Here is a 70,286-nt window from a genome sequence, read left to right on the forward strand (position 1 = left end):
AGAGGGGATTGAGTCAGAGGTCTGCCAGAGAGGCATGAACTGACCACACGCGTTCACGTGATAGTTAGCTTGCGTTCCATTGCAATTCTAAAGACAAAGGAATTCTCCGGTTGGAACATTATTGAAGATTTATGTTAAAAACATCCTAAAGATTGATTCTATACATCGTTTGACATGTTTCTACGGACTGTAACGGAACTTTTTGACTTTTCGTCTGCACCTAGTGATCGCGCCTCATGAATTTTGATTACTGGACTAAACGCGCAAACAAAAAGGAGGTATTTGGACATAAATGATGGACATTATCGAACGAAACAAACATTTATTGTGGAACTGGGATTCCTGGGAGTGCATTCTAATGAAGATCATCAAAGGTAAGTGAATATTTATAATGCTATTTCTGACTTCTGTTGACTACACAACATGGCGGATATCTGTTTGGGTTGTTTTGGTCTCTGAGCGCTGTACTCAGATTATTGCATGGTGTGCTTTTTCCGTAACGTTTTTGGGAACTCTGACACAGCGGTTGCATTAAGGAGAAGTGGATCTAAAATTCCATGCATAACAGTTGTATCTTTTAGCAATGTTTATTATGAGTATTTCTGTAAATTGATGTGGCTCTCTGCAAAATCACTGGATGTTTTGGAACTACTGAACATAACGCACCAATGTAAACTCAGATTTTTGGATATAAATATGAACTTTATCGAACAAAACATACATGTATGGTGTAAAATGAAGTCCTATGAGTGTCATCTGATGAAGATCATCAAAGGTTAGTGATTCATTTAATCTCTATTTCTGCTTTTTGTGACTCCTCTCTTTGGCTGGAAAAATGGCTGTGTTTTTCTGTGACTTGGCTCTGACCTAACATAATCGTTTGGTGTGCGTCATAAAGCCTTTTTGAAATCGGACACTGTTGCTGGATTTACAACAAGTGTATCTTTAAAATGGTGTAAAATACTTGTATGTTTGAGGAATTTTAATTATGGGATTTCTGTTGTTTTGAATTTGGCGCCCTGCAGTTTCACTGGCTGTTGACGAGGTGGGACGCTAGCATCCCACATACCCTAGTGAGGTTAAGACAGAAGCTTAAACTATATTAAACAAAACAAATTATTTGAACAACAGCACAGAAAGTGTGGTTTCAAATAAAACTATTTTCTAAGTAGTGTGCCTACAACAAGATTCAACCTCATACCCTCACATCTATGAATGTTCCATAGTTCCCTACTCTACTTGCTAAGCTACCGATCAGGTGCAAGTACGGTGTCCAGAAGAAGTCAGTGTTTGAAAGCAGCTTGGAATCAACGAAAGAGCCCAAACCACCGAGAAATCAGTGGGGTCTCGCATTTTGCGAGGTTTGAAAAAACACGTGACCAAACAAAGCTTCGGGTGTCTTTGATGAAGTACTTCTGATAAAGTGATACAAGCATCGGCACACCGCTTTGAAGGTAGCTGCTTAGCGATTTTGATGCATGCCTCAGAGCTCCAGTTTTAAACGTAACATCACTACTTACCAGTACCACCCATGACTATGTTTGCTAGTGACCGAGACGTGGTTGTTGCATTCAATCATTTTCAGTTCTGTGGCCTTCACCAAGTGAGATTCTAAGTGAATATGTTGTCATTGTTGAAAAAAATGTATGCACTCTACTGTAAGTCGCTCTGGATAAGAGCGTCTGCTAAATGACTAAAATGTAAATGTAAAATGTAAAGAAAATACATTACCTATTTCAAAAGGCCTTATTTTGAGGGCCTAGTTTTACCTTAATACAGTGGCCTGAAATTCACTTTATGCTGACTTGCAAAGTGATGTGTAATTCCTATTGAAATCCAGCCAGAGTGGTGATATACAACAATTGGAATATTTTAGTCACCCACAACCTGCATTCAGAATGACTGCCAGTGCTAGGGTTGGGAAGACTAAGATATGAGACTGCCTTAAACATCTAAACTGAAACAACCCTTTCAGTAACGGGTGCAATAAGTCCAAGTAACAGATTGGAATAGTTTAGAAAAAATGTATGTTATTTATATTTGAGTAGCATAAGATGAATTAATCAATCAATGTACATAAAAAACATACATTTTGAAAAAAACTATTTTTTTTTAAATGTATGGAAACCTGACACATCTGCAGGTTTCCATACATTTCAAGAACCTTTTAGAATTCTGAAGAACTGTAGATGCCATGTCAAGAACCCCACACTTAACTCAACGGTTCTTTATAGGGCAAGAGTTCTCCAAGGAACCTTAAGAGCTAAAGAAGAACCATTTAAGAACATGTATGTTTTTCAGTGTAGATTGAACTAGATCACAGCCAGTCAAAAGTAGTTTCCATAGACCTGACAGGTAAGGTGTCTATACGATCATACAGCTGAAACAGCAAATATATGTCCAGGTAGACAAGCTCAACTCAATATGAGGTTTTTGATTACACACCAGTATTGAGACATTTGAAAGGTAGATGACTTTCGAACCGGTTATCTGAACGGTTCACTGAGAATGAAGACCAAAAAGTGTTGACTGTCATGATGTTGACATTTTTTACATGGGGGTGATGCAGGGGCTGAAAATCAGCCATGGGGGAGATCTATGGACCATGGACCAGACTCAGGACATCTGCCAGGTAAACTGAGTGTGACGGTCAAGCGCAAGGCCAGAGCAGTCTTTAGCGTTCAAAACGTTTTAGCAAAATGTCAAGCAGCCTTGGTATACTGCAGTAAATGATTCCAATACAAGTATGGATCTTCCCTAAAGATAATGCTCAAGTTATGACTACTACTCCTTTCCACCATTTGGCCCCTCCCTCTCTCCTCTCTCCTCCCTCCTCTCTCTGACATCTATCCTACTCTTGACCTCCTCCCCTCCTCTTGACCTCCTCTCCATATATAAAGATCACCACCTGTGAATCCCATAGTACCTGACTGTCAATTAGGAGTAAAGGACTAACCGTTTTCTTCTGTAAAAGGTAAGTGGGTCACTCCACCAATTCAGTGCCTTTTGAGAAGTATAACTTGATTTTAAAAAAGTGATTTCGCAAAATGTTAACATTCTGTCATAATAGTTTTTTTTGCCATCTCAAGTGATAAAATAAAATAAAAAATACTATAAAAAGTGCCAAATAAAGTAACAGGGTTGACGATTTCATCTTAAATCAGCCATGAATCCCCTTGTAACAGGCAGAATTGAAGCTTGTTGTTTGCAACAGGGAGTGGCAATTGAATACAAGCTTCACAATAAAAGTGTAATTGTTAAAAAAAATTCTAGCCTGTCTATCTATGGGTAATAGTGTTGGCGTGTTGAGCTTGACCCGCTTAGTATTCCACCACAAAACAACATAAAATGGCCAAAAAGAGTAGAACCAGCTCACCTGCTTTTACACTATGATTTGACTATTAGATGTTAAATGCTTCTTTAGAAAAAAATATTTTAAAAGGAACAGTTTACCCATTTTGAATTGAGAGTTCAGTTCACACAACAGGGTTGACCTTAAAATGAGGGACAATCATTTTCAAAAATGACTTTGGCGAAAACTTAAGAGAAATGTTTGGGTTAAGTGGGTAGCAATCTTCCTAGAAGTCACATAGGGTGCACAGAGGGACATGTCAAAATACTGAATTTGGGTACTTTAGCAAGTCTTTATTCATCAAAAAAATCTGATATATTGAATTCTCCATATGGTATGTATTAAAGCGATAAGAGAAGGAGAGAATGGCCTTTCTAAGGCTGTGTCCCAGATGGCACCCTATTCCCTGTTAAAGAGCACCACTTTAGACCAGGGCCATAGGGCTCTGGTCAGGAGTCGTGTATTACATAGGCTATGGGGTGACATTTGGGACACAATCTTGGATATGTGAGCGGTTGTTTTCTCGAAGTGTATCAGTTAATTTCGTGTGTTGCTCAGTTGGTAGTACATGGCGCTTGCAACGTCAGGGTTGCTGTGGGTTTGATTCCCACGGGGGGAATTCAGTACAAAATGTACGCACTGACTACTTTAATTCGCTCTGGATAAGAGCATCTGCTAAAACGAATAAAATGTAACAAATATTTTTTAAATGTCAAGGGCACTTCATTTAATATATCAGGGTCTTAAAATGCAATATTGGTGCACAATTTCTACTTGAAATATCGAAGGGATGCAAAAGGCACTCTTTTTGTGGAACAATAAGTGTTAACCTTTTACATTTTACAGAACTGTTTAGAATAGGATAGAATAGAGAAAAACTACGTTATTGTGGACATCTTCCTTTGCCTGGATTAATGGGGAAATATGGACCTCTGATTCAGGTTCAGCTCTGGTCTGTGGAATGGTGCAGACCTGAATGATCTGTCAGTTAGTTTGCTGACAGCTCACACATTCTAGATTTGATTTGAGTCCCTAGTACATAAGGAGAAGGATGTATTTCTTTCTGAGTTAAATCTGATGGTAGAACATCTCTGTTTCTGACACTCAATTTCTCTCACACACATGCACCTCTCTCTCCTTCCAGCCATTTCAAATTGACTAACCATATGAGAGGATGGCCCCGCCCTTGGCAAGATCTGCTCCAGGTGAGCTCAACCATTGGTGGAGCCAGCTTAGGTTCCGCCTCCAGAACAGGAAGGGGTGGAAAGAGATGCTGGATGAAACTTTTTTGCTGCAGAACAAAAGGTGAGTTTCCTATTGGTAAAAAATAACAGCGACTGTCAGGTATTGGTTGATATTATATTATTACAAGTGGGAAACTCTGAAAATACTAATTGTAACCTGGAAGCAACGAGTTGTGTGTGTTCACATGCTTTGAACGCTGATTGGCTAAACCCAAACCGGCTGCGCGCGTGCGCATCGTGCATAAATGTATTTTGTCCCCCCACACCAAACGCAATCACGACACGCAGGTTCAAATTTCAAAACAAACTCTGAACCAATTATATTAATCTGGGGACAGGTCGAATAGCATTAAACATTTATGGCAATTTAGCTAGCTAGCCTGCACTTTCTAGCTAATTTGTCCTATTTAGCTAGCTTTCTGTTGCTAGCTAATTTGTCCTATTTAGCTAGCTTGCTGTTGCTAGCTAATTTGTCCTGGAATATAAACATTGAGTTGTTATTTTATCTGAAATGCAATCTACTCCACCAATTAATCCACACATAAAACGGTCAACCGAATCGTTTCTAGTCATCTCTCCTTCCAGGCCTTTTCTTCTCTTGACTTTATACAGTCGTGGCCAAAAGTTTTGAGAATGACACAAATATTAATTGTCACAAAGTTTGCTGCTTCAGTATCTTTAGGTATTTTTGTCAGATGTTACTATGGAATACTGAAGTATAATTACAAGCATTTCATAAGTGTCAAAGGCTTTTATTGATAATTACATGAAGTTGATGCAAAGAGTCAATATTTGCCGTTTTGACCCTTCTTTTTCAAGACCTCTGCAATCCGCTCTGGCATGCTGTCAATTAACTTCTGGGCCACATCCTGACTGATGGCAGCCCATTCTTCCATAATCAAAGCTTGGAGTTTGTCAGAATTTGTGGGTTTTTGTTTGTCCACCCGCCTCTTGAGGATTGACCACAAGTTCTCAATGGGATTAAGGTCTGGGGAGTTTCCTGGCCATGGACCCAAAATATCAATGTTTTGTTCCCCGAGCACTTAGTTATCACTTTTGTCTTGTGGCAAGGTGCTCCATCAGGCTGGAAAAGGCATTGTTCGTCACCAAACTGTTCCTGGATGGTTGGGAGAAGTTGCTCTCGGAGGATGTGTTGGTACCATTCTTTATTCATGGCTGAGTTCTTAGGCAAAATTGTGAGTGAGCCCACTCCCTTGACTGAGAAGCAACCCCACACAAGAATGGTCTCAGGATGCTTTACTGTTGGCATGACACAGGACTGATGGTAGTGCTCACCTTGTCTTCTCCGGACAAGCTTTTTTCCGGATACCCCAAACAATCGGAAAGGGGATTCATCAGAGAAAATGACTTTACCCCAGTCCTCAGCAGTTCAATCCCTGTACCCTTTGCAGAATATGAGTCTGTCCCTGATGTTTTTCCTGGAGAGAAGTGGCTTCTTTGCTGCCCTTCTTGACACCAGGCCATTCTCCAAAAGTCTTTGCCTCACTGTGCGTGCAGATGCACTCACACCTGCCTGCTGCCATTCCTGAGCAAGCGCTGTACTGGTGGTGCCCCGATCCCGCAGCTGAATCAACTTTAGGAGACGGTCCTGGCGCTTGCTGGACTTTCTTGGGCGCCCTGAAGCCTTCTTCACAACAATTGAACTGCTCTCCTTGAAGTTCTTGATGATCCGATAAATGGTTGATTTAGGTGCAATCTTACTGGCAGCAATATTCTTGCCTGTGAAGCCCTTTTTGTGCAAAACAATGATGACGGCACATGTTTCCTTGCAGGTAACCATGATTGACAGAGGAAGAACAATGATTCCAAGCACCACCCTCCTTTTGAAGCTTCCAGTCTGTTATTTGAACTCAATCAGCATGACAGCGTGATCTCCAGCCTTGTCCTCGTCAACACTCACACCTGTGTTAACGACAGAATCACTGACATGATGTCAGCTGGTCCTTTTGTGGCAGGGCTGAAATGCAGTGGAAATGTTTTTTGGGGATTCAGTTCATTTGCATGGCAAAGAGGGACTTTGCAATTATTTGCAATTCATCTGATCACTCTTCATAACATTATGGAGTATATGCAAATTGCCATCATACAAACTGAGGCAGCAGACTTTGTGAAAATTAATATTTGTGTCATTCTCAAAACTTTTGGCCACGACTGTATTGCGATTGGCAACTTTCATAAATTATGTTACCGTCACCAACCTATTTCGTCTTTCAGTCACCTACGTGGGTATACCCAATGAGGAGATGGCATGTGGGTACCTGCTTCTATAAACCAATGAGGAGATGGGAGAGGCAGCGCGATCTGCGTCACAAATAGAACTGACTTCTATTTTAGCCCATGGCAATGCAGACGCTCGATGGTGCGCACAAGCAGTGTGTGGGTGCAATAATTGAATAATATAGATTTCTACATTTATTTTGCAACACTCGCACACGCGATGCGAGCGGTGTAGTCAGCCTGTAATGGCAAACAAGCTGCGTCAACCATAAACTAAAAGTACAGCTATCATGCTCATAAACAAATTGTAGTGATCCAAAACCATATTAATTCTTGCAGATCAGTGGGATGCTAGCGTCCCATCTCGACAACTTCCGGTGAAATTGCAGAGCGCGAAATTCAAATTACAGAAAAAGTAATATTTAACATTCATGAAAATACAAGTGTCATACATCAGTTAAAAGCTTAACTTGTTAATCCAGCCGCTGTGTCAGATTTCAAAAAGGCTTTACGACGAAAGCACACCATGCGATTATCTGAGGACAGCGCCCAGCACACAAAAGCATTAAAAACATTTTCTAACCAGGCACATGCGCCACAAAAGTCAGAAATAGCGATAAAATAAATCACTTACCTTTGAAGATCTTCTGTTGGCACTCCAAAAGGTCCCAGCTACATCACAAATGGTCATTTTGTTCGATAAAGTCCGTCTTTATACCCTCAAAAACTCAGTTTAGCTGCCGCGCTTCATTCAATAATCCACCGGTTTCCCTCCTTCAAAATGCATACACAATGAATCCCAAACGTTACCAATAAACTTCTCCAAACAACTCAAACAATGTTTATAATCAAACCTCGGGTACCCTAATACATTAATAAACGATCAAATTTAAGACGGAGAATCATTATTGTCATTACCGGAGATAAACAACAAAGTATGCGCATTCACCAGAACGCGTAACAAACACTACAGCCAAAATGGGAGCAACTTAGAAAAACTACAAATTCTAGCTCATTTTTCCAAAAACAAGCCTGAAATTCTTTCTAAAGACTGTTGACATCTAGTGGAAGCCCTAGGAACTACAATCTGGGAGGTATTCCCTTCATTTTAAAAATGACAGCCATAGGAATCAATCTTGGGCTGAAAATGTATTTTTTCTGGATGGTTTGTCCTCGGGTTTTCGCCTGCCATATCAGTTCTGTTATACTCACAGACATTATTTTAACAGTTTTAGAAACTTTAGAGTGTTTTCTATCCAAATCGACCAATTATATGCATATCCTAGCTTCTGGGCCTGAGTAATAGGCAGTTTACTTTGGGCACGCTTGTCATCCAAACGTCAAAATACTGCCCCCCAGCCCAAAGAGGTTATTAATCGTTTGTATTTTTTTATTATGTTTTGTTGTTGCACTTAACTGCCAAAAATACTGCTATCGAGGTAATTTCCTTAGTATCCCACTTGGCAAATCAACGTTGTTTCCACTTCATTTCAACCCAAGAAATCTATGTGATCTATTTTGAATCAACATGGGAAACTTATTGGATTTGGAAAAAGTCATCAACATAAGGGCATTTTAACCTAAATCCAATGACAAGGCCACATTTTTTGTTGATTTCCTGTTGAATTCACAATAGCTGACAACTCAACCAAATGTAAATCAAAATTAGACGTTGAACTGATGTCTGTGCTCAGTGGAATGTGACATCAGAGCTCAGCATGTGGGAGAAGTCTGCGCTCAGAGATGATAGACAGTTTCCCACTAGTAATTACCAGCTGGAGGAGCATTCAAGTGGATTTTTCCCAGTCATATGCTGATAATTACGACATGTTATGAATGCAGGATTTGAATTCAAACTTGCAAACACACTCTCTCTCCCATAGGACAAATGGCGTCCCTCTCTTTTTTGCCGCCAAAGAGAACAGTGCAGGTTGCATTAAGAAACTTCTGGACAGTGCATCCACTAACATCTTTGAGAGAGGTGCTCTGGGGGAGACCGCGCTGCATGTGGCAGTTATGAATGATAACATGGAAGCTGCTTTAGCTCTGATGGACGGAGCACCTGAACTCATCAATGAGCCCATGACCTCTGACCTCTTCCTTGGTACATAAACTCTCACACACAATGAACAAATACACTATGATATCATAAAACTCACACAGATATTTAATCACACAATCATATATTCTCTCTCTCTTACTCGCTCTCAATCAGGCATGACACCTCTCCACATTGCCGTGGTGAATCAGAACTTTAACCTGGTCCGCAGTCTGATTGGTCGAGGGGCGGATGTGGCCACGCCCAGAGTCACAGGCCTGTACTTCAGGAAGAGAAGAGGAGGGCTGCTCTACTATGGTAAGATGATTGTTTGTGGTCTGTAAGGAGTAGAGCAATGCATTTTGGGAAATGTGGTTATTTGATTCCGTGGGCTTTACTTTAGGTGAGCACATTCTGGCATTTGCGGCCTGTGTGGGGAATCAGGACATCATCTCCATGGTGATCAACGCAGGAGCCAGCACCAGGGCCCAGGACTCCATTGGTATGAAACATTACTCTTTCTTCTCCTCGTTCTGCCCCTCCCCTCTCTATTCTCCCATTTTCAGCAGTTTAATATCTCCCTCTCTCCCCCCTAGGTAACACAGTGCTCCACATCCTGGTCCTGCAGCCCAATAAGACTATAGCATGCCTGGCGTTGGATCTGCTGTTGGCACGTGACGTTGAGCTGGACCAGGCTGTGCCACTGGACATGGTGCCCAACTACCATGGCTTAACGCCCTTCAAACTGGCTGCCAAAGAGGGCAACCTTGTGGTGAGCATGGATAGAGGGATAGAAAGTAAAAAATAAAAATAAAACAACATCTGTCCCTTCCAGGCATTCCAGCACCTGGTCAATCGGAGGCGAATCAACCAGTGGAACCTGGGACCCTTGACCTCTAACCTCTATGACCTCACAGAGATCGACTCCTTGGTCGCCGACGACGACTGCTCTGTGCTTGAGCTCATCGTGGGCAGCCAGAGGAGAGAGGTACAGTACAGTACACAAACATGATACATTGTAATATACAGTACAGGGAAACTGATGATGATCTCCTACTTCAGGCAAGGAGGATACTGGAAGTGACTCCTGTTAGGCAATTGGTCAGTCTCAAGTGGAACCTCTATGGAAAACACTACTTTAGGTAACAACACATACAGTGGATTATGTTCTGATGTTGTGTTTGAGATGCTGTCATTTGTTTATGTTTAATGTTGTAATGTTATTATTGTGTTGTGTACAGGTTGTTGCTGCTGCTGTACCTCCTGTACATTGGGACCTTCACACTGTGTTGTGTGTATCGCCCTCTAAAGGATGCTCCAGAGAATTACACTGTATCTGACATGGACAAAACCATCCGCGTGCAGAAAACTCTGAAGGTGGGGGAGACATGAAGGCATCTTCATATGACAGCCTGTGTGCAAACCTCAATCAGAGGTGTTCAAATGAACCCTTTGTGATCCACGTGCCCTGTTCTCTGTCCCTGTCCCTGTAGGAGAGTTATGTGACCTATGGGGACAACTTGCGTCTGGCAGGAGAGATGATCAGTGTCCTGGGTGCCCTGGTTATTCTGCTACTGGAGGTAAAACATACATCACCCAATAGTTTTACATGTCACTTATATTTACACGGTAGATTAGATCACATTATTGGCTGTCAATATAATCTGTGTTATTCCCAATCCCTAAGATCCCAGATATGCTGAGAGTGGGGGCCAAGCATTACTTTGGACAGACGGCCCTGGGGGGGCCCTTCCATGTCATTCTGTAAGTCAACCTTGGTGCCTATGTAGCATGTATTACCTACCTAGTGATGTTGTTGTGTTTTGTCATGTTTATGTAGCGTTTATAACCTGTGTAATAATCTGTGTTTCCTCCCCAGTATTGCCTATGCGTTCCTGGTGGTGCTGCTGTGTGTGTTCAGGGTCAGTGGGGTGCAGGGGGAGACAGTTGTCATGGCTGTGTGTCTGGTGCTTGGCTGGAGCAACGTCATGTTCTTTGCCCGAGGCTTTCAGATGCTGGGGCCTTACGTCATCATGATACAGAAGGTATGTAAGGGAAGCAGACACACACATGTGCATGCACGCACACACACACACACAAGCATTGGCGTGACGTTACTGTAGAACGTATGTTTTTTCTGTTTTGAATCCCATATTAAACTGTTGTGGTGTTTTGTCTCATTTCCTCCTAGATTATATTTGGAGACCTGACCAAGTTCATGTGGCTGAGCTTCATCGTGCTCATAGGGTTTTCCACCTGTAAGTACATTCTGTAAAAGAGACACTCAAAAACCATATTAATAGTACAAATGTATTAAACCAAATATAATTACTATTTTTATTTGCCGGTTATCCTCCCTCCCTCCCAGCCCTGTGGATGGTGTACATGACTCAGGACCCAGACTCTCTACCTGCGTACCGCTCCTTCCCCATCACTCTGTTCTCCCAGTTTGAGCTGAGTGTGGGTCTGATAGACCTGCCAGTGGACCACACCATCACAACGCCCCCTATTGTCCATGTGCTGCACTGCACCTTCTCTGTGGTCTCCTACATACTGCTGCTCAACCTACTCACAGCCATGATGAGTGATACACAATGGAGAGTTGCCCAGGAGAGGGACGAGCTCTGGAGGACACAGGTGTGCCACACACACACACAAACACATTTTGACACACACACATGCACATACACACTCAGGCACACACACATAGTCTCTCCTACATCAAATCAAATTTTTACATACTCCATAAAAATAGCTTACAACCATGATGAAAGTGTATACAGCATCCCAATCAGTGCCATTCTAATGATCCTTATGTCCTTTGTCCCTGCTCACTGTGTAGGTGGTGGCTACTACCCTGATGTTGGAGAGGAGGTTGCCCCGCTGCCTGTGGCCCCGGCTGGGGGTGTGTGGTCTGCTCTACGGCCTGGGGGAGCGGTGGTACCTCCGGTAAGACAACAACACTTCATCTAACTGGCCTATTACTGTACTCTCTGTCTTAGGTGTGGTGGTGTTAATAGTGTTTCCCCATCCTGTCATATACAGGCTTTATATTATAATGACTCTTAATGTCTCCATTGCAGGGTTGAAGATCGCAACGACCCACTGGTGCAAAAGATGCGTCGCTACATCCAAGCCTTCTCTAAGGATGAGGACCAGAGCAAGGAGCGGGAGGAGACGGAGAACACTGACATGTCAAAAGGACCTGGAAGCCCTCTGATCAGACCCAAACACAGGGGTGAGATAGATGGAAACAGGAAGTCCCTGGCATGCTGGCAGATGATTCGCCACAGCGCTCTGGGTTTAGATGTGGAACAGGAAGAGCCTGAGGATGACCAGGAAGTAAGATAGATCTGAGGTTTAAGACAGCAAAACAGATCATTATATTGTTATTATATAGTATACGTGTGATGCAAGCATGAATGCAGAGGCGTCATACCCATACGGGGCACACACACATTTTGACACACACATGCAAACACACTCAGGCACACACATATAGTCTCTCCTACATACTCCATAAAAATAGCTTAAAACCATGATGAAAGTGTATACAGCATCCTAATCAGTGCCCCCTCCCCCATATTCTTCCTAGTAAGTGGTTCCTTCCTAGGTGAACCACTAAGCAAAGATATGTGTGAAGACAGTATCATGAGTGAAGGAGGAGAGAGTGTCGAGTGACACACAGCGTTTCATCTGATTTTAGCTGCCAGTGATGGGCAGGACTGTTTGTAAATTAATTTGATCAAGCTATGTTGATTCCTTCTTGATTAATAAATAAAACAAGCATTAATGAAGTGCACCTTCAGAGGGGATGCTGATGACACTGACGAAGGCTGAAATGTTTGTCTATCTACCCACCCTTGAATGAAATAAATACTCAAAATTAACCTTGAATCTCTTTTTTGAGTGCGGACCAGCTAAACAATTTAAGAATTCTATTACATTTTGCTACCGGAACCTGTTCTGAGTGCCGTGGTCACAATAGGTTTCTCTGTCATACTAGCCACCTAGCAATTTTATAAAGTTTGTTTTAGCTAGCCAGGTAGATGGGTTCCCAATCTCACAACCTCGTAACTAGCTACCTTGTCATTTCAGGCTATCAATTAAGTTAGAATGGCTTGTCTAACTAGCTTAGCAGGCATGCCAGCTGGCAAGGTTGCTAGACTTTAGAAAATACAAAAATTGTTTTAATTCTTGTCTTACGATACAATACACACCACATGGCCAAAAGTATATGGCACTACTTCAAATTAGTGGATTCATCTATTTTCAGCCACACTTGTTGCTGACAGGTTTATAAAATCGAGCACACAGCCATACAATCTCCATAGACACAAATTGGCAGTAGAAGGGAACATACTTAAGAGCTCAGTGACATTCAACGTGGCACCGTCAGAGGATGCCATCTTTTCTAACAAGTCAGTTCATCAAATGTCTGCCCTGCTAGAGCTGCCCGGTCAATTGCAAGTGGTGTTTTTGTGAAGTGGGAACGTCTAGGAGCAACAATGGCTCAGCTGCGAAGTGGTAGGCCACACAAGCTCACAGAACAGGACCGCTGAGTGCTGAAGCACGTAGCGTGTAAAAATCGTCTGTCCTCAGTTGCAGCACTCACTACCGAGTTCCAAACGGCTTCTGGAAGCAACATCATCACAATAACTGTTTGTCGGGAGTATCATGAAATGGGTTTCCATGGCCAAGCAGCCACACACAAGCCTAAGATCACCATACACAATGACAAACATCAGCTGGACTGGTGTAAAGCTCGCTGCCATTGGACTCTGGAGAAGTGGAAGCGCGTTTTCTGGAGTGATGAATTACGCGTCACCATCTGGCAGTCCGATTGACGAATTTGGGTTTAGCGGATGCCAGGAGAACGCTACTTGCTCAAATGCAAAGTGCCAACTGTAAAGTTTGGTGGAGGATCAATAATGGTCTGGGGCTGTTTTTCATGGTTCGGGCTAGGCCCCTTAGTTCCAGCGAAGGGAAATCTTAACGTTACAGCATACAATGACATTCTAGATGATTCTGTGCTTCCAACTTTATGGCAACAATTTGGGGAAGGCCCTTTCCTGTTTAAGCATGACAATGCCCCGTGCACAAAGCGAGGTTCATACATAAATGTTTTGTCGAGATCGGTGTGGAAGAACTTGACTGGCCTGCACAGAACCTTGACCTCAACCCCATCGAACACCTTTGGGATGAATTGGAACGCCGACTGTGAGCCAGGCCTAATTGCCCAACATCAGTGCACGACCTCACTAAAGCTCTTGTGGCTGAATGGAAGTCCCTGCAGCAATGTTCCGGCTAGTGGAAAACCTTCCCAGAAGAGTGGAGACTGTTATAGCAGCAAAGGGGGGACCAACTCTATATTAATGCCCCTTATTTTGGATTGAGATGTTCGACGAGCAGGTGACCACATATTTTTGGTCATGTAGTGTACCAGTATAGCAGTTGTGCTAAACTCCTAAAGCATAAAAGTTCTTAAAGAATCAATGTGCATCATTAATTAAAATGACAATTGAACAGGTAAAGAGGCATAATAATTATGGCTCCAGTTTGCAGGAAAGTGTCACGGCCGTTTAAAGGAGTGGACCAAGGCGCAGCGTTTTGAGCGTACATACTTCTTTATTTAACGATGTCACCAACAAAAACAATAAATATCCAAATGACACGTGACGCCAACGTAGTGCATCCAGGCAACTAAACATGGACAACTACCCACAAAACCAACATGGAAAATGGCAACCTAAATAGGCTCCCCAATCAGAGACAACGATAAACAGCTGTCTCTGATTGGGAACCCATTCAGGCCACCATAAACCTACATACCCCTAGACAATACAAAATCCCCATAGATAACCAAAAACCCTAGACAAGACAAAAAAAACTAGACAATACAAAAACTAAACAAACCACACTTGTCACACCCTGACCTAACCAAATAATAAAGAAAGCAAATATAACTAAAGTCAGGGCGTGACAGTACCCCCCCCCCCCCCCCCCCCAAAGGTGCGGACTCCTGGCCGCAAACCTAAACCTATATGGGAGGGTCTGGGTGGGCATTTCACCGCGGTGGCGGCTCTGGTGCGGGACGCGGACCCCGCTCCACCTTAGGCTTGGCCCACTTAGGTGGCGCCTCTGGAGCGGGGACCCTCGCAGGGGGCCCCGGACAGGAGGGCGACTCCGGCAGCGCCGGACAGGGGGGGCGACTCCGGCAGCGCCGGACAGGGGGGCGACTCCGGCAGCGCCGGACAGGGGGGCGACTCCGGCAGCGCCGGACAGGGGGGTGACTCCGGCAGCGCCGGGCCGGAGGGCGACTCCGGCAGCTCCGGGCCGGAGGGCGTCGCTGGAGGGTCCGGACTGGAGGAAGACTCTGGAGGGAGGAGACGCAGAGACAGCGTAGTGCGTGGGGCTGCCACAGGGCCCACCAGGCTGGGGAGACCTACAGGAGGCCTGGTGCGCAGAGGAGGCACCGGATGAACCGGGCTGTGGGGGAGCACTGGAGCTCTGGTGCGCAGCCTTGGCACCACTCCTCCAGGCTGAATGCCCACTTTAGCCCGGCCCCTCCAGAGTGCAGGCACAGGTCGAACCGGGCTGTGGGGGAGCACTGGAGATCTGGTTCTCAACGCTCGCACCTCTCCATTAAGCTCAATGCCCACTTTCGCCCGGCACGGGCGGAGTGCAGGCATAGGACGAACTGAACCCAGCCAGCACCCCGAGACACAGTACGCAGAGCCGGCGCAGGATACCCTGGGCCGAAACGGCGCACTGGAGACCAAACACGCTGAGCTGGCACAATCCGCCCTGACTGGATGCCCACTCTCGCATGGCACTTGCGGGGGGCTGACCTATAGCGCTCCGGGCTATGAGCGCGCACTGGCGACACCGTGCGCTTCACCGCATAACACAGTGCCTGACCAGTACCACGCTGCTTCCGGTAAGCACGGGGAGTTGGCTCAGGTCTATCGCCTGACTCCGCCAATCTCCCCGTGTGCCCCCCGGACAGACTCCGCCTCTCGTGCCTGCTGCGCTGCCTTGCCTCATATCGCTGCCTCTAGCTCTTCCTTCGGGCGGCAATATTCCCCAGCCTGTCTCCAGGGTCCCTGTCCGTCCAATATCTCCTCCCAAGTCCAGGAGTCCTGAACCATCTGCTCCTCGATACCACGCTGCTTGGTCATTTGGTGGTGGGTAGTTCTGTCACGGCCGTTTAAAGGAGTGGACCAAGGTGCAGCGTTTTGAGCGTACATACTTCTTTATTTAACGATGTCACCAACAACACAATAAATATCCAAACGACACGTGAGGCCAACGTAGTGCATCCAGGCAACTAAACATGGACAACTACCCACAAAACCAACATGGAAAATGGCAACCTAAATAGGCTCCCCAATCAGAGACAACGATAAACAGCTGTCTCTGATTGGGAACCCATTCAGTCCACCATAAACCTACATACCCCTAGACAATACAAAATCCCTATAGATAACCAAAAACCCTAGACAAGACAAAACCCTAGACAATACAAAACTAAACAAACCACCCTTGTCACACCCTGACCTATCCAAATAATAAAGAAAGCAAATATAACTAAAGTCAGGGCGTGACAGAAAGAGCTGTTTCAGATGTAAAAAAATAAATAAAAAAAGATACATTCTCCGACTTCCGGAGGGGGGTTGACCCCCCCCCCCCCCCCCCCCCCTGCATCCTCGCGTACTTCTTGCCCCTTCTAAAATAATGGGTGCATGTACAGTACCAGTCAAAAGTTTGGACACACCTACTCATTCAAGGGTTTTTCTTTATTTTTACTATTTTCTACACTGTATAATAATAGTGAAGACATCACAAATATGAAATAACACATATGGAATCACGTAGTAAACAAAAAAGTGTTAAACAAATCAAAATATCTGTTTGAAATTATTATTTGAAATTACTCAAAGTATTCCCCCTTTGCCTTGATGACAGCTTTGCACACTCTTGGCATTCTCTCAACCAGCTTCATGTGTTAGTCACCTGGAAAGCATTTCAATTAACAGGTGTGCCTTGTTAAAAATGTATTTGTGGAATTTCTTTCCTTCTTAATGTGTATGAGCCAATCAGTTGTGTTGTGACAAGGTAGGGGTGGTTTACAGAAGATAGACTTATTTGGTAAAAGACAGAGTCCATATTATGGCAAGAACAGCTCAAATAAGCAAAGAGAAACGACAATCCATCATTAGTTTAAGACATGAAGGTTAGTCAATCCGGAAAATTTCAAGAACTTTGAAAGCTTCTTCAAATGCAATCGCAAAAACCATCATGCACTATGATGAAACTGCCTCTCATGAGGACCGCCACAAGAAAGGAAGACCAAGAGTTACCTCTGCTGAAGAGAATAAGTTAATTAGAGTTACCAGCCACAGAAATTGCAGCCCAAATAAATGCTTCACAGAGTTCAAGTAACAGACACATCTCAACATCAACTGTTCAGAGGAGAATGCCTGAATCAGGCCTCGATGGTCGAATTGCTGCCAAGAAATCACCACTAAAGGACACCAATAAGAAGAAGAGACTTGCTTTGGCCAAGAAAAACTAACAATGGACATTAGACTGGAAGAAATCTGTCCTTGATCTGATGAGTCCAAATTTGAGATTATTGGTTTCAACCGCCGTGTCTTTGTGAAACGCAGAGTAGGTAAATGGATGAACTCCGCATGTGTGGTTCCCACCGTGAAGCATGGAGGAGGAGGTGTGATGGTGTGGGGGTGCTTTGCCGGTGACACAGTCTGTGATTTATTTAGAATTCAAAGAACACTTAACCAGCATGGCTACCACAGCATTCTGCAGCGATATGCCATTCCATCTGGTTTGCGCTTAGTGGGACTATCATTTGTTTTTCAACAGGACAATGACCCAACACACCTCCAGGCTGTGTAAGGGATATTTGACCAAGAAGGAGAGTGATGGAGTGCTGCATCAGATGACCTGGCCTCCACAATCACCCGACCTTAATGCAATTGAGATGGTTTGGGATGAGTTGGACCGCAGAGTGAAGGAAAAGCAGCCAACAAGTGCTCAGCATATGTCAAATCAAATCAAATGTATTTGTCACATACACATGGTTAGCAGATGTTAAAGCGAGTGCAGCGAAATGCTTGTGCTTCTAGTTCCGACCATGCAGTAATATCTAACAAGTAATATAACCTAACAATTTCACAACAACTACCTTATACACACAAGTGTAAAGGAATGAATAAGAATATGTACATAAAAATATATGAATAAGCGATGGCCAAACAGCATAGGCAAGATGCAGTAGATGGTATAGAGTACAGTATATACATATGAGATAAGTATTGTAAGGTATGTAAACATTATATAAAGTGGCATTGTTTAAAGTGGCTAGTGATACATTTATTACATCAATTTTTCATTATTAAAGTAGCTAGAGGTGAGTCAGTATGTTGGCAGCAGCCACTCAATGTTAGTGATGGCTGTTTAACAGTCTGATGGCCTTGAGATAGAAGCTGTTTTTCAGTCTCTCGGTCCCCGCTTTGATGCACCTGTACTGACCTCGCCTTCTGGATGATAGGGGGGTGAACAGGCAGTGGCTCGGGTGGTTGTTGTCCTTGATGATCTTTTTGGCCTTTCTGTGACATCGGGAGGTGTAGGTGTCCTGGTAATTTGCCCCCGGTGATGCGTTGTGCAGACCTCACTACCCTCTGGAGAGCCTTACGGTTGTGGGCGGAGCAGTTGCCGTACCAGGCGGTGATGCAGCCCGACAGGATGCTCTCGATTGTGCATCTGTAAAAGTTTGTGATTGTTTTTGGTGACAAGCCGAATTTCTTCAGCCTCCCGAGGTTTAAGAGGCGCTGTTGTGCCGCTTTCACAACGCTGTCTGTGTGGGTGGACCATTTCAGTTTGTCCGTGATGTGTACGCCGAGGAACTTAAAACTTTCCACCTTCTTCACTACTGTCCCGTCAATGTGGATAGAGGGCTACTCCCTCTGCTGTTTCCTGAAGTCCACGATCATCTCCTTTGTTTTGTTGACATTGAGTGTGAGGTTGTTTTCCTGACACCACACTTCGAGGGCCCTCACCTCCTCCCTGTAGGCCGTCTCGTCGTTGTTGGTAATCAAGCCTACCACTGTAGTGTCGTCTGCAAACTTGATGATTGAGTTGGGGGTGTGCATGGCCACGCAGTCATGGGTGAACAGGGAGTACAGGAGAGGGCTGAGAACGCACCCTTGTGGGGCCCCAGTGTTGAGGATCAGCGGGGTGGAGATGTTGTTACCTACCCTCACCACCTGTCAGGAAGTCCAGGACCCAGTTGCACAGGGCGGGGTCGAGACCCAGGGTCTCGAGCTTAATGACGAGTTTGGAGGGTACTATGGTGTTAAATGCTGAGCTGTAGTCGATGAACAGCATTCTTACATAAGTATTCCTCTTGTCCAGATTGGTTAGGGCAGTGTGCAGTGTGATCGTGATTGCGTCGTCTGTGGGCCTATTGGGGCGGTAAGCAAATTGGAGTGGGTCTAGGGAGTCAGGTAGAGTGGAGGTGATATGGTCCTTGACTAGTCTCTCAAAGCACTTCATGATGACGGAAGTGAGTGCTACGGGGCGATAGTCATTTAGCTCAGTTACCTTCGCTTTCTTGGGAACAGGAACAATGGTGGCCCTCTTGAAGCATGTGGGAACAGCAGACTGGGATAAGGATTGATTGAATATGTCCGTAAACACACCAGCCAGCTGGTCTGCGCATGCTCTGAGGACTCGGCTGAGGATGCCGTCTGGGCCGGCAGCCTTGTGAGGGTTAACACGTTTAAATGTTTTACTCACGTTGGCTGCAGTGAAGGATAGCCCGCAGGTTTTGGTAGCGGGCCGTGTCAGTGGCACTGTGTTGTCCTCAAAGCGAGCAAAGAAGCTGTTTAGTTTGTCTGGGAGCAAGACATCGTGGTCCGCGACGGGGCTGGTTTTCCTTTTGTAGTCCATGATTGACTGTAGACCCTGCCACATACCTCTCGTGTCTGAGCCGTTGAATTGTGACTCTACTTTGTCTCTATACTGACGCTTAGCTTGTTTGATTGCCTTGCGGAGGGAATAGCTACAAACAATAGTTTGTATTCGGTCATGTTTCCGGTCACCTTGTCCTGATTAAAACCAGTGGTTCGCGCTTTCAGTTTTGCGCGAATGCTGCCATCAATCCACGGTTTCTGGTTGAGGAATGTTTTAAGACGCTGTGGGTACAACATCACCGATGCACTTGCTAATAAACTCGCTTACCGAATCAGCGTATTCATCAATGTTATTGTCCGACGCTATGCGGAACATATCCCAGTCCACGTGATCGAAGCAATCTTGAAGCGTGTAATCCAATTGTTCGGACCAGCGTTGAACAGACCTGAGCACGGGCGCTTCCTGTTTTAGTTTCTGTCTATAGGCTGGGAGCATCAAAATGGAGTCGTGGTCAGATTTTCCGAAAGGAGGGCTGGGGAGGGCTTTATATGCTTCGCGGAAGTTAGAATAACAATGATCCAGGGTTTTGCCAGCCCGGGTTGCGCATTCGATATGCTGATAACATTTAGGGAGCCTTGTTTTCAGATTAGCCTTGTTAAAATCCCCAGCTACAATAAATGCAGCCTCAGGATATGTGGTTTCCAGTTTACATAGAGTCAAATTAAGTTATTTCAGGGCCGTCAATGTGTCTGATTGGGGCAGGATATACACGACTGTGATTATGATCGAAGAGAATTCTCTTGGTAGATAATGCGGTCAGCATTTGATTGTAAGGAAATCTAGGTCAGGTGAACTAAAGGACTTGAGTTCCTGTATTATTTTATGATCACACCACGTCTCGTTAATCATAAGGCATACACCCCCCGCCCTTCTTCTTACCAGAGAGATGTTTGTTTCTGTCGGCGCGATGCGTGAAGAAGCCGGGTGGCTGTACCGACTCTGATGACGTATCCCGAGTGAGCCATGTTTCCGTGAAACAAAGAACGATACAATATCTGATGTCTCTCTGGAAGGCAACCCTTGCTCGGATTTCGTCTACCTTGTTGTCAAGAGACTGGACATTGGCGAGTAGTATGCTCGGGAGCGGTGCACGATGTGCCCATCTACGGAGCCTGACCAGAAGACCACTCTGTCTGCCCCTTCTGCGGCGCCGTTGTTTTGGGTCGCCGGCTGGGATCCGATCCATTGTCCTGGGTGGTGGACCAAACAGAGGATCCGCTTCGGGAAAGTCGTATTCCTGGTCGTAATGTTGGTGAGTTGACGTTGCTCTTATATCTTATAGTTCCTCCCGACTGTATGTAATAAAACCTAATATTTCCTAGGGTAACAATGTAATAAATAACACATAAAAAATTTAAATACTGCATAGTTTCCTAGGAATGCGAAGCGAGGCGGCCATCTCTGTCGGCGCCGGAAGCACTCATGTGGGAACTCCTTTAAGACAGTTGGAAAAGCATTCCAAGTGAAGCTGGTTGAGAGAATGCCAATAGTGTGCAAAGCTGTCATCAAGGCAAAGGGTGGCTACTCTGAAGAATCTAAAATATATTTTGATTTATTAAACACTTTTTAGGTTACTACATGATTCCATACGTGTTATTTCATAGTGTTGATGTCTTCTCTACTATTCTACAATGTAGAAAATAGTCAAAATTAAGAAAAACCCTTGAATGAGTAGATGTGTCCAAACTTTTGACTGGTACTATATACAGTTGAAGTCGGAAGTTTACATACACTTAGGTTGGAGTCATTAAAACTTGTTTTTCAACCACTCCACACATTTCTTGTTAACAAACTATAGTTTGGGCAAGTCGGTTAGGACATCTACTTTGTGCATGACACAAGTAATTTTTCCAACAATTGTTTACAGACAGATTATTTCACTTATAATTCACTGTTTCACATTTCCAATGGGTCAGAAGTTTACATACACTAAGTTGACTGGGCCTTCAAACAGCTTGGAAAATTCCAGAAAATGATGTCATGGCTTTCGAAGCTTCTGATAGGCTAATTGACATAATTTGAGTCAACTGGAGGTGGACCTGTGGATGTATTTCAAGGCCTACCTTCAAACTCAGTGCCTCTTTGCTTGACATCACGGGAAAATCAAAAGAAATCAGCCAAGACCTCAGAAAGAAATTGTAGACCTCCACAAGACTGGTTCATCCTTGGGAGCAATTTCCAAACGCCTGAAGGTATCACGTTCATCTGTACAAACAATAGTCCGCAAGTATAAACACCATGGGATCACGCAGCCGTCATACCGCTCAGGAAGGAGGCGCGTTCTATCTCCTAGAGATGAACGTACTTTGGTGCGAAAAGTGCGAATCAATCCCAGAACAATAGCAAAGGACCTGGTGAAGATGCTGGAGGAAACAGGTACAAAGTATCTATATCCACAGTAAACGAGTCTTATATCGACATAACCTGAAAGGCCGCTCAGCAAGGAAGAAGCCACTGCTCCAAAACCGCCATAAAGAAGCCAGACTACGGTTTGCAACTGCACATGGGGACAAAGATCGTACTTTTTGTAGAAATGTCCTCTGGTCTGATGAAACAAAAATAATACTGTTTGGCCATAATGACCATCGTTATGTTTCGAGGAAAAAGGGGGACGCTTGCAAGCCGAAGAACACCATCCCAACCGTGAAGCACGGGGTGGCAGCATCATGTTGTGGGGGTGCTTTGCTGCAAGAGGGACTGGTGCACTTCACAAAATAGATGGCATCATGAAGAGGAAAATTATGTGGATATATTGAAGTAACATCTCAAGACATCAGTCAGGAAGTTAAAGCTTGGTCGCAAATGGGTCTTGCAAATGGACAATGACACCAAGCATACTTCCAAAGTTGTGGCAAAATGGCTTAAGAACAACAAAGTCAAGGTATTGGAGTGGCCATCACAAAGCCGACCTCAATCCCATAGAAAATTTGTGAACTGAAAAAGCGTGTGCGAGCAAGGAGGCCTACAAACGTTTGACCCAAGTTAAACAATTTAAAGGCAATGCTACCAAATACTAATTGAGTGTATGTTAGCTTCTGACCCACTGGGAATGTGATGAAAGAAATTAAAGCTGAAATAAATCATTCACTCTACTATTATTCTGACATTTCACATTCTTAAAATAAAGTGGTGATCCTAACTGACCTAATACAGGGATGTTATACTAGGATTAAATGTCAGGAATTGTGAAAAACTGAGTTTAAATGTATTTGGCTAAGGTGTATGTAAACTTCCGACTTCAACTGTATATGCAGTATTACATGTCAAAAACTAAATATTTGTACATGGGTATGACTGGGTTGAAATGTAGACTAGATTCATTTTCAATTTTCTTGGACCATGTAAATTACTTTATCATTCCAAGTAAAGCACATGAACACTTTTTATGAAAGGTTTGACAAGACAGTATAATAACTGATTCTTTATTACAGGGACAAATTATATTCAACTTTTGTTTCTTTCAGGATTGTGAATCAATACTTAAAACCTAATGATTGGTTAATGCACATAATCATGTCGGTCATTATCACATTCAAAGGCATTAAGAAAACATATAGAAAACATCTCAGCAAAACAAGCAAATAAGTGCAATATAGAGTGTTAATCTTTAACATTAGTGCAAATTCTAACTGAAACTGGCAGGCCGACTTGATTGTTCTTCACAAGGCATAACTAACTGTAATGGGATTATTTTTACCATCAATGGTCATACCTAGATGTCTAATGAATGATAATATAGACTTAGGTCATACAGTGTATAATAATGGTTTAAAAGGCAGTTGATAGAGATGTGTAATCATGGAATAAAAGGCTATGGAATAGGAGTGAATGATAGATGGAAGTCTAAAGAGAATCCGTATTGACAGGTTTCTTAGTTGGAATATGGCAGTGGCCACCAACCCTGCTGACCTACATGGTGTACAACACTTAAATGATTCAGCTAATCAAGGTGATTCATTGACTAGCTAAATCATGTGTCTTACTGCTGGGCTGGAACAAAAGCCTGTACATCGTATAGCTCTCCAGGACCAGGGTTGGTGACTGCTGGCAGATGGTGAAGTCTGTTCTTTAGCGCACCCTCTGGCAGATGTAGAAGCTGTACTGGTCACATGATGCGGAGCTCCAGCTTCTCTCAGGAGGTTCCTTTCCTGTCAGTAACCCACAATCCCCTTGTCTGTTGGATCCTGACCAGTAACTACCAATGAGAGGAAAGGGAACAGCTCAGTACTGTCCATACTTTCTGGAAAACAAAGTCTGTTTGTCGTCTTGAAGTACAATAAACATCATCATCGGTTGTCTCACCTCTGTCCCAGTGCAGTGTTGTTGACCCAAACCCAGTTCCTGGTTCTCTGTCTCAGGCCGATCCAGTACATCAGGTTTCCCTTCTTCGTTAGAAAGGTCTGGGAGAATTATTTGTTTTTACACCGTTTTATTGGACTATTAGTAACCTTAGTCAATCCAAATTTTATGTGTGATTGTCATACAATCACTGTTGCTTTGCTATCATCATTGCATGGTCACTGATATACAAAGAAGAGAAACAAGAGGTAGAGAGGAGTAACAATTGTAGTAGAACCACCTGCACTGTTTTGTTTGTTATGATGGCCAGATCTGCCCCTCTCTTCTTACACTCGTCCCTGCTCTCGTCCCAGTTCATTCTGTCTCTGGAGAGGAAGTAGCAGGAGCTCTCAAAGTGCAGCCAGCCTTCATCACACATGTGGCAGGCAGGGACTGGAGGAAAGGAGGAAATTACTCTTCAAGTACAACATGTAGTTCAATTAATACATGTAGGTTCAATAATTATTATTAGCATGGTATGAAGTCAAAGAGAAAACATTGTAGTGGTACAATACATCTCAAAGCATTAGATCGATACATTGACAAAATGTAGAGTGATATAGTTTAATGGTTACATTAGACTAACACACTACAGTGGTGGACTCACCCTGGCTCTGTTGTTGGAAGTATTGTGCTTGGCATGTCTGAAGGCTGCACACCTCAGTGGACTGGAACCTCTCCTCTTTAGCCTCAATCCCTTTTTCAGTTCCATGACAGTCCTGAGGCTGGGATGGAACTAGAGAATAATGAAGAAAAAAAGAGAATGGAATCCTATTACACATTTGTTTAGTTCTTTCTTGCATAGAAGGCTATCTAAACCAACATGCTAGATATTCTATCAAAATACAAATGAGTCTTGCCTGTTTCTAAATCACTATTCTAGAATAGAATGTCTATGATACTCACATTTGACACAGAGGATGATGATGACGAGCAGTAGAACCAGACAGATGACAGACAGTAGTAAACACACTGCGCGGTACAGACCAACGTTCCCCAGGACCTGCAGGTCTAGACAAGGAAAGAATAGTCTTAAGGGCCATCCACACCAAAGACGATAACTATAATGCTAACAATAACATTATACACTGAGTGTACAAAACATTAGGAACACCTTCCTAATATTGATTTGGACCCCCCTTTTCCCCTTAGAACAGCCTGAATTTGTCGAGACGTGGACTCTACTAGGTGTTGAAAGCGTTCCACTGGGATGCTGGCCCATGTTGACTCCAACGCTTCCCACAGTTGTGTCAAGTTGGCTGGATGTCCTTTGGGTGCTGGACCATTCTTGACACACACAGGAAACGGTTGAGTGTAAAAAATCCAGCAGCGTTGCAGTTCTAGACACACTCAAACCAGGGCCCCTGGCACCTACTACCATACCCCGTTCAAAGGCACTTAAATATTTTGTCTTGCCCATTCACCCTCTGAATGGCACAATCCATGTCTCAATTGTCTCAAGGCTTAAAAGCTGACAGACATTTTTCACTGTTTCGCTGTGTTTTAGTCATCAATCTAGCAAGAGGTCAATATGTTATTAATGTAGTAGTGTTTCCCTCCCTAGAAAGGCATGACCTTTGGCTTTCACCTGGAATTGTTTATTTATGTCTGAGAAAATAACACTTCTCAACCTATATGATCTAATACACAATACAAGTATAATACAAATATGATAATATGATTTATTTATTTTTTGTGAATGAATAAGCCTTTTTATACTTTATAATATTTCCATATATAGTTATAATCTGCTTTAGGAACATCTACCCAAAATATTTCACCTTCTTTATTAGGTGAATGTGTGAACGTCTAAATCAACATTTGGGCCATTTAAACAGCTTGCATCCCTCCTATAGACAAGGGGAGAAGGGCCATGTAAAGGGCTCGATTTTGTCATTCTGAACACATGCAATGTATCTGCCTCCGACATAAAATATTTGACTTCCTCACAAACTTACTTATTTATTTATTTTAAGTTTAAGGAAGTGTGTAGGTCGCAATCTTTATTGTAGAGCTATGAAAGTTATGTATTTAGATCCGCCTGCTCAAGACAAATTCAGCAATTGCTTTGCCATGTCTGTGCCATGAAGCAGTCAAGACGGATAACTGTTTTTCTAAGGACGGCCCCTTTGACCTAACGTTGCAGTGAAGTGATATAAATGGATGTAATGATGCAGCCAACCACCAGAGGGAGGCAAATACAAGTTTATTCGACAAAAGATGTTGACATAATCCTAGGAAGCTCTAGATGGCTGCCTTTGACTTATAAAATGGTGGGAAATCAATAAAATAAGTAATGTAAAAATTCATATTTTTAAAGTAATTCTAGTGCCCGATTTGGAAAGAGCAGGTGTTCCTTAATGTTTTGTACACTGTGTATAAAAATGAATATATCATTTCAATAACTGCTAAAAAGCCTTGAGTTTTGAATGCCTGTTTCATTCTGAAATAATAATAATCTAGCCTAGGCCTGATTAGGCAACCAATTTGATCAGTAATGGGTCTTTTCTCGACAGTTTACAAGGTTCCGAAAGGCACATTAGCAGGACAGTCAGAGTGTGTATTTTGTCAGGATGTATTGGCATTAACATATACAGTACCAGTCAAAAGTTTGGACACACCTATTCATTCAAGGGTTTTTCTGTATTTTTTTACTATTTTCTACATTGTAGAATAATAGTGAAGACATCAAAACGATGAAATAACACATCATGCAGTAACCAAAAAAGTAACCAAAAAAGTAGCTACCCTTTGCCTTGATGACAGCTTTGCACACTCTTGGCATTCTCTCAACCAGCTTCATGAGGAATGCTTTTCCAACAGTCTTGAAGGAGATCCACCATAAGCTGAGCACTTGTTGGGTGCTGTTCCTTCACTCTGCGGTCCAACTAATCCCAAACCATCTCAATTGGGTTGAGGCCGGGTGATTGTGGAGGTCAGGTCATCTGATGCAACACTCCATCACTCTCATTTGTCAAATAGTCCTTACACAGCCTGGAGGTGTGTTTTGGGTCATTGTCCTGTTGAAAAAATAAATGATAGTCCCACTAAGCGCAAACCAGATTGGATGGCGTATCGCTGCAGAATGCTGTGGTAGCCATGCTGGTTAAGTGTGCCTTGAATTATAAATAAATCACAGACAGTGTCACCAGCAATACACCCCCACACCATAAGACTTCACAGTGGGAACCACACATGCGGAGATCATCAGTTCACCTACTCTGCGTCTCACAAAGACACAGCGGTTGGAACAAAAAATCTCAAATTTGGACTCATCAGACCAAAGGACAGATTTCCATCGGTCTAATGTCCATTGCTCATGTTTCTTGGCCCAAGCAAGTCTCTTCTTCTAATTGGTGTCCTTTAATAGTGGTTTCCTTGCAGCAATTTGACAATGAAGGCCTGATTCATGCAGTCTCCTCTGAACAGTTGATGTTGTGATGTGTCTGTTGAACTCTGTGAAGCATTTATTTGGGCTGCAATCTGAGGTGCAATTCACTCTAATGAACTTATTCTCTGCAGCAGAGGTAACTCTGGGTCTTCCATTCCTGTGGCGGTCCTCATGAGAGCCAACTCCATTATAGGGCTTGATGGTTTTTGCGACAGCACTTGAATAAACTTTCAAAGCTCTTGAAGTAATGATGGACTGTAATTTTTCTTTGCTTATTTGAGCTGTTCTTGCCATAATATGGACTTGGTCTTTTACCAAATAGGGCTATCTTCTGTATACCAGCCTTACCTAGTCACAACACAACTGATTGGTTCAAACGCATTCAGAAGGAAAGAAATTCCACAAATTCACTTTTAACAAGGCACACCTGTTAATTGAAATGCGTTCCAGGTGACTACTTCATGAAGTTGGCTGAGAGAATGCCAAGAGTGTGCAAAGCTGTCATCAAGGCAAAGGGTGGCTACTTTGAAGAATCTCAAATATATTTAGATTTTTTTTTAACCCTTTTTTGGTTACTACATGATTCCATGTGTTATTTCATAGTTGATGTCTTCACTATTATTCTACAATGTAGAAAATTGTAAAAATAAAGAAAAACCCTTGAATGAGTAGGTGTGTCCAAACTTTTGACTGGTACTGTACCATCGGAAAATATGGCCTTATACTGATATGCGCTGTTTGTCATGTATCATCCTTCTCCCAAGTCGTTCTATATCAGCTATGGTGAAAAAAATACTCAATTATCATACTTGAGTAAAAATAATGATACCTTAATAGAAAATGACTAAACTAAAAGTGAAAGTCACCCAGTAAAATACTACTTGAGTAAAAGTCTAAAAGTATTTGGTTTTAAATATACTTAAGTATCAAAAGTAAATGGAATTGCTAAAATATACTTAAGTATCAAAAGTAAAAGTATTAATAATTTCTAATCCCTTATATTATGCAAATCAGACGGCACCATTTTTTTTATTTACGGATAGCCAGAGGCACACCAACACTCAGACATTCATTTACAAATGAAGCGTTTGTGTTTAGGTAGTCCGCCAGATCAGAGGCAGTAGGGATGACCAGGGATGTTCCCTTGATAAGTGCCTGAATTTGACCATTTTCCTGTCAAAATGTAACGAGTACTTTTGAGTGTCAGGGAAAATGTATGAAGTAAAAAAGTACATTATTTTCTTTAGGCAAGTTTACCGTGCCCTCCTCTCTGAGCAGCCTCACCCAGCTAGAACCAAGAGCGCCTTTTTGATTGGTTGTTAGGGACTGGGTAAACATCGCTCTGAAAGTGACCCCAAACGATAGATAGATCTCGTTATCCACTAATTTTGTAGTTATAGTTGTAATGTGAACGCTCCTGTTCACTTGAATTAGAACGATTTCAATTGTTTGATGTTATAGTTCGTTATAGGTATCGTTCTTGGACGGCCCTGGCTTTGTTATATGGCCGGCACCATCAGACATTGTATAAGCAATCACTACGAGCAACAAATGAAATCCTGCTTACCTTTCTCTTGCTGTTCCTTCACTTGAACCGATAACTTTGTGTTTGCCTCATCTGGTAATTTGGCATTCCCTCCACTTCCTGCAATACGGCAAAATGTTATATACATTACTGTCGTTCCTGACCAACAGACTGCGACTGTAAAGTACTATGAAGGCTAAATGCACTGTGGCTTTAAAAAAAAAAACCTCTCCGTCTCTATATCCTTTTTAGATTTATAATTCATTCCTGTAATACGATACTCAGTCTGTCACAAAATCCTTTGGCTGCTGCTGCTACTTTCTGTCTCTCTATCTCTGCGTGTGTAAAGACAGCGTTCTGAATAACTGTGGAGAGATATCAAGTCCTTGGAGAGATGTCCATTCAGCCTGGCTGTGTTTTTCAACAATAGATTGGGCCTCTGCTTGGAGGTCTGCTATTATCATGTCTCAGCCTTGATTGTGAGACAGACAAACAGGTCCTTTCTCTCCAGATGGGTTTCGTTATGTTACAAGCTAGATAATATTCTCCCCTAAAACTAGACATTTTCACCACTTTATTTCATGTTTCCATGTCAGAAATATAGAAATCGTGTTATATGGACATTTTGGAACATTAACATTCTGTTTTTGTTATAACAACGTCACCTCACCTGTAACATGTGCCATATAAGGGTTGGCAATGAATGACCTCAAAAGTCTAGACATGCAGATGCAAACTGCAAGTTGCACACCACACACAACATTAATAGTAGGCTAGACCAAGGAAATGTGTCGGTAATCAAAATTCGGAACTGGGGAAACTACTTTCACTGTTGCACTGACTATTCTTCTCTCTCTCTCACACACACATACACTCATTCAGTCTTTCTCTATTCCTCTTTTTCCTCTCTTGTCTATTAAAAGTAGAAATAATGTTTATTACTTTAATAGGACATTTTTAGACCTCCATTTATTTAGGATTAGTTCAGACATATGTAATAATAATAATGTAATAATCTTATAATTATAATAATATTTGGGGTTTAGGCTGTGTGTCTGTAAATCACTTTGTGACATCTGCTTATGTAAAAATGTATTTATAAAATATATTTCATTGATTAAATTTGATGAATAATATAATAACAGTGTTGTAGCCACTTGTACCTGGTCTGTATCTGGCAGAGGGCTGGCCAGGAGTAGCTTCAGCATAAATGTCCTCCGATGGACTCTTCAGTTTGGAATAGATTGTAGATTCAGCTTCCTCGACTGATAGACATGCAGACACACAGATAGGTTATGTGGAAGCTTAGGACCAAATTAATCTTCTCAGAACACAAAAAAATAGCATATAGCCTAAGACGCTTTTTAAAAGGATTGAACCTAATACAGTAATAGAAATGAAAATATGCTGATGTATTCCGAGGAAGGTGGTGCAAATCTACCCCAGTAGCTCAAGTTTGGTGATGAAGATGTTCTCTTTCTTTACCTGAGGTCTCCAGCATTCTCTGACTCTCGTCCACTTCCACCACTCTTTCCTCCTCTCGGGGGATTTCTTGCATCTCCATGATTCTCTCGTTTTCTGTCTGGGTCTCTAACTTTCTATTTCCCTGGAAAGCCTATAAGCCTGTTCAGCAAAAACTCCAGAAAGTTACTTGTAGCAAGTCTCCCACACACAAACCAAATATGTCCATTTAAATTCTCTCCCTTAGTCTCTGTAGCTAGTGTCACTTGAATACAAAATAAACAATGTACTAAAGTTATCCCTCCTTTCAATTACAAGTTACACTTCCTCACTGATTTCTCTTTGGCTCACTCACTCTTTTTTATAAAAGACGTTTTGTCATTCCCACTGCCATTACTGAGTGTCAGCAATTTATTTGAATTGTGATTTATGGGACATGTGATTGACAAAATGAATCACACAGTAGATCGAAATGAAACATCTTAGAACTTCTGCAAAAGACAAATGTCTTACATTCACAACTTTTAAAAATAGAGGATGAGATGGGGACAGTTTGTGATATGACAATACACACTCGCACACAGTCTTGCTTGAATAAAAAAAAAAATGTTAAATGACAAACTGCAGAACTAGCAAACCATGCATTTTGGATTTTATTTTCCACAAAAGTCCATGATATTAATTTACAACAAAAAATACTATTTGCATTAAATACAGATGGCTGGCTGAGAAAGAAAGATATAAATAAAATAGCTTTCCCCTTAACACTCTTCTTTTATTGAAATCTCTTTTTCACTCCCCCCATTTCCAACTACCCCGTTACTTTTCAAATTCAGAATGCCTTACCATGGTTGAGAGCATACTGACACAGAATATGATCACCCCAAAAATACTGACAAAACTTATACAAACTCTACCCACCAAACTCTCCTCCCTACCCTCTCTCCTCCCCACAGCCATCTCCTAAATACTTAAAGAATAAGTGGTGAAACATTACAAAGAGCTCTCTCCCATCTCCATCTCCTGTCTCTCTCTTTCCTCCTTTTGTCCCGTCTTAGGCACCGTAGACGCTCTCGTTACTGTAGGTCATGTATAGGAACAGGTCCTCTTCATGGTGCTCCTGTGAGGGACCGGGGAGGACAGGGACAGGGAGGGAAATAAGGATTTAAAATGGCAAAAACAGAACTGCTGATAATAACTGAAGTATGTACACTGAATAAAACATGATATTTTAATTGTAATTGTTTATAACATAGGCAAAACCCACACAACACAATCTCAATGTAATGGAGTTGTGTCACTGACCGTGAGGAAATGCCTGGCATCTGGATCTCGCGTTAGGGGGTCATGGGGGTAGGATAAAAGGTTGTGTCAGTGTGCGTGTGTGTTTACCTCATAGACAGCAGAGAGAGGAGAACTGGATGGGGGAAGGGAGTTGTTGACGAAAAAGAAGAGAGCCTCCTCAGGCCTCATAGACACACGCTGTCGGATCAGGAAGCACAGTTGACCCACTGAGAGAGAAAAATAGAGAGATGGTCAGACAGGGACTTACAGAACAAAACTAACACATTATCTAGACTTTCATTTCAAAAGAAGAGGAAGAGTGGCACAATAGTGGAGAAAATAGGGAAGGTGGAGAGAAGGAAGAGAGGGAAGAGGATAAGAACAAGGTCATGAGTTGGAAGAGAGGAAATAATTGTGAGAAAGACAGACATCTCATCAGTTTCACCTGTGAGGTCAGAGGGCACAAGGTACTTCTTCTTGTCCAGGTCAGGAGCTCTCGACCTGGTAGCCCTCTCCACAATGATCTGGTTTAGGAGGGAACACAGTACTTGGTCAGTAATTACACACTGCACCATCATGTCCCATTCAACTGGAGCCAAGAAACTTGGCATGCAACGCTAACATCCATGTATTGAACCCTATATGACCTTAATAACACCTTACTAGCTTCCTTTCCTTTAATCCTATGCCAGGATCACTTATCAGCTGATAAAAGGGATGGATAGGGTTTTTAGGCCCTGAAAATGAATTCACAATCATATGAGTGTGATGTCCTGTCAGATCAGTGGCCAATGGTCATAAGAGAAAGGAGTTAAGGAGAGGACGCTATCCAAGACTACTGCCATTTATTCTGTTCACACTCACCGGTATCTTGTCGGGATGCTTGGCTCGCACCCTCTCACCCTCTGCCCTCCTCACCTCCAGTGGTACAGAGCGCTGGTACTGACTGTCCATCTACAGAGACACACAGGGACGGGTCAACAGTGGTTAACATTTGATAATACATCATATATGGATGCACCGTTATCATTGCAACACCACTGTATCGTTACTCGCAGTTGTGCAAATAATAATGCAGGATAAAATATGTTAAGTGATACTCTTCAAACAACATCTATTCGTATGTGTATAGTTAATTTAAAAGTCAAATATAGCCTAACCAGCTGACTATGTGTAGAGCCACTTTTTTCAAAAAAAAAAATTATTTAACCTTTATTTAACCAGGTAGGCTAGTTGAGAACAAGTTCTCATTTGCAACTGCGACCTGGCCAAGATAAAGCATAGCAATTCGACACATACAACAACACAGAGTTACACATGGAATAAACAAAACATAGTCAATAATACAGTAGAAAAATAAGTCTATATACAATGTGAGCAAATGAGGTGAGATAAGGGAGGTAAAGGCAAAAAACGCCATGGTGGCGAAGTAAATACAACATAGCAAGTAAAACACTGGAATGGTAGATTTGCAGTGGAAGAACGTGCAAAGTAGAAATAGAAATAACGGGGTGCAAAGGAGCAAAATAAATAAATAAATACAGTAGGGGAAGGGGTAGTTGTTTCGGCTAAATTATAGATGGGCTATGTACATGTGCAGTAATCTGTGAGCTGCTCTGACAGTGTAACGATTGTCTATTTCGTCCTCCTCATCGGACGAGGAGAGGCGAGAAGGATCGGACCAATATGCAGAGTGGTAAGTGCTCATGATGATTTATTAAAACCGAACTGAACACTGAAATACAAAAACAATAAACGATGTGCAGAAAACCGAAACAGTACCGTGTGGTGAAAAAACACTAACACGGCAACAAACACCCACAAAACACACGTGAAACCCAGGCTGCCTAAGTATGATTCTCAATCAGGGACAACGATTGACAGCTGCCTCTGATTGAGAATCATACCAGGCCGAACACAAAATCCCAACATAGAAAATCACACATAGACAACCCACCCAACTCACGCCCTGACCATACTAAATAAATACAAAACAAGGGAAAACAGGTCAGGAACGTGACAGACAGCTGGTGTTTAAAGCTAGTGAGGGAGATAAGTGTTTCCAGCTTCAGAGATTTTTGCAGTTCGTTCCAGTCGTTGGCAGCAGAGAACTGGAAGGAAGGACGACCAAAGGAGGAATTGGCTTTGGGGGTGACCAGTGAGATATACCTGCTGGAGCGTGTGCTACGAGTGGGTGCTGCTATAGTGACCAGTTATCAGCTGTACCTTGATATCAAGGTACCAAGACCATGATGACATAATGGATCAGGTACACAAAAGCAAACTTGTCAAGGAGAGTCAGATAGGCTATTGTATGCTGTCTTGACAACTCAATCATTTGAAATCATGTATTGTATGTAGAGGGGCCTACAATGTTTAAAGTTTTTAAATTTTTTATTTAAACTTTATAAATGTGATATGCATATATAGTCTTATATTTGCACTTGTTGGTAAACTAAATATTGAGATTAGATATGAAAATGTACAACATAGCCTACATTGCGTCAACACACTGGCTTGCTTTCTAGTGGATACATTAATTAACTATACAGCTTATTTACAAACATCGTGTGATAGCCAAGGTAACGTTAGCTAAAATGTATGATCATAATAGCTACAGGTTGAATTCTGCACAGCCCTGTTTATATCACAGCCAACTACTGTATCCTACTGTTGTGGTTTTTCAGACAATGGCAAGGTGGCCACGTCATTATTTACAGTTTTGGGCTTGGTCAGCTGAGCAGGCGAAGGTTAACGTCAGCTGCCTCCAGTAGCTAGTTTACGTTGCAAGCGGATGTTATGGCTAATCCTTATAGCTGAATGAAAAACGTATTCACATGACATCCAAAAGAGAGCCAATACCAGCCAACAAATCGATCAAAGCAAATTAGCTATTTCTGATATTGTGCGAGATTGAGAAATATGCTGCACGATCTCGAAGCGAAGACAATGAATATTAAACAGTCAGACACTCACCTTCTTTGGAAACACGTAATAAAAACAAATACAAGTGAAAATTCCACACCGATCTTTCCCACCGACTCTTCACGTAACCAACGCTATCATATAATGAGCACGACGAACAGTTATTTTGGATGAAATTATTTAAACGAAATATATTCTTAAATAGCTGACTGTTCTAACAAGCTACTTCTTGCACGAGAAACAACAACAAATACAGTAACGCCCAATTTGAGTTATTTAGACCAATGAACGTCCTTTGAGCTGACGGACAAAGTTTTTAACCACTCGGGCAGAGTTAGGGGGCGGTGTTTATGTTTGTTTACAATGCCCTCATTGGAGTAATGGTCCCGCCCCCCGACTCGGTTTTTGCTTGAATTACGTTGTAGTCAACCAATTAAATTGTTGGAAAACTGGGCCAGGAGCTGTTTCCTCTACGTGCCAGACGTGCCAGACGTTGCATACCATTTGTCCTGTAAAAAGTACGCTTTAAGTCAGGGCTGTAAACGTAGTTGTGTTCAGTCTATCTAAGTCCTTTGACCAGGGTCTGCTATTGATTTTAGGCCTAAAGTCTATGGCGTAGCCAAGTTCTCCTGCTGTTCTCTATTTGTTATCAAAAACAAAAGTCAGAAAATGAAAAAGTATTTCACATAGGCCATTTATTTCCAAAGCATACTTCTCAGTTTCCTCAACACAGACAGAACAGCTTATTTTGATAATTGCACCTATTTTTAAAAGTCATTTATAAAATCTTTGTAATATACACAAATAATACATTGCCCTGAATATATAGAAACATTTTGTTCAAAGACAAACACCTCTATTGCAAAACACTGCCATGGTGTATCATACCATGTCTTATTTTTGTTGTTGTATTTTTTACCCCTTTTTCATGATATCCCATTGGTAGTTACAGTCTTGTCCCATCGCTGCAACTCCTGTACGGACTCGGGAGAGGCGAAGGTCGAGAGCCATGTGTCTTCCGAAACTGCTTCTTGACACACTGCTGGCTTAACCCAGAAGCCAGCCACACCAATGTGTAGGAGGAAACACCGCACAATTGGCGACCAAAGTCAGCGTGCATGCGCCCGACCTGCCACAAGGAGGCACTAGAGCGCGATGGGACAAGGACATCCCGGCCAGCTAACCCGGAGGACGCTGGGCCAATTGTGTGCCGCCTCATGGGTCTCCCGGTCGCGGCCGGCTGCAACACAGCCTGGGATCGAACCCAGGTCTGCCTCTAGCACTGCGATGCAGTGTCTTAGACCGCTGCGCCACTCGGGAGGCCCCATACCATGTCCCCAAGTAAAGTAGTTATGGAGAAACTTCTGTACTTCTCCGGGGCTACAGGTCCTCAATCCACTGATGTTCTTAGATGGCTGATTTCCAAATGATCCTGTAACAGTCCATCGACATTCATTGCCAGGGTTTGATTTACAAGGCTACCCTAGACACTCCCAGGCACCTCCAAACCCCTCCAATCATTTACGTTGACACTCCTGTAAGTGTTAAAGGTATTCATGTCAGTCCAGTGCCTATCTCTAAGGCACCCCCTCTAACGCCATTCATCCCCTTGCCATTCATCCCCAATAAGCAGGGTGAGGCCGGGAGGGACAACTCCAGTCTGAAACACTATGTTTCATCCACTGTCCAAATCCATATGTCCCCAGTAACACAGTGACTAGGATTCCCCCAGCGTAGTCAGGCAGTGGTTGGTTTGTCAAACTGCAGCCGTGGCTGTGGTAATTTTTAGAGCGTCCAACAGGTTGCGCTGTCGGACCCTGAGGCTGGCTATGGTTTCCAAGTGGGACTCAGGAGTCCATCCTCTGTGTCTGTCTGACAGCCTGGTCCCCTCCACCCAACCTGAGGAATGATAGATAGAGGGAGAGGGAGAGAGCGAGAGAGGGAAACAGGGAGGGGGAGAGGAAAGAGGAGGGAGAGAAGGGAAAGAGTTTTAACAAAAAGCAACTAAAAAAGCAACACATTTTTAGCACTCAATAACAGTGAGGTATGGAGATGTTGTGTATTCCCACAACCAATCAGGAAGTGGGTGGTACTGTCCTCCTTACCGTCGCTGCTCTGCTGGTGGACGAGAATGACCTCTGCCTTCTCCAGGGACAGCTCGTCTGGTTGGTGGGCAACGAAGGCTCGGACGCACTGCATCTGTGTGAAGTCTGTGAGTGGGAGAGCGGGTCAGAGGACAAATACAGCAGGGTCATGAGGGTCAAGATGTCCCCATTGTCTGGCCATGCTAGGCTGGATGGCAATATAGCAACTTTCAACCCACCTTGTGCTGTAGAGTAGTCAATAACAGGATGGGGCCTGGAGACAGCTGAGATCCAACGCAGTTTATCACCTCTGAAAGATCACAAGAAAACACACTTTTTACACACAATCACACACACCTGTGGATTAAACTACTCTCATTCTTTGTAACACACACACAGGCACACACCCACACACACACAACCCTCTCTGTCTTACTGTGTGTCGGTGCTAAGTAGCAGGGCTTTCTTGTTAAGGTGGAGGCGGAAAAGGTTCTTCTCTAGAGAGTGCAGTTTGACCCGACAGTTCTCAGCTCTCAGTTCTGACACTGGAGCATGGTCTATCACCGTGAACCTGCCCCCTCTAGAACGAGGGAGAAGGAGAGAAGAGGAGTGGAGAGTTAATAATGCCCAATGATGAGAACATTGAAAAACTTGTCAATAAAAAGTGATATCAGTCTAGATTTCCTAATGCTTGGTTTGCTTTGGTTGTGTGAGTGTGTTTGTCTGAGGGGACTCACTCTTTGTTCAGCGACAGCAGCAGGTAGTCATTGAAAAGGTGAAGGTAAACACTCCTCTCTGTCTCCTTCAGAGAGAAATCCATCATCTCAGTCACCGGTCCCTCTCTCACCAGCCTACGAGACTGACTGACCAGGGGGAGAGTCTACAACACACACACATAGGTTAAACTCGGTTAAAGCTTGCTGCTGTACTTGTATTGTAACTTGTTATTGTGATCAGTTCAACACTGATATGTTCAAGGGACAGCATGTAAAGCAGGGGATCATGGGAGATGTAGTTTATTACTCACCCTGCATTCAAAGTCCACTCTGGCACTGAGAGAGACCAGCGACTCAATGCTCTTCATTTGAGTAATACTGTCATTGCTCTCCTGGATCAACTGAAGGACCGAGGGAGAGAGGGAGAGAAGAGAGATGGTTAACAGTTATCTCTTGGCTACATCATGTAACAGTGCACAACCAGAAGGAGGAGGGGGGGTGTAATATACCCTCTCCAGTAGCTTCATAGCTTTGATGGCCTGGACCTCCTCCTCTGTGCCTTGGGCTGTTCTCTTCACAATGTTCTGAGGCAAAAATACAGAGAGAAATGGGGAGGATGAGCGAGATTGAGAAGGGGAGAGTGAGACCGAGTCGAAGAGAGGATTATAAGGAGTCGCATACTTAGATTGTGCACTTAAAACATACACACAGTCACACAAACACACAAACACACCTGCACAAGGAGTTTGATTCGTGTGATCCTCTGGAAGGGGAGGATGAGGAAGGAGCGAAGAGGAAGACGCTGACACACTGGACCGCGTTCCAACTTCTCCACTACCCGCCTGAACCCATGGTTCTCATCCCTGCAGGGCAGACAGAGAGAGAGAAAGAAGGTGCTGTTTGTAAGTCAACGTAAACACGTATATACGTGCAGTAATACAAAGAGTGTCAGAAAGAGTCTGGCCAGTCAGTGAACCCTGGGGGAGGACTCACATGAGTCTCTGGTAAGTGGCATCCTGATATGATTGGTTGGTGAGGTAGGGCACGTAGACCTTCTTGAAGCGTTGACAGTGGCGAGCGATGATGTCACACACGGTGAAGTGCATCATATCAGATTCTACCCTCTCTTCCAGCTTCGACAGAAAACTACGAGAACAACAAATACAGAGAAGGACTATGAGGTAAACGTTGACAGAAAAAAGATAAAGAGGGGCATAGAGAGGTCCTGTGACATTCAGCCTGTGGGTTTGCTAGTGTGAGGAGCAAACAAATAAGTCCCAGTCCTCTCACCTGTGGCTGATGGCTCGGACATCAGCCAGCCTGGAGAACAGCCAGCTCCTGTCCTGAGTAGTCAACAGCTCCCCGAGCTGCTTAGACTTGACAAAGTGATCCACCACAATATCCAGACTACGACAGTACGACGCTTCTGAAGTTACAACCTCAAACTGCACCTGACAGGAAGAAGAAAGGAAGAGGAGAGGGGGGGAGAGGGGGGATTACAGGCACTGTTCCAAATACCCAGAGGACCCATAGATCCAGGCTCCAAAAAATCTACATTAGCTACTAGGCCCCTGGCAAATGTCATCATCGACATCGCTGGTTGAAGGGTCAACTGTTTGTTTTTGTTTACCTCCTGCAGGCGTCTCTGGTTGTCAGTCAGCTCCCCAAACTCAGCACTGTTCCTGACCTCAGGGATCTCCTGCCACAAGCTGGGGGACTGGGTGAGGGAGACGGAGAGGCGGGGAGAGGAAGTCCTGGCCGGGGGGGCCTGGGGCGGCTGTGGTACGGGAAGGAACTTGGCACTGGTGCCACTGGAGTTAGAGCCAGAGTGGGACAGAGAGTGGGGGTGGATGACTGGGGGGAGACGGGGTAAGGGCCTGCGGGCCGGAGGGAGCGAGGGGGCCAGGGAGGAGGGTACGGGGGACAGGTGGACAGGGAGCTCCTCGTAGATGGAGAGGGCGTCAGAGCAAGACTGACTGAGGATCTCCCTGTTCTGAGCTGTCTCACTGTACTCCTGGTAGAGCTGGGAATCTGAGAGGGGGTGAGGGAGAGGAGGAAGGGAGGAAAGGAGGGAAAGGGAAGAGAGAGAAAGGAGTAGAGGTGGAGGGGAGGCAAAGAGATGTGACGAGAGAGATGAGTAGAGTAAGAGAGAGAGAAGTTAGACAGGGACAGAATAGGTATAGATGAAAAGGTAGAGGTATAGAGAGACAGAGAAGTGGGTTAGCCAGAGTGTATGGATTGCATTTTACACTTCTTGGAATGCTATGCTGTAGCAGCAACAGTTGGTTTTAATTGGCGTTAAGAGATATGAATACCTGCACAAACCTGCCTGTGGCCCTTGAGCGCAAGCACACACACACACGCACACACACACACACACACACACACACACACACACACACACACACACACACACACACACACACACACACACACACACACACACACACACCCCATTTCATAAAATTTCACCATGACTCATAGGCCTGCAAACCTGCTGCCATTTTGGTATGTTTAAATGATTGGGTCGGAAAGCAGAACTGAAAATGAAATCCTACAGTTTATAGGTTCCATGGAATAAACCTACAACATGTTTGAGCTGGAAAACAATCTGGGAAAATACAGAAAGGGATCAAGCACACACTGTATATATGAGTAAGCCATTCACAGGAAGAAGTCTGTCTTGGGACTCACAGTACACTGCTATACAGTCATATCTAGTCTCAGATTCAATCTGTCTGTGGACATGTTTGTTTAACAGCACCTTTACTGGCAGATGATATCTGTCTGTGGAAGTATCTTGTTTAACAGCACCCTTACTGGCAGATGATATCTGTCTGTGGAAGTATCTTGTTTAACAGCACCCTTACTGGCAGATGATATCTGTCTGTGGAAGTATCTTGTTTAACAGCACCCTTACTGGCAGATTATATCTGTCTGTGGAAGTATCTTGTTTAACAGCACCCTTACTGGCAGATGATATCTGTCTGTGGAAGTATCTTGTTTAACAGCACCCTTACTGGCAGATGATATCTGTCTGTGGAAGTATCTTGTTTAACAGCACCCTTACTGGCAGATGATATCTGTCTGTGGAAGTATCTTGTTTAACAGTACCCTTACTGGCAGATGATATCTGTCTGTGGAAGTATCTTGTTTAACAGCACCCTTACTGGCAGATGATATCTGTCTGTGGAAGTATCTTGTTTAACAGCACCCTTACTGGCAGATGATATCTGTCTGTGGAAGTATCTTGTTTGACAGCACCCTTACTGGCAGATGATATCTGTCTGTGGAAGTATCTTGTTTGATTTTACTGACTTTTTCATTTCAAATTACAAGGAGCGTAGTCAACCTAGAATACCTTCACAGATTCCATACCTACATAGCCATAAACACAAGACTAGCTCTCTCTGCTCATTGTAGCATTAAAGGTGCTATTGAACTAACATTATTATCATATTATTACATATAAAATACATTTCAGAGAAGTGGATGTGTGAAAGTGGATGTGAGTGCCTCAGGGATGAAGGAGAGAAAAGAGAGGTATAGCAGCAGAGACAGAGCAGCAGAGGTATAGCAGTAGAGGTAGAGCAGTAGAGGCAGAGCAGTAGAGGTAGAGCAGTAGAGGTAGAGCAGTAGAGGCAGAGCAGTAGAGGTAGAGCAGTAGAGGCAGAGCAGTAGAGGTAGAGCAGTAGAGGTAGAAAAATAGAGGTAGAGCAGTAGAGGTAGAGCAGTAGAGGTAGATGTAGATCAATAGAGGTAGAGCAATAGAGGTGAGCAGTAGAGGTAGAGCAATAGAGGTAGAGCAGTAGAGGTAGAGCAGTAGAGGTAGATGTAGATCAGTAGAGGTAGAGCAATAGAGGTAGAGCAGTAGAGGTAGAGCAATAGAGGTAGAGCAATAGAGGTAGAGCAATAGAGGTAGAGCAGTAGAGGAAGAGCAGTAGAGGTAGAGCAGTAGAAGTAGAGGTAGAGCAGTAGAGGTAGATGTAGATCAGTAGAGGTAGAGCAATAGAGGTAGAGCAATAGAGGTAGAGCAATAGAGGTAGAGCAGTAGAGGTAGAGCAATAGAGGTAGAGCAATAGAGGTAGAGCAATAGAGGTAGCGCAGTAGAGGTAGAGGAGGAGCAGTAGAGGTAGAGCAGTAGACGTAGCGCAGTAGAGGTAGAGGCAGAGCAGTAGAGGTAGAGCAGTAGAGGTAGAGCAGTAGACGTAGCGCAGTAGAGGTAGAGGCAGAGCAGTAGAGGTAGAGGCAGAGCAGTAGAGGTAGAGCAGTAGAGGTAGAGCAGTAGAGGTAGAGCAGTAGACGTAGCGCAGTAGAGGTAGAGGCAGAGCAGTAGAGGTAGAGCAATAGAGGTAGAGCAGTAGAGGTAGAGCAGTAGAGGTAGAGGTAGAGGTAGAGCAGTAGAGGTAGAGCAGTAGAGGTAGAGGTAGAGCAGTAGAGGTAGAGCAATAGAGGTAGAGCAGTAGAGGTAGAGCAGTAGAGGTAGAGCAATAGAGGTAGAGCAGTAGAGGTAGAGCAGTAGAGGTAGAGCAATAGCGGTAGAGCAGTAGAGCAATAGAGGTAGAGCAATAGAGGTAGAGCAATAGAGGTAGAGCAGTAGAGGTAGAGCAGTAGAGGTAGAGGCAGAGCAGTAGAGGTAGAGGCAGAGCAGTAGAGGTAGAGCAGTAGAGGTAGAGCAATAGAGGTAGAGCAGTAGAGGTAGAGCAATAGAGGTAGAGCAGTAGAGGTAGAGCAGTAGAGGTAGAGCAGTAGAGGTAGAGCAATAGCGGTAGAGCAGTAGAGGTAGAGCAATAGAGGTAGAGCAATAGAGGTAGAGCAATAGAGGTAGAGCAGTAGAGGTAGAGCAATAGAGGTAGAGCAGTAGAGGTAGAGCAGTAGAGGTAGATGTAGATCAGTAGAGGTAGAGCAATAGAGGTAGAGCAATAGAGGTAGAGCAGTAGAGGTAGAGCAATAGAGGTAGAGCAATAGAGGTAGAGCAGTAGAGGTAGAGCAGTAGAGGTAGAGCAGTAGAGGAAGAGCAGTAGAGGTAGAGCAGTAGAAGTAGAGGTAGAGCAGTAGAGGTAGAGCAGTAGAGGTAGAGCAGTAGAGGTAGAGCAGTAGAGGTAGATGTAGATCAGTAGAGGTAGAGCAATAGAGGTAGAGCAGTAGAGGTAGAGCAATAGAGGTAGAGCAGTAGAGGTAGAGCAATAGAGGTAGAGCAGTAGAGGTAGAGCAGTAGAGGTAGAGCAGTAGAGGAAGAGCAGTAGAGGTAGAGCAGTAGAAGTAGAGGTAGAGCAGTAGAGGTAGAGCAGTAGAGGTAGAGCAATAGAGGTAGAGCAGTAGAGGTAGAGCAATAGAGGTAGAGCAGTAGAGGTAGAGCAATAGAGGTAGCGCAGTAGAGGTAGAGGAGGAGCAGTAGAGGTAGAGCAGTAGACGTAGCGCAGTAGAGGTAGAGGCAGAGCAGTAGAGGTAGAGCAGTAGAGGTAGAGCAGTAGACGTAGCGCAGTAGAGGTAGAGGCAGAGCAGTAGAGGTAGAGCAATAGAGGTAGAGCAGTAGAGGTAGAGCAGTAGAGGTAGAGGTAGAGGTAGAGCAGTAGAGGTAGAGCAGTAGAGGTAGAGGTAGAGCAGTAGAGGTAGAGCAATAGAGGTAGAGCAATAGAGGTAGAGCAGTAGAGGTAGAGCAATAGAGGTAGAGCAGTAGAGGTAGAGCAGTAGAGGTAGAGCAATAGCGGTAGAGCAGTAGAGCAATAGAGGTAGAGCAATAGAGGTAGAGCAGTAGAGGTAGAGCAGTAGAGGTAGAGGCAGAGCAGTAGAGGTAGAGGCAGAGCAGTAGAGGTAGAGCAGTAGAGGTAGAGCAATAGAGGTAGAGCAGTAGAGGTAGAGCAATAGAGGTAGAGCAATAGAGGTAGAGCAATAGAGGTAGAGCAGTAGAGGTAGAGCAGTAGAGGTAGAGCAATAGCGGTAGAGCAGTATAGGTAGAGCAGTAGAGGTAGAGAAATAGAGGTAGAGCAGTAGAGGTAGAGCAGTAGAGGTAGAGCAGTAGAGGTAGAGCAGTAGACGTAGTGCAGTAGACGTAGTGCAGTAGAGGTAGAGGAGGAGCAGTAGAGGTAGAGCAGTAGAGGTAGAGCAGTAGAGGTAGAGCAGTAGAGGCAGAGCAGTAGAGGCAGAGCAATAGACGTAGCGCAGTAGAGGTAGAGGAGGAGCAGTAGAGGTAGAGCAGTAGACGTAGCGCAGTAGAGGTAGAGGCAGAGCAGTAGAGGTAGAGCAGTAGACGTAGCGCAGTAGAGGTAGAGGCAGAGCAGTAGAGGTAGAGGCAGAGCAGTAGAGGTAGAGCAGTAGAGGTAGAGGTAGAGCAGTAGAGGTAGAGCAGTAGCGGTAGAGGTAGAGCAGTAGAGGTAGAGCAGTAGAGGTAGAGCAGTAGAGGTAGAGCAGTAGAGGTAGAGCAATAGAGGTAGAGCAGTAGAGGTAGAGCAGTAGAGGTAGAGCAATAGCGGTAGAGCAGTATAGGTAGAGCAATAGAGGTAGAGCAATAGAGGTAGAGCAGTAGAGGTAGAGCAATAGAGGTAGAGCAATAGAGGTAGAGCAGTAGAGGTAGAGGTAGAGCACGAGCAATAGAGGTAGAGCAGTAGAGGTAGAGCAGTAGAGGTAGAGCAGTAGAGGTAGAGCAATAGAGGTAGAGCAATAGAGGTAGAGCAATAGAGGTAGAGCAATAGAGGTAGAGCAGTAGAGGTAGAGCAGTAGAGGTAGAGCAATAGAGGTAGAGCAGTAGAGGTAGAGCAGTAGAGGTAGAGCAGTTGAGGTAGAGCAATAGCGGTAGAGCAGTAGAGCAATATAGGTAGAGCAGTAGAGGTAGAGCAATAGAGGTAAAGCAATGGAGGTAAAGCAATGGAGGTAGAGCAGTAGAGGTAGAGCAGTAGAGGTAGAGCAGTAGACGTAGCGCAGTAGAGGTAGAGGAGGAGCAGTAGAGGTAGAGCAGTAGACGTAGCGCAGTAGAGGTAGAGGCAGAGCAGTAGAGGTAGAGCAGTAGAGGTAGAGCAGTAGACGTAGCGCAGTAGAGGTAGAGCAGTAGAGGTAGAGCAGTAGACGTAGCGCAGTAGAGGTAGAGCAGTAGAGGTAGAGCAGTAGACGTAGCGCAGTAGAGGTAGAGGCAGAGGAGTAGAGGTAGAGCAGTAGAGGTAGAGGTAGAGCAGTAGAGGTAGAGCAGAGATACTCACTGTAAAATTTGGAGTTCCTCCTATCCATTCTGATGGTATCCGTGACATTCCTGGACAGAGGGAGAGACAGGAGTCAGGAGAGGGAATCGTTCACACTTCATCTACAGAAGTAGTGTGGTATATTTTGTGACGACCCTCCCACTCTGTCTGCCGTATTCTTTCTCTTTGCTCTTGTTTTCCTTATTAGGATGTCGGCGGGCGGAGCTGAGAGGGTCGTCAGCGACATGGGACACAACTGGGCCCGGTTGTGTCCCGGGATAAATACACCTCTTCCCCATTCATTGAGGAGACTCTCTCCATGCAGACACACGGTTAGATTTTGGTTGTGGACGGTTTGTTTTGGCACCTTTCAACACCCCTCATTATCACATTTATGCACGCAACCACTCACTTACACTACTGATTACTGACTACACACACCATTGTTAATTGTAATTATGTTACCTCAGTTAATAAATATATTTTTGTTATTCCTAATCTCCACGTTGTCTCCTTTTTGTTACGGACTTTGAGCTGGTTTGTGACAAGTGGATCTGGAAGGTATTGTGTTTGGGAGAAAACGTGGAGTTCATGTTTGAAAACTCTGTAGGGGCTTTGTTTGCATCTTTTGATTACAGCTTTTGAGTTGTAATGTTTGGTAGGCCCAGTATTGGTTGCCTTTGTTTGTTTGGTAAACTTGCCACTGCGATGGATAGTTGGTTGTGTGCTGCATTGGAGAGAGTACTTTGGTTAGTTTCCAAGCCCCTGCCCAGGCTGGAGACTCTTGCTCTACTCGCTGTTGGGACATCGGTCCGCGGAGGTGAGTACAATCAGCTGTGTACCTCAGTGGGAGATTTGGGTAGGGTAGTGACACTTGCTACCCGGAGCTATAGCCTTTTTTCTCCACCTGTTAGGCTTAGTGACGTGTTTCACTTTGGAATACGTTGGGCATGGTTATTTTGTTTGTTATTTGTGTCAGTCTGTGGACTGAGCACTTGTCTCGGGGGCACACCCGTGGCTTGGGGGAATCTGCCAGTGTGCTGGGTGTTTAATTATAAAAATAAATGTTATTGTTATTTTTTCCTTGCCAGCGGGCTACAGTGCATAATTACCCGCATGAATACTAGGGTTGAGTTATTGTAGGTTTTGGGGAAGCTCCATATATATCTCATCTCTCTTCTGTGGTGCCCAGTGTGATTGTCATTTCTCTTCTTGTGGTCCGGTCTGGTGTGCTCAGCAGAGGGGAAGAGCGAGATTTTTTATTTACTTGTGACTATGGCGTCTAATGTAGATGAGTTCATTCGCTTTCCATCAGAGGAACTGTTATAATTATGTACTAAAGAACAGCTATTGAAGATTGGTGAACACTACAAGGTTGAAATTAGTGATAAACGTCTAAAAATCTGTTAGGTTGATATTGAAGGCCAATCTGATGGAGAGTGGTATTCTTGAAGTTAACACTGAGGCTCCTCTGCTGAGGACTCGCCGTCTCCCCGGTTCGTTTCAATGGCCGCTCCATCTGCTAGCCCTAGTAGTCTTCTTTTTGAACAGCAGAAAGAATTGCTTCTGTTACAGCTAGTATGATCGGGTAAAGTATGAAAAGGAATTGGAATTTAAAAAGGATTTGGAGAGTGCTAAAATCAAGCTGCAACAAGAGCGGCTAGAGTTGGTTAGGGAAGGAAAGCTCTCAGGGGAGTTTGCTCTGGGAAGGTGACCCATATTTACCCAGGGGTCGCTCCTCTTTCGGTCGTGCCCCGGACACATTTGGTCTTGTTAGAAACTTACGGTTGTTGCCAAAATTGAATGAGAAGGACCCAGAGACGGTCTTTTCCTTGGAGCTTGTTGCTGACGCTCTATCTCGTGCGCCTTGTTCCTGAATGTCTGCGTGACCGACCATTGTTTATTTTGTTTGGTATTGTCCTGTTCTGTCGCTCCTGTCTGTTCTCTTCTGGTCTCGTTTTCTTCTTACCTCTTAAAGGTTGCTTCCTGTGCACAAAGGTTGTTGAGGTCTGGGGAGGATGAGGTTAGCTGGGGCAGATGGAAGTGTGAACAAGTACCCCCATGTATTTGGGACGCAGCCTGGGTCAATTTGGGATGCAGGCTGGGTCAATTTGTATGTGTGACTGGTATGGTGTTCCGGGGTCCTTGTTGGTCCCCGGGGGGGTGACGACCCTCCCACTCTGACGTATTCTTTCTCTTTGCTCTTGTTTTCCTTATTAGGATGTCGGCGGGCGGAGCTGGGAGGGTTGTCAGCGACACACCTGGGCCCGGGAGTGGTCCCGGGATAAATACACCTCTTCCCCGTTCATTGAGGAGACTCTCTCCATGCAGACACACTGTTAGATTTTGTTTGTGGCATTTTTGTGGCCGTTTTGTTTGTTTGCTTTGGCACCTTTCAACACCACTCATTATCACATTTATGCACGCAACCACTCACTTACACTACTGATTACACACACCATTGTTAATTGTATTTACGTTACCTCAGTTAATAAATATATTTTTGTTATCTCTAATCTTCACGTTGTCTCCCTTTTTGTTACAGACTTTGAGCCAGTTCGTGACAATTTTAACTCGGGCACTACCTAACACAGCCTAGTGTTAGGGTTAAATGGCAGGCAACAAATCTAACTGTACTCTATACATAAAATAAAATATGACCATGTAATGAAACTGTCACTGTGGTAGCCCAGTGCACTAACATGACATATGCCCCCTCCCTCCCCCTGCTATCTTCTACTCACCTCAGGTCCACGTCTCCCCAGTTGACGCTCACCTCCTCATCTGGAAGCAGAACATATTGGTTCCAGTGTAATCCAGAGAGATAGAGCAACATAACCCAATAATGTAATATGCTGTGGCTGAGAACAGCTCAGCCCAATATGGCCTACAGAACAGGCAGAACTTTTTTGGGTTGGGTTGTTTGCAAAACTCCCCTGGCTGTGCTCTAAACTGAACTGAAGACAGAGCTGGGATAGAATGGATAGAAGAGTCATGGAGGAGGAATGAGTTCTGGTTCCAGACAGTCTAACCCTGCCTATTTATTGCGAGATTCTGGGATTGCCTCTCTGTCCCCACCTACACTGTCCTCCTCCCTTTCCCCCGCCCCCTTCCCCCATTTCAGTGACTCAGCTGATGGCAGTTTCTTGTAAGTCTCCGCATAAAATCACTTCAATGAACTGATGATGAAATTCACACCAAGATTATAAGGAAATTTAAACAGCAGAACAGAAGTCCACAGTTGTAAGGTTGGGTTAGTTAGCATCAGAGGTTGGATCTCATTAAGATTTTTGTGAGATCCCACATGAAAAAATACTAGTTTACTATAGAATATTACAATACTTACTATAGAATGTTGTAGTATACTGTAGAATACTATGGTAAATACTACAGTAATGTCCACAAAAACACTAGTCAGCAAAAACACTCCAGTAAATACTACAGCATATTACAATTCGCAAAAACCCTACATTAATAACTTTTGTATATACTACAGTTCTTTTACTACAGTATTTATACTATAGTTAATTGTAAATACTACAGTATACTACAGTAAATATTCCAGTATTCTGCAAAAACACTACAGTAAAGTCTGCAAAAACCCTACAGTGAATACTTAAGCAAAAAGGCCCAATGGGGTGTGGTATATGGCTAATATACCATAGCTAAGGGCTGTTCTTATGCAGGACGCATCGAGGAGTGCCTGGATACAGCCCTTAGCCGTGGTATATTGGCCATATACCACAAACCCCTGAGGTACCTTATTGCTATTATAAACTGGTTACCAACGTAAATAGAACAGTAAAAAGTAATTTTTTGTCATACCAGTGTTAGATAGTCTGGTATACCACGTCTTTCAGACAATCCGCATTCAGAGCTCGAACTACCTGGTTTATAATATAGTATTTATACCATAGTATACTACAGTATTTTTTCATGTGAGTATCAATAACTAAGAATGAACATTTGTATAACTGTCTTCAAATTAAAAAGGTTGAACTCTTCTGTCTGGCGTTCTAAAAGGTTTGGTTAGGTTGACATGATTGAGATGATCATGAAATGAGTTGAGTATTAAGATCATAATTAGGATATTCTAATGTTAATCTGTGTTAGGTGTTGAGTATTAAGATCATAATTAGGATATTCTAATGTTAATCTGTGTTAGGTGTTGAGTATTAAGATCATAATTAGGATATTCTAATGTTAATCTGTGTTAGGTGTTGAGTATTAAGATCATAATTAGGATATTCTAATGTTAATCTGTGTTAGGTGTTGAGTATTAAGATCATAATTAGGATATTCTAATGTTAATCTGTGTTAGGTGTTGAGTATTAAAATCATAATTAGGATATTCTAATGTTAATCTGTGTTAGGTGTTGAGTATTAAGATCATAATTAGGATATTCTAATGTTAATCTGTGTTATGTGTTGAGTATTAAGATCATAATTAGGATATTCTAATGTTAATCTGTGTTAGGTTTTGAGTATTAAGATCATAATTAGGATATTCTAATGTTAATCTGTGTTAGGTGTTGAGTATTAAGACCATAATTAGGATATTCTAATGTTAATCTGTGTTAGGTGTTGAGCTGCTTTTCTCTTGATTTATTCCTCCTTCTCTTTCTGTCTGTCTCACCTGACGCCTGGAATATTCTTGTTCTGCGATCCCTCGCATCTTCTCTTCCTTCTTCTTCTTCCTCGTTTCTTCTTTCTGTTGTCTTGTGGAACCCCCGCCTCCGAAACCGAACATCGGTGCCCAAATCTTGGAAACTACAAGTGCTCTTCACCCCCCCTCCTCCCGTTTTTTTACTCTCTTCCTTGCCCTCCCTCATCCTCTCCTCTTCCCCTCCTACCCTCTTCTCCTCCTCCCTTTCCACTTTCCTCTCCTCAGTCGCCTCTCCCACATTCCCCCTGTCCTCGGTCCCATCTTCTATCCTCCTTTCCTGCTTCCCCTCTACCACACTATTCTCTTCCCCCTCTCCCACAGTCCTCTCTTTCTCCCCTTCTTCCTCCGTCTTTTCCTCTATGGGGGTGATAGGTTGTTCTGAATCAGGGTTGTATATAAGGCTGGGGCAGCTGGTTGGTTTGTACAGGGTGTTGCTCACAGAGAGAAACAGATCTTCCTCTTTCTGGGCATTCACTTCTTTCTCTGCATCCAGTATATGAACCTCGTCCCCAACTTCGACCCCTTTCTCTATCTCACCCTCAACCTCTGTCACCATCTCTACCTGGATATGTATATGGCTGTCTGTTTGTCTGTCCGCACACACATTGTTACCCTCCACCTCCTCTCCCTGTCTGTCTGTAGGTGTGTCACCATGAGTATTGTGTAGGGTCAGGGCAGCATGCATGTCTATGGGTTTGCCATCACCAAGCATAGCTGTGAAAGCCTCAGCATGCATGTCTGTTAGTTTCTCCCCTGTACCTCTCTCATCCTCCACTTTCCCTGGCTCTGCCTTCCGTTCAGCCAGCCTCGCCTCCACCGACTTCCTCCCACGCTTCGTCCTCTTCTGAACCGTGGCGTAGACGGTTGAGGCTCCTCCCCCCTCTAGCGTCTCATCCTTTTCTTCCTCTAGCTCCTCTTCTACCCTCTCGGTCCCTCTCGCAGTCTGGCTGACCTCTTGACCTCCCTGTGACTCTGGCTGGGGGTTGCCAAGGGCGTGTTCCTCCGAGCTGCCAAGGATCTCGCTCAATACGTTCTTGGCCCACTTCATGTGTGAGGCCTGGGAGTGGCGCTTGGCCTCCTCTTCTGTGCTCCAGGCTCCCCTTATACAGATTTGGATGGCCACAGCTTCCTCTGGGCTCATCACTCCAGGGTTATTCTGGTCAGAGGTGGCTTGGTCAACTACAGGGATCCCATGGTGGTGGTACTCTCCACTGGGATGTGAAGATGGACCTATCTCTGGTTCTGTCCTCCTACTGTCTGTTGGGTCCCTCTCTCTTGTTTCTGTGTACTCTTTATGTCTTTCTCTCCACTCTTTGAGGAGATTTTCGGTCTCAGAGTTTCTCCGCTCTATCTCAGCGTATGGGTTCTCCTCCATGACCTTCAGTCGTTCTCCGCTCTCTCGTTCTAGGGTGGTGTGACTGACGTCCACTATGGAGCTCTCTTCTGTGTCTGTTCTCTCCTCCTTTGGCACGTGGGTTTCATCCCTCACTATTTTTCTCTCATCCTCTGCCCCTTGGTCTCCATCTCTGGAAGGGTTCTCATGAGGGAGGTGTGTGATGTCACCACTGTCCCTATGACCATATCCAGGATTTTGATTGGTCCGCTCTGATTCCATGTCACCCAGGACTGCTGTCTGATTGGGTTTTGACCTGGACAGTGTTTGTCCAATCACACAGAATACATAGGTGGGTTGCTTCTTCCCCTTTCCGTCATTCACCTCTCCCTCCAATGCATCATCTTTTTGCTCTGTCTGCTCTTCTGTTCTTTCTCTCTCTCTTTCATGTCTTCTCCTTCCACCTCTCTCCATCTCTCCCTCGCTCCCCTGAAAGCTAACAGGTTGCCTGGTAACATGATTAGTGAACCCAACCTCCAAGAATTCTTTGCAGTCCTCAAACTCCTCTTCTCCACCACTGCACACAGTGATAAAGCCGTCCTCAGAGGAAGGGATTATATCCCTCTGTCCTTCCCACTCTGCATATCTATCACTTTCTTCTTCCTCCTCTCTGTCACCCTCTGTGTTATCTGTCACATTCTCTATCTCCGTCTCCCTGTCCCTCTGCCAGAGTTCCTCTCTCTCTCCATCGCTGTAAGTCTGGTGTTCCTCTCCTCTGCTATAACTCCTCCAGGCTTCTGTCTCATCATCTTCATCTACATTTAACCCTCTCTCCAAATACCTTTCCCGCCCTCCCTCCCTCTCAGTTTCTCTCTCTTCGTCTATGGACATTCTTTGTTCCACCGACCTATCCTCTTGTCCTTCTCCCTCTGTCTTCCTCTCTTTTTCTCTGCCTGTCCTTTGTTCCACGGGTCTGTCCTCTTCTTCACTTCTATCTCTCCATCTGTTAGTGTGCCTATCTCTTTCTCGCTCTCTAACCTCATCCTCTAAAGAGGATTCTTTGTTATATCTGACCTTCTGTGGTTCTAACCACATCCTCCGCTGCTCAGGGCGCTTTGGTATCGTCTCCTCCTCTCCTTCTTCTCTCCCCCTCACTCTATCTGGTCTCTCTCTTTCACCACACTCTCTCTGCCCCCTGTCCACATCCTTCTCTCCCTCTGACTCCTTCTCTTCATTACTTTCTCTTCCTCTTCTCCATTTTCTTTCCCTCTCTGTGTCACTGCTCCATTCTCCGCTGCTCTGGGCTCGTGGTGGCACCCTTGGGGCTGTCTCACTCGGCGATCGGCTAGCTCCGTCTGCTCCTCCCTCCCTTTTGGGATCTGTCTCTCTGTCCCTCTTCTCCCTGCACCTCCTCTCTTCATCCTTCCCCTTGGAATATCTCTCCCTCTCTCCGTCCATCCGCTTCCCCCTCTCTCCTGTTACATTGGGCTGTGTTTTCTCCCCATCTTTCTCCGGATCCCTCCTTTCCCTTGGTCCGTTCTCTTGCCTGCCCCCTTCTCTCACCCCATCCCTCTCTCTCTCCACTTCCCTCGCTTTTCTCCTGTTCCTCTCTCTGTATCTGTCCATGTCCCTCTCTCCATCAATGTCCCTGCCCCCATCCCTCACTCTCTGTCTATAAGCATCTTTCCTTCCATCCCTCTCTCTGTACATCTCCCCCCCTCTCCATTTCTGTCTATCTTTCTCTTTCTCTCTCACTCTATCCCATGATGCGTTCCCCTCAGTGTCCCCCTCACTTTTACTGTGCAGATGTTTCAGTTCTCTTCTGTTGTCATCTCTCACTCTCTCTTTCCACTTCTCTCCACCACTGTCTCCCTCACTCCTGGTGTCCCTCTGTCCCTCTGTATTTCCTTCCCTCCTTCCATCCCTGCCCTCTCTATCCGAATAGTTCTGTGAATCTCCTTCTTTTTCTCTAACTTCCCTTTCTCCCTGCCAGAGTTTTGGCCTCTCTCGCTCTCCATCCATATACCTTTCTCTTTTGCTCCATAGGTCATTGCCCTTTGAGTCCCTCTCTCTTCTCCTCTCTCTGAAATCTGGCTCCGCTTCCCTCGCTCTCTCCCTCCGTCTCAATGTCTTATCCTCCATGGGCCTCCCTCCATTTTTCTCCCCGTCCTCCTGTGCCCTGATTCTCTCCCTCTCCCTCTCTCTGTACCTTTGGAAGTCCCTCTCTGCATCTCGATACCGCTGTATCTTTGCTGCTGTCTCTCGTTCTCTCTCCCAGTCGTTCCTCTCTGTTCCCTTCTGTCTCTCCAATTGTCTCGTTCCTTCTTTCCCCACATCTTCCTCCACAAATGCACTCATTCTTCTGTCTCTCTCTTTGCTATGTTTTATAATTGTAGGAAACGTGTCTCCTTTCTTTCTCTCCTTTTCTCTGTCTCTGTCGTTCCTGATCTCCAGATTTGAAGTAGGTCTTCCATTGGCATGTTTCTCTCCCGCTCTCCCCCTTTCTCTCTCTCTCCATTCCCTTTCCTCCTCCCTCCCTCTGGATATGGGGGAACAGTCCTTCTCTCTGTTCCTCTCTCTTGGTCCGGGTTCCATCTCTTTTCTTCTATTTCTTGTCTTGTCCTTAAATCTCTCCATTTCTCTTTCTCTCCTCCATTCCTCCTCTCGGATCCTCTCCCTCTCTCTGTCTGTCCGGGCCACAGTTCCAGGTCTGGGACTTGTTTCACGGCAGATCTGGCTGATTGGCTGAGGGTTCAAGTAGGAAGCGCTTTGATTGGATGGATCAAATGTGTCAAAGGGAGTCAGACTGGGGCGTTTGGTCCCCATGGTAACATACTTTTTTCAGAACCTGAAAGATGGTAATATTCTCTCATTAACTTATAATTCATCACAATCTGGACATTCTGCAAGGATACTGCCACAACCAATAGAATCACTTGAAGTAGCAACACTTTCAATCACGAAATGGAGATAAAAGAATATTGAGATCAATGAAAATGGAAGGTTAACAACAGCATTACATGCTGACCAGACCGGACACGTCGCGTGCGCGAGCGGCGCAAAATACATTTAGAAATCCATGTTATTCAATTATTGCACCCACACTGCTCGCGCGCGCAAACAAGCGTCTGCGATGCCAAGGGCTAAAATACAACTCCTTTCTATTTCTGATGCAGATCGGGCTGAAAGTCCTGCCTCTCCCATCTCCTCATTGGTTTATAGAAGCAGGTACCCACGTGCCATCTCCTCATTGGTTATACCCACGTGGGTGATTGAAAGACTAACTGTTTTGCCGGTTGTCATGGTAATACTATGAAAGTCTAGATGGATCACCATATAAGTTCAAAGATGAAAAAAGCCTGGAAGGAGGAGAGATGACTAGAAACGATTCGGTTGGCCGTTTTATGTGTGGATTAATTGTCGGAGTAGAGGACCTTGTGCATTTCAGGTAAAATAACAACTCAATGTTTATATCCCAGGACAAATTAGCTAGCAACCGCAAGCTAGCTAAATAGGACAAATTAGCTAGCTAGTGTAAGCTAATTAGCTAAATTGCCATACATGTTTAATGCTTTTCGACCTGTCCCCAAATTAATGTCATTGGTTCAGAGTTTGTTTTGATATTTTTACCTACGTGTCGTGATTGCGTTTGGTGTAGGGGGACAAAATAAATGTATGCACGATGGCGCACGCGCGCTGCCGGTTTGGGTTCCGTGTTAGGCCTATTGTGGCCCCTGAACACTGAAGCTGAATAGTGGCCTAGTGTCTTTACCAGCCCTGACCAATGCTTCACTATTCATTAATTCAAATTGGAAGTTAAAAAAAAAATGTCATTACAAAAAGGTGAAAATACTGTAACTATAATACAACAAGTCCAATGTGTTATAACTGTGGGTGTTATGATGATAAGAATCACAGGCAACAATGTGTTTATGCGATCAGTTTGAGACCACAGCATCACAACCTTTAGTCAGACAACACTTAATAGCCAACCCACAATAGCCAACCCTGTAATTCAATACACTTGAACTCAATGGGTTCTACTGCTAACTGCTTGAGTTAATTTAAAGGGAAAATCTACTCAAAAACTATATTTTCCCTTTAAGCTTGGAGCACCAAGTATCTATACAACAACAGAGCCAACAGCAAAGTGTTGTAGATAAGGACAGTTACAGCCCCCCAGATTATGTGACACCTGGGAACACTGATTTATTGAACGCAGCACAGTCCACATAACATCGCTCAACACACCAACTAACCCTAAAACAGGACTCACTTACACACAATGAAAACACATGTAACACATAAACCACTAGACAAATTAGCCATGAATCAATTTTAGAACTGTAGAATGACTGGTAAATCAGTAGAGAAACACAGTAAAGAGATCTGAGGGACTCACCTGAGTTTAGTACGCTAGAGATGTCCAGTCTCCCTCCTCTCTGCAGCTCTCAGTTAGTTCAGTAGTGTGAACCAACAAGGATTGCACAACACAAGCAATCCTTCCTCTCCAGATCTGCTGGGGGGGGGGGGGGGGGGGGGGGGGGGAGTTCTATTTCAACTTTAATCCAATCCTGACCCTCTGTCTCTCTCAGCATCTGTTTTCTTCTCAATCTGTCTGTCAACCTCTCCCCTCTGCTGTTCTCTCTCTCTCTCTCCTTCTCTCTTGCTGTTTCACCCCTCCTCTTCCCTCCTTCCTTGCTCAAATTCCCAAACAAGTCTGAACAGATTGACACTTATCTTCCCCTCCTCTTTTTCTCTCTGTCTTGTCTTCACAGCCGCTGTTAATGAACAGAAGAATCTGGACAAACTAAACAAAAGCCCACGGACTTTATCCCACAAATCAATCTGTTCTCCTTCCTCCAACACTGACGTGATCGTGATCAGTTACTGTTGATCCCGAGATGAAGCTCGCTGACTCCCTATCTCTCTCTCTCCTGCTCCATTCCTCTCTCACCAAATACAGGAAGTACACCTCCTGGGTGACTCTCCCTTGTCTGTGATTGGTTGATGCAGGATAGCCGGGTGTGTCTGCATAGCACACTTAAGGTAGGTAAGGGTTGTAGATTCTAGAATCAAGGAAGGGGGAGGGGAGGCAAAGAGGAGTGAGAACACACTCACACTGCGACTCAGCAAACAAACCACCAACACAGCCCACAGCAGGCTTATAAAAACGTCCCTAACATTCCCTGGAGAAGTAGGTAAGTGGGAAAGAACTCCAAGTTCCACAGAAAAGGAAAGCTAGTTCTTCAGATCACAGTAACAGGATTGGGCAATGACAGAAAAGGAAGAGGGACTTATATACACTGCTCAAAAAAATAAAGGGAACACTAAAATAACACATCCTAGATCTGAATGAATGAACTATTCTTATTAAATACTTTTTTCTTTACATAGTTGAATGTGCTGACAACAAAATCACACAAAAATGATCAATGGAAATCAAATGTATCAACCCATGGAGGTCTGGATTTGGAGTCACACTCAAAATTAAAGTGGAAAACCACACTACAGGCTGATCCAACTTTGATGTAATGTCCTTAAAACAAGTCAAAATGAGGCTCAGTAGCGTGTGTGGCCTCCACGTGCCTGTATGACCTCCCTACAACGCCTGGGCATGTTCCTGATGAGGTGGCGGATGGTCTCCTGAGGGATCTCCTCCCAGACCTGGACTAAAGCATCCGCCAACTCCTGGACAGTCTGTGGTGCAATGTGGCGTTGGTGGATGGAGCGAGACATGATGTCCCAGATGTGCTCAATTGGATTCAGGTCTGGGGAACGGGCGGGCCAGTCCATAGCATCAATGCCTTCCTCTTGCAGGAACTGCTGACACACTCCAGCCACATGAGGTCTAGCATTGTCTTGCATTAGGAGGAACCCAGGGCCAACCGCACCAGCATATGGTCTCACAAGGGGTCTGAGGATCTCATCTCGGTACCTAATGGAAGTCAGGCTACCTCTGGCGAGCCCATGGAAGGCTGTGCGGCCCCCCAAAGAAATGCCACCCCACACCATGACTGACCCACCGCCAAACCGGTCATGCTGGAGGATGTTGCAGGCAGCAGAACGTTCTCCACGGCGTCTCCAGACTGTCACGTCTGTCACATGTGCTCAGTGTGAACCTGCTTTCATCTGTGAAGAGCACAGGGCGCCAGTGGCGAATTTGCCAATCTTGGTGTTCTCTGGCAAATGCCAAACGTCCTGCACAGTGTTGGGCTGTAAGCACAACCCCCACCTGTGGACGTCGGGCCCTCATACCACCCTCATGGAGTCTGTTTCTGACCGTTTGAGCAGACACATGCACATTTGTGGCCTGCTGGAGGTCATTTTGCAGGGCTCTGGCAGTGCTCCTCCTGCTCCTTCTTGCACAAAGGCGGAGGTAGCGGTCCTGCTGCTGGGTTGTTGCCCTCCTACGGCCTCCTCCACGTCTCCTGATGTACTGGCCTGTCTCCTGGTAGCGCCTCCATGCTCTGGACACTACGCTGACAGACACAGCAAACCTTCTTGCCACAGCTCGCATTGATGTGCCATCCTGGATGAGCTGCACTACCTGAGCCACTTGTGTGGGTTGTAGACTCCGTCTCATGCTACCACTAGAGTGAAAGCACCGCCAGCATTCAAAAGTGACCAAAACATCAGCCAGGAAGCATAGGAACTGAGAAGTGGTCTGTGGTCACCACCTGCAGAACCACTCCTTTATTGGGGGTGTCTTGCTAATTGCCTATAATTTCCACCTGTTGTCTATTCCATTTGCACAACAGCATGTGAAATTTATTGTCAATCAGTGTTGCTTCCTAAGTGGACAGTTTGATTTCACAGAAGTGTGATTGACTTGGAGTTACATTGTGTTGTTTAAGTGTTCCCTTTATTTTTTTGAGCAGTGTACTACGGGTATATGTATGCCCACGGGCCTCTTGCCTAAGCACTCCCTAGGTGCCTTCCCCTTCCCCCCTGGGAAATGAAACAGAATATCAAACAATATCTCAAACAAACTAAGAAACAAAGGACATCAAATAAGCTCTATCTGAGTAACAATCTCACACAGAACATACCAACTGTTCCCAGCAACAACTAACACAGTACATACCAACGACCAACATGCTATAACCATCAACCTCCTCTCTCAGCAATGATCCATGCCTGCCTATCATCTCTCTCTCCTGAACAACAGAACACTGGCTTTGATAGCTTCAGAAGGCATTGGTAATTGGAGACAGCTGCGTCTTGACGAGGGGGCGGGGTCAGCTCTCCAATCATCAATTGGGGCCGACCAATCAGCTGCTTGGGGAGAATTTCAGGATGCCATCTCCTGAAACACACACACTCAAATACAAACGTAACAGATACTTTTGTACCTGTTTCCTCCAGCATCTTCACAAGGTCCGTTGCTGTTGTTCTGGGATTGATTTTCACTTTTCGCACCAAAGTACGTTCATCTCAAGGAGACAGAACGCGTCTACTTCCTGAGCGCTATGTCGGCTGCGTGGTCCCATGGTGTTTATACTTTATACTATTGTTTGTTTATACTCTTGTTTGTACAGATGAACGTGGTACCTTGCTCAATTCTTTTTATTTAATCGCGCTGTTTAGGAGTGCAAAAGCAATTGAGTTATTGCACACACGCACTTCACAGAGTAGGCGTTCCCTAACGTAAATATGCAGATGTATACTAGAACTCGCCAATAGGATATCGCTAGCGCGTGCTTGGCTCTGCCCACCTCCTTGCTTGTTCTGCACACTACGACTCATTTGATACCATTTGAAACGACAAGCTATGGTCTATCTTGGTTTAGTTAAATCTTTGCTCGTCACATGCGTTTCCTTGTTTAGTTCCACTTCCGCATCTCACAAAGTAACGCTAGACGCTGTATAATGATTTTATAGCATAAATCGTTTACTTTAAAGTACATTTTATAGCGGAATGTTAACGAACATGATTTCGTAATTGTGCGTGATCGAAATTGATTACCAGGTGCTAGTCTGTTGCATTTGCAAGACAAAACAGAGGACACAGTGTCCAATTTAGCTTGCTTTTGCTAGCTACTTGATCAGCTAGGTTGTAGCCATTTCAACCTAACCCAACCTACACTTCGGAATAGCTGGCTACATCTTTTCGGAATGAAGGTATGTCTAAAAGTTGTTCGTGTTACAGTATCAGCCGCGGCTAGGGGTGGATTCAGGATGCGTAAGTTAACGTTCTAAAAAATTTCAAAAGTTGCATGACAGCTGCTTGTTAATTACGGCTTTATCATCTATTTCGCAATGATTTACGGCATCTACCACGGTGTTCAGTTTATCTTCGACAGTTTTGCCTTGAGTGCTCACGGAACGTTGCAGAAACCATCCTGAATGCACCTTAGGTCAGGGGTGTGCAAGTCAAGATGGCGGGATAGTTTCATTTCCTCCTGCAAATAGATGTTATGCCGCGTTTAAAACAACTGTGAACTCGGAAATGTCCAACTTCTGAGCGTTCGAGACAACTGGGAACTGAGGGGAAGAAACGAGCTCTGATCGTTTTTTTTTTTTAAACCGTCCTCCTAATTCCAACTCGGGAACTACAACTGGGGCCTTTTTCTAGAGCTCCGACTTTCCGAGTTGTAGATCACTGACATCATGATTTGACTTGGTATTTTTCCGAGTTCCCAGTTCTCTTGAACGCACCATTTTTGAAAGCAGCTTTGCTGCGTCATTTTACCAGTCAGAGTTCATATGGTCTGACTCGCTGTTGTAGTAGAGTTATATCTTGGTAGGCCTACTTGCTCATGAGATGTGTCTCTGTCTTAGGAATCACAGAAATAGTGACAGTGCACAAAACAATAGGACACCTTCCAAATATTGAGTTGCACCCCCCTTCTCAGAACAGCCTCAATTCATTGGGGGCATGACTCTACAAGATGTCGAAAGCGTTCCACAGGGATGCTGGCCCGTGTTGACTCCAGTGCTTCCCGCAGTTGTGTGAAGTTGGCTGGATGTCCTTTTGGGTGATGGACCATTCATGATACACACAGAAAACTGTTGAGCGTGGAAAAACCCAGCAGCGTTGCAGTTGTTGACACACTCAAACCGGTACTACCATACCCCCTTCAAAGGCACTTAAATATTTTGTCTTGCCCATTCACTCTCTGAATGGCACAATCCATGTGCTTAAAAATCCTTCATTAACCTGTCTTATCCCCTCCATCTATATTGATTTGAAGTAGATTTAACAGGTGACATCAATAAGGGACATCAATATCATAGCGTTCACCTCGTCAGTATGTAATGGGAAGAGCACATGTTCCGGAGGTTTTGTACAATCATTGTAAATATCACAAGGCAGGTGTTTTTTCTCAGTAGTCCTACAACGTTAAAAGTGCAGCACTCGTTTACTGCTTTTATCAGTGTCACTGTGTCAAATGAATTGGTTAGGCAATGAATCAGTCATGCAGTGAAACACCAAATAAGCCTTACTAAGTATATTATTTTAATCGTGTACCATTATATATTTCCCCCAGGTGTCCATGTCACCCCCACACACAGCAACGTCTGTGCGGCTGTTAGTTCTGGCTGTTCAGCTGGTCTTGTTGGTGTGTGGAGGCCAGGCCAGTGACGACACCAAGAGGTGTAAGCTGTTCTCTGAGTCCCCGGCAGAACGGAAGGTCCTCAGTCTGCTAGAACCGCTCACTAACAAGACGTAAGGAATGACCATTTTAGAAATGGAAGAAATATAAATATCTGTGGTATATCCTATTGCTTTACCAGGTGAGGGGTATCAAAGCAAGTGTTTATCAGCAAAAAAGTAAGACCACGCACACTGACGTCCATTGCTTGGGGAGATGAAATTATACTTTGTCAGCTGTCACAGAAATTAGCTTTGCATGATGGTATAAAAGGGTTATTGTTCAGCTGTCATGAGGCCACATTAAGCTTGGAAACTCCCGTAGTTTTCATTTTCCAGAGTGTTACTTTTAGTGTACATCACTCATGTAACATCACACGTAACACTTATACAAGGTAACGTTACCTCAGTTTTTTTTCACGGTTCCCTTGGTTACAGTTTCTCTGTGAAGACGACAAGCAACATGGAGAGCTACACATATCAGTTCCAGGTGTGTGGGGATGTGGGGAAAACGGTAGGAGCGGGACTCGTTCAGATCGACCATACCGAGAAAAAACTTGAGACCGTGCTTGGCCTGTACACTGCAACACAGGCTATCGGAGGAAGTAAGAATGTCCAGGTTCTATATCTTTTCTTTTGAAAAAGTCATGTGGCGGTCGTATCAGTGTGTTATATTATAGTATCTCTGTAAGTCAGCTCTAGCATGACCAGATATAGTGATGCCCTTTCTCTCTCCCCTTCCATCTCTCTCGCTCACTCTTTCTCTCTCGCTCTCTGCTACCCATCACCCCCTACAGGTGACTGGGTGATGTTGATCTACAGCAACGGCACCAAGTATGACACCCACTGTTCCAAGGAGATGAGGAAGGCCATCGTCATGATCTCCTGCAACAGAGGAGTGGAAATGGTGAGAGAGGGGAGGGAGGGTTTGGTCCGTATTCTTCAATGTCTATAGATCACTGTGGTGTGGTGATTTGTCATGCCTCTCTCCCTCTCTCCCTGTCACACACTGATGCACACCTCTCTACATCCCTTCCTATCGTCCTCCCTCTTGCTCAAACCTCTGTCTTCCTCTCTTTCTCTCACTCTCCCCATGTATCTCTTAGGGGAAGCTGGAAGTGGTGTTGGAGGAGAGGGAGAGGGACACGGACTGTTTCTATCTGTTTGAACTGGACTCCAGTGCGGTCTGTCCTGCTCTGCCATCCCAGCTCAGTGCAGGCTCCATAATACTCATAATGTTAGTACTAAGATTATGCATCCTTCCTGATTACACACATTCCAGTGACTACAGAAATACTCAGACTTTTCCCAAACAAAGCTGCAAGATCAAGCAAAACGGATCATATTTATTGGTATTCATTATAATAATGGTCTCTTATTTCCTCAACGCTTAACACAGCAGAACACCAAAATAATTATCACTGTGAATCATTGTGATGTTTGTTCATATGTCAGTTAATGGGATGGGTTTCCAACTGGGGATTTGACACCTTTTTTTAAAATTGTATTCATTCCTCTGTCCCAGTGGGTTCGTCCTCTTGTCAGTGTACCTCATTTGTGGATTCCTCTACCAGCGGTTGATTGTCGGGGCCAAAGGGTTGCAGCAGTTCCCCAACTATGTCTTCTGGACGCAGGTTGGCAACCTGGCAGCGGTGAGTGTTTGTAGAAGTCACATCACTGTCTCACGTCAGGTGGCGTCACTACTACGTGAAGCTCGTCCCTCAACCGATCTGTCTTATAGGACGTGGACCTAATCGAAAAAAATCTAGATTTTGTTCATCCGCCTAACACTAATAGCTAATTCTGAAAATCACTCCTCTCTTGGTAGTGATGATGTGCTGGCTACTACGGCAAATCCTGCTCGGTCAGCTGAGCAAACTTGCTCCAGCTAGCAGCCCAGTGCAAGCTTGTTTGAATGGCCATACAGTATCTAGTTTTCCAGCTTGTTGATGAAGTACGGCAGCAAAGTTCTGGGACTGTTCTCAGAAATCAGCATGTATCTGATTCGGACAGACGGCACTGTGCCTCGCTACTTTGGAACATTTGGCCAACTCGATAATGTACCTAGCTAGTGAAGATTTGCTCATGAAAAAACATCAATATTAGCTACAGGTTTATTGTTTTTGGAAAGATTAACTCTGACTCTTTTGAGGATGAAAGGGGGTTTAGTGGACGATGTCACCTTGGTAACATTTTCAAGCTTCTTTCTAGCTATGCCATGAGTGTTTGCGAGTTATCAGATAACGCAACGGCCGTCTGCACTGAACTATCTGACGTAAGACTATGGATGTCACATATCTCTCTGGTACAATCCCAAACCCTATCCCCTACGAGTGTTTAGGTTGGAAGGTGTTTAGGTTGATTTGGGATTCAGTGTCTGTTGGAGGGTATATGGGTTGATTTGGGATTCAGGGTCTATGTTGAAGGAGGGTATATGGGTTGATTTGGGATTCGGGGTCTGTTGGAGGGTATATGGGTTGATTTGGGATTCAGAGTCTATGTTGAAGGCCACAATTATGCGTTACTTGAGGGCACTTAGCTGTTCTTTTGAGGGCTGGGATTGGCTGGTCAGTCATAACTCTCACTCTCTCTCCCTCACCCTCAGGATGGATGTAACGTCGTGTGTAGGACACAGGGCCCCGAAGAGGAACCTCCCACATACAGGGGTGTGTCCACAGAGCCAGAGGAGGAGCCAGAAGAGAGGGATGACCACTTGCTTCCCATGTGATCTGATGTCAGTAGTGGGACGGATCTATCCCACGTGATGCTTTTGACGCTTCGGATAGATATTGCCCTTAGGCACAGATCTAGGATCATCACTTATTCTCTCCAAGTCCGGAGAAACATAAAACTGACCTCAGTTCGGTGTCTATGCGCAATGTCATCCTAGTTCATTTTGACAGTTTCAGGGATGAGTTTAGAGGTGGGCACACCAGTTTATGGAAGGCTCGAGGATTTGTGACATCTATGATTCCTAAACACTTAGTTCATTATATTAGATGGTAAGTCACCTGCCCTGGTTTGCATGGCCCAGGCGTCATTATTTGGAGGTGGCAACAAAAACCTGGATACTTTTTTTCCTTTCATGACCTGGAGTGGCCACCTCTGGATGGAGAGTGACGTCTCAAACGGACTCTGTTACATCTGGTTCAGCTGGCACAATACAAGGTGTTGTTACTAGTTAATGCAGCCACAAAGTCATGAACCCCACCTATTTCTACAATTTCTTTTAAACCTAACTAACCTTAACCAAACTGATGACCTGATGCCTAACCCTGACCTTTAAATTGAGACCAAAAGCACAATTTTGTTTTCATGAATTTTCACGATAGAGCCAATTTTGACTTTGTGACTGTGTTATCTAGTGGAAACCGTAAGGCCTTTCTACATGACTGACGTGTTAGTGCTGACAATGCAACCATAGGAACAGTTTCTAACACTCCCATCCCGTTTGTTTCAGTAGCTGATGGCTGTGTACTGACTCATAGGTCACACTTTATTTGAAGGTCTGCTTATACATTGCTTAGAATAATTTTTACATAGTAATATCACAGTAAGTGATAAAGCAGGCTTTTGATCACGATTTATATGCTTACAGGTCATTGTAATAAATGGATTACATTTAAAACGGTTAGATATGTTTACTATTGTTAAGAAAGAAATAAACACAATATCACTTAGCCTACATTTTACGAATGGGTAAAAATATTGAATAACGACCTTCAAATTAAGTTGGACTACAGTGCAGAGCCATTTCAACCAATGCACTGCTAGACATACACATTTACTCTGTGTTGCTATTTTAGAGTAGGATGCTGACTGGGCCTTGACCAAAATGTACTTCTGACCCGTTATACCTTTTCCTTAGCTATTTGAAGAGTATGGTTGGAACCAATTACATTTTAATTCTGTTGACAAAATTGAAATGGCATTGACCCCAAACCATGGTACTGAGTAGTAGCCTACTATTATGCTGTGTTCATTACCAAGTGGGAAGGTGGTAATTACCAGTTGTGAAGTCGTAAATACCATTTGGATACGTTTTACGTTCTTTGAATTCGTTGGGAAACGCTGATTGGCTAATGGCCAACAAGTGGCGTCAACTGTAAATTAAAAGTACAGCTTTCACGCTTGTCAACAAATTACAGTGTTCAAAAACCATATTAACAGATTGCTTTTTATAAATAATACTTTGTTGCATTTAACAGCCAGAAATGCTGTTATCGAGGTAATTTTCTTATAGGTGACGTCAGAGGTCACCATGAGGGAGAAGTCAGAGCTCAGGGATGATAGACAAGTTTCCCACTAGTAAATTACCAGTTGGAACGGTGTTCAAGTGGGTTTTTCCCAGTCATATGTGGTAAATGCCACCTTCTCACTTGGTTATGAACGCAGTATTAATGATACTGAGGACATTGATGATGATTTTGTAATATAATGCTGTGATTGAACAGGTCCTTCAGAAGGCACTTTGTGTGTAACAACAGTAAAATGGAGGAACTTAAGTAATTTATATAATGAAAAATACACATGTACTATCTGTGACATGTGGGTGAATGTTTTTTTAAATTTTGTTTTTGCTTCTTTGTGGTGTTTTAAGAACAAAAAAACTTAGCCCATGGCACTCGCTTAGTTCAATCAAGACCTGAAAGATGGCATTAGTTAGACCTGACCCAGGACAACAGGCCCCGATGAGATGTGGCGAAATGGATCAGAACTAAACCAGGTCTGGGTTCAATGGATTTGGTCAGTTCTGACTTTGGCTTTAGTTTGTGGTGCTATTTGTACTTGCAGAAGAGTAAAAGAGAATTTGCTTAGTTTGTTTTGCGCTTTTGCATCAAATTAAATATGAATTAAGTGTTTTATTACAGTTCTGATTCTCATGTATGACAAGTTTTAGTGTGCTGGTGTGTTTGCAGGGGCAATTAACTCCCTAAGCAAAACAATGTAAAACATAATAAATATATTTTTAAACAACTGCTCTCTGTATGTACTGAAAAATATGATTCATATTTAAGCAATAAGGCCTGAGGGGGTGTGATATATGTCCAATATACCACTGCTAAGGGCTGTTCTAATGCACGGCACGACGCAGAGTGCCTGAATACAGCCCTTAGCTGTGGTATATTGGTCAAATACTGTACCACAAAAATCCCAAGGTGCCTTATTGCTATTATAAACTAGTTACCAATGTAATTAGAACAGTAAAAAAAAATTTTTTTGTCATACCAGTAGTATACGGTCTGATATACCACAGCTTTCAGCCAATCAGCATTCAGGGCTCGAACCACCCAGTATATAAACATGATCTAGATAATCTTAATTTATTATTTTCTTTCCAGTTTAATAAATCATAGACTAGACATAATCATACTACCTAATTAATAATAAAAATCACAGTTATTGAGGTTTAGTTTCCTTCTGGAAGATGAGGTTGAGGAGGGCTAAGTAGCAAGCCAACACCTCCACCTGGAGTAGGGCCCTCAGCTTGTCTATCTCAGCCTGGACAGAGGGCTCTATCTGCAGGTAACTCCAGTGGAAGTCCCTGGGAGGGTCCCCTCCCTGGTGGTAGTGTCTCACAATCATCACTGCTCTCTTCATCTGAGAACACTTTTCTACCTCCCCCTCCCTATTCAGAATGTACATGTAGGTCTGGACCTGGTAGCTGTACTGGTTACTGTTGGGAATTGTAGTGACCAGTTTCCCGACCATGTTGGCAACCATGCTTTTGCATTCGATCACGAGCTGTTCACGTTTCTTCTTTTCAGCGGCTTTTCCGCTTTTTTCAGAATTGTCCGTCTGGATTTGGGCCAGGAAGTCCAACCTTCCGCTGAGGAATCCATACTCCACCTTGTTGCCTTTGGTGTATGATGCTGTCCTGGTTCCACCTGACCTGCCCTCTCCCAGCTCATGAAAGAACTTGAGCATTTCCAACTCGTCTGCTTCATTCTGGAAGAACATATTGAACCTCCGAGGCCCGGGTGACACTCCGTTCCTCCAAAACACTGACTCGTCACAATACTCTTTGCTCTCAATGTCTTTCACATTCACTCTGGTTCCTTTAGTCACTATCGAAGACACCCCCCCCACCTCCAACCTAGCCCAACTCCTGGTGGCACTGGTGTACATAGCCGGTGTTGAGACAGCCGTATCACCCATGTACCTATTCCTCAGCCTGAACCCTCGGCCTGTGTTGGTCTTGTTCCCCCTCCAGTGTTTCCTACGCTGCTCTTCATCATCCTCTTGGTCAAAGAAGAGGAGTTTTGTGATTTGAAGGACCTGGCTGTCCCTTTTCATGGCCAGAAAGTGTTTAACCTCCCGGCAGCCCAGTCGAGGAACGGCTTTGAACCGGATGTTAAAGTGTTCCAGGTCTGGGATGATGGCCTGGGCATCCTGGATGCTGCTCTCCATGTTAGCCAGCTCAATCACCTGTGGTGTCAGGACACCTTCAGGGAGCCTGACGCTCAGTGATTTCATCAGCTGGAGGTAGTCCTGCTGGGTTAGATGTGAGTCTTCTCCTGGTCTTCCACCAACCACAGCGCTATCTCCTGCTTCAACATCTCCTCTCTGTCCTACCTCATTCTCACTCCCTCCTCCCAATCCATCTCTCCCTCCACCTCTTACACCCAAACCTCCATTACTTCTCCCACCCACCCCTCTGTTCACTCTTCCTCTCTTGTCTATCTTCAGCTCTACTGGTTCTCCCTGGCCTAGACCGTCTGTATTTGCAGTCACCCTTCCTCCTCTCTCTCGTCTCCCTGGACCTCTGTCCCTTACTTTGAGTTCTTCTCCATTTTCTATCCCTTCGACCTTTCCATTCTCTCTAACATTTTCTTTTCCATTTGTTCCATTTGTGACACTTATAACTGATTTGATTACTAGCTCTGTTCTTGCGCCTGCATCTTCCCCCTCTCTGTATTTACTCCATGCTGCTCCTACTCTGCCTCCCCCCTTTCCAACACCGGTCTTTGCACCCTCTCCTCCAATATTTTCCTGACCTAGAGCACATTTTTCTGCCCTATTCCCCCCCTTCCCCTTAACTGGAGATCTTAATTCCTCACCTCCTTCGGCACTACCTCCTTTTCCCCTTGTCTGTCGCTCCTTCACTCCTCTGTTTCCCAATCTTCCTCCTCTGCCAAAGCTACGATCTCATGTGGAAGCCTGTCATGTTGGCCAGAGTTACAGTCAGAAACTCTAGCCTCTGTAGTGGATGGAAATGGAAAATAAAAAGAAAGACCAGTTTGATGAAGTGACTCACAATCAGACAAACCTCAAAGTAGAGAAGACTGGGATCTGCCAGCCCACTATTTCACAATATCCTCTCTCACTCTTGTCAGTTTCTTTTCTCCATGACAGTGGTGTAATCATTGGCATATGCCTAAAAGAGGCAACTCCCAATGTAAAGTGGTGTGGACCTATTGATGCAAAAAAAGAAATTACATCAAATGTCATCCTTTCTGATAAAAATGCCTCTAATATCAACAACAATGACTACAAATAAAAGAAACACAAAACATACATCAATCTTTTTCCAGAGCAGTTAAAGATATTGAATGGGCCCCAAAGCAGTTACAAACTTGTTACATATCGTAGAAATTGGAATTTGTAACATCACATGAATTGCAGGAAAAAATTATTTTGCAGGACGTAAAATACCATTCGAAATGGATGACGTTATTCTCGGGGACCTGTTTTGGCTCGTGAGCTCTACTTTCAAAACTACTGGCTGAAATGATAAAGATTACACATTTTTCCCTTTTATGTTGTATAAAATAGCAAAGTAGACCTTCTTAATCACTGAAATAGGTAGGCAAAACAATAAACTTTACTGACAAACAAGTATAAAAAGGAGTGATTTTCAAAAGTATTGGGACAGTGATAATTTTTTTATTTGGCCCTTCACTCCAGCACTTTGGATTTGAAATGATACAATAAAGTGCAGACTGTCAGGTTTAATTTGAGGGTATTTTCATCCATATTGGTGAACTGTTTAGAAATTACCACACTTTTGTACATAGTCCCCCCTTTTAGGAGACCTAAAGTATTGGGACAAATTCATTTATGTGTATTAAAGTAGTCAAAAGTTTAGTATTTGGTCCCATATTCCTAGCACGCAATGATTACATCAAGCTTGTGACTCTACAAACTTGTTAGATGCATTTTCTGTTTGTTTTGGTTGTGTTTCTGATAATTTTATGCCCAATAGAAATGAATGCTAAATAATGTATTGTGTCATTTTGGAGTCACTTTTATTGTAAATAATAATAGGATATGTCTCTAAACACTTCTACATTAATGTGGATACTACCATGATTTCGGATAGTCCTGTATGAATTTTGAATAATGATGATTTAGAAAGTTACAGACGCACAAATATCAACCCCCCCCACCAAAAAAAATGCTAACCTCCCCTCTTATTGTCATGGTGTGAGATGTTAGCATGTCTTGGGGGTATGCTATTTGTGCGTCTAACTTTTTGACTCATTATTCACGATTCATTCAAGACTATCCGTAATCATGGTAGCATCCACATTACTGTATAAGAGAGGATTTGACCGGTGTAAGCAATATGGTGAAACTTATTCAGAGACTATCAGAGGGCAATGTGGAGCTATTGCCATATTACTAACACCTGTCAAATCGTCTTAGAGCTCCACAAGTGCATGGGTTGTAGGGTCTAGGAGTCGATTTTGGATTGGCCTACTGCTTTTTTATTTTATTTATATTTTTTATGAACAACAAATCAATACAGGAAGTACATGTGGGAACACAAGTATATATAAATAATATACAACGGACAATTGGGCTAGGGGGTACAATATCACATTACACAAGGACCTTAAGGGACATAATCAAATCAAATGTATTTATATAGCCCTTCTTACATCAGCTGAAATCTCAAAGTGCTGTACAGAAATACATACAGACACTTATTATTAACAGCTTTTTTGTTAGTAGAGTATTTCATTGTCTTAAAATATAGTTCAAAGTCTTTTTGTAAGGTATGAAAATGTGGTGTTTGTTTGTAAATGTACATTTGTGAATATGACATTTGGCCAAAAGAATAATGAAATTAATGCCATAAAAATGTTTCAGCTTATTTCTATCATAGGTAAAGAATCCAAGCAGTACATCTCTCCACAATAGTGTAAGATCTTCATAAATGTGTTCAATGATAAATCTACTGATGTCTTGCCACAGTTTTCTTACATGAATACAATGCCAAAAAAGATGCAACACTGTTTCTGGGTGGTCATTACAAAAGGAACAATTTGAGTTGATGTTTTCCTCAAACTTCTTCATATAGTGGTTGGCAGGATAATATTTATGAATAATTTAAAAGGAAACTTCCTTCATTTTGTTAACAATTAGGTATGTGTGTGGCAACATCCAAACTGTTTTCCAACAGATATTAACAATAAATCCATTCCAATAAGGCATGACAGAAGGTATAGATACAACATCCTGCTGAAACAAGGTTCGTATCGCTCTGTTGTTGAATGGACCAAAAAAGAAACAAATCTTTCCTACTGATGAGTCAACAGGGTCAACGGAAGGTAGGTTCTGAGGGTCAGGTCTTGAACCGTTCCTGAAAAATAAAGCAACACCTGAGGGAATGGCATCTAAAACAATTGGAAAATCTTTAGGTGTTACAGGGACCTTGTAAAGTGATAAGAATCCCTTATAACTGAGTAAAAGACCCTCTGCATTTACCAGTTGGCTCACCAATAGGATATTATTGTCACACCCTGGCCTTAGTTATCTTTGTGTTCATTATTATTTTAGTCAGGTCAGGGTGTGACATCATGAAGTATGTGTTTTTGTATTGTCTAGGGCACAGGTGTCAAACTCATTCCACGGGGGGCCGAGTGTCTGCGGGTTTTCGCTCCTCCCTTGTACTTGATTGATGAATTAACATCACT

General features: G+C 43.9%; 5 protein-coding genes across 5 annotated transcripts; 2 read left to right on the top strand and 3 right to left on the bottom strand.

Moving 5' to 3' along the window:
* The first annotated feature begins 4,526 nt into the window (after positions 1-4,526).
* Positions 4,527-12,720, top strand: LOC120047723 (transient receptor potential cation channel subfamily V member 6-like). The gene is made up of 15 exons (XM_038993276.1): positions 4,527-4,657; positions 8,718-8,938; positions 9,050-9,190; positions 9,276-9,374; positions 9,469-9,644; positions 9,708-9,860; positions 9,935-10,014; positions 10,114-10,249; positions 10,366-10,452; positions 10,560-10,636; positions 10,752-10,917; positions 11,064-11,130; positions 11,241-11,509; positions 11,715-11,821; positions 11,956-12,720. Exons 1-15 carry the CDS (start codon positions 4,527-4,529, stop codon positions 12,221-12,223), a joined length of 2,178 nt encoding a protein of 725 aa, XP_038849204.1. The 3' UTR covers positions 12,224-12,720.
* A 10,529-nt stretch (positions 12,721-23,249) lies between these two features.
* On the bottom strand, positions 23,250-31,099 carry si:dkey-26c10.5 (uncharacterized protein LOC563797 homolog). The gene is made up of 8 exons (XM_038994854.1): positions 30,610-31,099; positions 30,288-30,389; positions 29,167-29,244; positions 25,115-25,219; positions 24,816-24,944; positions 24,450-24,601; positions 24,173-24,270; positions 23,250-24,065 (listed from the first exon to the last, which is right to left on the bottom strand). The coding sequence occupies exons 1-8, from the start codon at positions 30,686-30,688 to the stop codon at positions 23,939-23,941; spliced, it is 870 nt and encodes a 289-aa protein (XP_038850782.1). The 5' UTR covers positions 30,689-31,099; the 3' UTR covers positions 23,250-23,938.
* Positions 31,100-31,222: 123 nt separating this feature from the next.
* On the bottom strand, positions 31,223-35,057 carry LOC120048698 (gamma-aminobutyric acid receptor-associated protein-like 1). The gene is made up of 5 exons (XM_038994856.1): positions 34,846-35,057; positions 32,734-32,823; positions 32,315-32,393; positions 31,978-32,096; positions 31,223-31,705 (listed from the first exon to the last, which is right to left on the bottom strand). Exons 2-5 carry the CDS (start codon positions 32,821-32,823, stop codon positions 31,640-31,642), a joined length of 354 nt encoding a protein of 117 aa, XP_038850784.1. The 5' UTR covers positions 34,846-35,057; the 3' UTR covers positions 31,223-31,639.
* A 967-nt stretch (positions 35,058-36,024) lies between these two features.
* On the bottom strand, positions 36,025-49,612 carry LOC120048700 (rho guanine nucleotide exchange factor 5-like). The gene is made up of 14 exons (XM_038994858.1): positions 49,403-49,612; positions 47,511-47,550; positions 44,788-44,837; positions 39,225-39,625; positions 38,885-39,045; positions 38,588-38,740; positions 38,328-38,457; positions 38,104-38,178; positions 37,906-37,995; positions 37,616-37,758; positions 37,315-37,458; positions 37,118-37,188; positions 36,900-37,004; positions 36,025-36,693 (listed from the first exon to the last, which is right to left on the bottom strand). The coding sequence occupies exons 1-14, from the start codon at positions 49,596-49,598 to the stop codon at positions 36,551-36,553; spliced, it is 1,902 nt and encodes a 633-aa protein (XP_038850786.1). The 5' UTR covers positions 49,599-49,612; the 3' UTR covers positions 36,025-36,550.
* An 8,918-nt stretch (positions 49,613-58,530) lies between these two features.
* LOC120048701 (cation-dependent mannose-6-phosphate receptor-like) lies at positions 58,531-65,343 on the top strand. Its single transcript, XM_038994859.1, has 7 exons — positions 58,531-58,889; positions 60,260-60,438; positions 60,802-60,968; positions 61,161-61,270; positions 61,470-61,600; positions 61,889-62,015; positions 62,969-65,343. Exons 1-7 carry the CDS (start codon positions 58,884-58,886, stop codon positions 63,089-63,091), a joined length of 843 nt encoding a protein of 280 aa, XP_038850787.1. The 5' UTR covers positions 58,531-58,883; the 3' UTR covers positions 63,092-65,343.
* Positions 65,344-70,286: the final 4,943 nt, after the last annotated feature.

Source organism: Salvelinus namaycush, chromosome 5, assembly GCF_016432855.1.
Source record: "Salvelinus namaycush isolate Seneca chromosome 5, SaNama_1.0, whole genome shotgun sequence".
NCBI classification, from domain to species: Eukaryota; Metazoa; Chordata; class Actinopteri; order Salmoniformes; family Salmonidae; genus Salvelinus; species Salvelinus namaycush.

Excerpts from the sequence above, each read along its gene's own strand:
- LOC120047723 (XM_038993276.1), top strand. The coding sequence starts at position 4,527 with ATGGCCCCGCCCTTGGCAAGATCTGCTCCAGGTGAGCTCAACCATTGG. Across the intron at positions 10,918-11,063 it reads ACGTCATCATGATACAGAAG|ATTATATTTGGAGACCTGAC; the intron begins GTATGTAAGGGA and ends ATTTCCTCCTAG. Across the intron at positions 11,510-11,714 it reads ACGAGCTCTGGAGGACACAG|GTGGTGGCTACTACCCTGAT; the intron begins GTGTGCCACACA and ends CTCACTGTGTAG.
- si:dkey-26c10.5 (XM_038994854.1), bottom strand. The coding sequence starts at position 30,688 with ATGGAGATGCAAGAAATCCCCCGAGAGGAGGAAAGAGTGGTGGAAGTG. Across the intron at positions 25,220-29,166 it reads GAAGGAACAGCAAGAGAAAG|ACCTGCAGGTCCTGGGGAAC; the intron begins GTAAGCAGGATT and ends TTCCTTGTCTAG. Across the intron at positions 24,602-24,815 it reads CTTCCAACAACAGAGCCAGG|TCCCTGCCTGCCACATGTGT; the intron begins GTGAGTCCACCA and ends CCTTTCCTCCAG.
- LOC120048698 (XM_038994856.1), bottom strand. The coding sequence starts at position 32,823 with ATGGACAGTCAGTACCAGCGCTCTGTACCACTGGAGGTGAGGAGGGCA. Across the intron at positions 32,394-32,733 it reads AGCATCCCGACAAGATACCG|ATCATTGTGGAGAGGGCTAC; the intron begins GTGAGTGTGAAC and ends CTCCTAAACCAG. Across the intron at positions 32,097-32,314 it reads TGTGCCCTCTGACCTCACAG|TGGGTCAACTGTGCTTCCTG; the intron begins GTGAAACTGATG and ends TTTCTCTCTCAG.
- LOC120048700 (XM_038994858.1), bottom strand. The coding sequence starts at position 49,598 with ATGAGGGAGGGCAAGGAAGAGAGTAAAAAAACGGGAGGAGGGGGGGTG. Across the intron at positions 47,551-49,402 it reads AAGAATATTCCAGGCGTCAG|ATGAGGAGGTGAGCGTCAAC; the intron begins GTGAGACAGACA and ends TTCTGCTTCCAG. Across the intron at positions 37,996-38,103 it reads CTATGAAGCTACTGGAGAGG|TTGATCCAGGAGAGCAATGA; the intron begins GTATATTACACC and ends TCGGTCCTTCAG.
- LOC120048701 (XM_038994859.1), top strand. Across the intron at positions 60,969-61,160 it reads AACACAGGCTATCGGAGGAA|GTGACTGGGTGATGTTGATC; the intron begins GTAAGAATGTCC and ends CACCCCCTACAG. Across the intron at positions 61,601-61,888 it reads GGCTCCATAATACTCATAAT|TGGGTTCGTCCTCTTGTCAG; the intron begins GTTAGTACTAAG and ends CCTCTGTCCCAG.